Source organism: Juglans microcarpa x Juglans regia, chromosome 5D (assembly GCF_004785595.1).
Source record: "Juglans microcarpa x Juglans regia isolate MS1-56 chromosome 5D, Jm3101_v1.0, whole genome shotgun sequence".
Classification (NCBI taxonomy): Eukaryota; Viridiplantae; Streptophyta; class Magnoliopsida; order Fagales; family Juglandaceae; genus Juglans; species Juglans microcarpa x Juglans regia.
The window spans coordinates 18320200-18392288 of record NC_054602.1 but is presented as its reverse complement, the minus strand read 5'-3'; the positions used below and the strand labels follow the sequence as shown (position 1 = coordinate 18392288).

Here is a 72089-nt window from a genome sequence, read left to right as displayed (position 1 = left end):
ATAACTTGGGTCACAAAAAAGATCCAACGGAGACGATTTTAAAACCACAAGTTAAATAAAATAATTTAAACGTAATGGTAAAGTCAAATTGAAAGAATTAAATCCCACGGTAATTAATTTAAATATTAAAAGTAATTTAAATGCATAACAATAAATAAATACTTGGAAAGCACATAAAAATAATTTTCACCAAATTAAAATCATAGAAATAAACTTACTAAAAATCCAACCAATTTTAAAATAAGAGGATAAATTTTTGAACAATCAAAAATAATCCTTCAGTAAAAATACACTCAAATACGGGGTGTTACATCCTCCCCCCTTAAAATAAAATTTCGTCCTCGAAATTTGTAGGGCCAATCATCACTCTAGAGCAGGATACCAAATACAACCAGAACACTCTTAAGAAAATCACACAACCTCCAACACCCAACGGGCATGGATACAACTTGCATAACTTTCCAAAACCCAAGAATAAACCACACATGGCATCCATTACGAAAGGTAAGATTAGACCCATACCTGCCGTAACTCCAGCGTCCTGAGTCCCTGGAATCTCGTCGCCAGCACTACCAGGAGTCACTGCATACACCCTAGCCTGAACTAGTTGCCTCTGATTAGTCCTACCACCGCGATGACCACCCTGATTTCCTTGGGTCCAATTAGGGCACTCACGAGCAAAGTGTCCTGTCTGACCACACTCAAAGCACTGGTTCCAACCCTGACGACACTCGCCCTCGTGGGCTCTATTACATCTACCACAAACTGGAGCTCGGCCCCCAATACGTATACCGGAAGCTGCCTGCGCTCTGGCCCCGATCCTTTGCACAAACTTCTGTGGCGACCCGGAGCTACTCCCTTCACCATCAACGTTCAGTCGCTCTTACCCGGAGGGGAACCTACCACAGCACCTCGCTCTCGCTCAGCAATTGAGGCCACATTGACCAACCTCTGAAAGTTCTGGATTTCCAAGCATGCGACCTGCCTGCGAATTTGAGGGCGCAACCCTTCTTGGAAACGTTCAGCCCGCATCTCTTCCGTAGCAATGAGGTGAGGAGCAAACCGCCCAAGCTCCATAAATTTCCTTGCATACTGCTCGACAGTCATGTCTCCTTGAACCAAATTATTGAAATCCCGAGCCAATTGCCGTCTCACCGAAACAGGAAAGAATCGATCATCAAATTCTTTCTTAAAACGCTGCCAAGACACAGCAGCCAAGGATCCCAACTCCATCTCTAAAAGTGACCGCTTGGTCTCCCACCAATTTGCCGCTTCACCTTGCAGCATATAACTCCCATATAATACCCTCTGGGCCTCAGTGCATCCACAGACTTCAAACGTTCTTTCCAGATCTTGAATCCACCTTCTAGCCCGTAATGGATCCTCTTCACCAGAAAAAGCAGGGGTCCTATGCGCTAAGAAGCGCTCATAGGTGCACCCGGCCTGCATCGCCCTGTACTGCTCTCCTTGCTGTGGACGAAAATTCTGCTGAAGAAACTCCGTCATCCTATTCAACGCCCTCGCCATGGCATAATTTCCATCACCCGTCGGTAATTCATCCTCGGGCTCATTAGCTTGCCTTCTTGGTCGTACCATTTTCCTGCCATAGCGTAACCCTTAACCCCACTATCAGTTTAAAACAAACTAAAAAAAATAATTATAGTAAAATAAATTAAAATACAACCATATCACATAAAATAAAATAAAATAAATTCAACAAAATAAAATATCATAAGACAAAAGGAATAAAACAAATGAAATAGTACACAAGAAAATAATTGAAACAAGTAAAATTACCTGCCATATAATAAAATAACTAAATAAACTAAAATAACAAAAATAAGATAAATAACAAACAATTAACGTACAATTAAAATAAATAAATTAAATTAAAATAATGTACTCCCAACAAAATAATTTCAAATCAAAATTTTAAAATTTTCTGGTACTACACCTATGGGACATGTGGTTTTACCCAGAGCCGAACTGCTCTGATACCACCTGTGACGCCCCGACTCCCACGTACAAAAACAAGGGAATCGTGACGTCAGGATGGTGACAACACGGTCACACATCCCAACGAAGTGCCAGTGTGTGTACATGCAACAGTGTACAAATAAAATAACGCAGCGGATAGTCAAATAAGTACCAGAATTTAAATACAAATATTCAACACAATTTATCTTTAAAAATTATACAGTCATCCCAAATATAATACAAAAGGTAAATACATAAATTGATAAAAACACATAACTCACTAAACAGGAGCAATCTCAGATCACTCCTCCAACGGAGCCAAGCTAAGGCTCGTCATCATCATCTGCATCAAAATCTGCGATACCATAAAATGGTACCACAGGTAAGTATAAACCAAACAACTCTCGGGATAAAAATACATTAATGCAACCAACAATATAGCAAAATACATTTAGCCATAAAATATCATTTTTTCCCAGAAAAATGATTATTTCCAACACACGCCAAAAATCCCATTTTGGCCCAAAATAACCGTAAAACATTTTCTCATAAAATGATTCACACAACAATCCATTTATCGGACACTGTAGGTGGGAATCGCAGGCGGGACTCTACCACCGTCCCTGCTTACCACCATCCCTACCGCGTGCACCGTAGGCCGGAATCACAGGCGGGACACAACCACCATCCCTGCTTACCACCATCCCTAACGCGTGCACCGTAGGCGGGAATCACAGACGAGACTCTACCACCATCCCTGCTTACCACCATCCCTACAGTTCCTTTACACACAATACATACTTAACAGAGCACTGTAGGCGGGAATCACAGGCGGGACACAACCACCATCCCTGCTTACCACCATCCCTACAGTCTCTTTTCCTTTTATTCATATGAAAATCCAATTTCCAATAAACACATGAACATGTATGCAATCATGCGAAAACCCAGTTTTCTTTACAAACATGATCATGCATGCAATATGCGATGTACGTGAACAAGTCATAACCAACAACCAACAACCACAATTCATAATGCAAACAAACACACAACTCCGTCCACAATCCATCCGACCCCCGAAACTCCTCGGACTCAGTCCGGCAAAACAAACCAATTCATAGATAATATGTGTTAGTGCAAAAATATATTTAAATCACGAAAGTTCTTTAAGGAAAATACTTACAGTGCAATATAATAATTTCCGGAGGATCTCGAAGTTGCAAGTGGTGATTTCTGAGCAACACCACAGTGTAAAATACACTGTGGCCGTGGGTCACAGATACCCACTTTTCAACGAGGACAAACGAAGACCCAAAAATGGTAGGGTAGGGCCTAGAGAGGTCGGTGAAGCCAATGGTGGCGGTGGTTTGCCGTGGGTGGCGGCGAAATGGGCGGTAGAAGACCAAAATGCCCAAATCGGAAATGTAGATGGTGGAGCTTCACCGGTGACGGATCGGAGCTGGGGTTGGGTCCAATGGGTTGCCAAGAGGTCGGGGATGAAGTGGTAGGAAGATGGTGGCCAATGGTGGTGCGACGGCGGCGCAACGGCGAAAAGAGTGCCGCGGCTTCGAAGAGCTACTGGTGGTTAACGGCGGCACGGATGGAGGTGAGGTTGGTGGGGTGAGGTCGCCGGCGGCTGGGTAAGCTAATGGGCTGGGCGGTGAGGGCCACCGCCGGCTCACGGCGGCGCTGGCGTGAAGGTGGCCCGCAGCTTCGTGGGGGGCGTGTGGGCTACCGGCGGCGAGGTAGGGGCTGAGGTTTGGGAGGTGAGGTCGCCGGAGGGAGGGGGAGCTGGTCGGCTGGGCGGTGTTGCGCACGGCGGCGCGACGGCGGCGGGCTGGGCGGTGAGGAAGAACGGACGGAGAGAGAGGGAGGGAGAGGGAGCACGCGGGAAGGAGAGGAAATAAAGAAGAAAAAGAAAAGAAAGAAAAGAAAAAGGAAGGAAAGAAAAAAGGAGGGAAAAGAAATGAGGTCCAATCCTCATAACTTGGGTCACAAAAAAGATCCAACGGAGACGATTTTAAAACCACAAGTTAAATAAAATAATTTAAACGTAATGGTAAAGTCAAATTGAAATAATTAAATCCCACGGTAATTAATTTAAATATTAAAAGTAATTTAAATGCATAACAATAAATAAATACTTGGAAAGCACATAAAAATAATTTTCACCAAATTAAAATTATAGAAATAAACTTACTAAAAATCCAACCAATTTTAAAATAAGAGGATAAATTTTTGAACAATCAAAAATAATCCTTCAGTAAAAATACACTGAAATACGGGGTGTTACAGTGTTGTCAGAGCAGCAATGCCTAATATTTAAATATCAAACTCTCAAATTATTAAATTCATCTCAATTCAAAATTTTCTTATACGTGGGACCCACAACCTTTTTCAACTTGATACATCTTTATACGTAGAATTCATAATCTTCTTCAACTTTCCTTAAAAAAGTACTAAACTCATCTTAACATCTAAATACACTTTAAACTTAATTTAGATAGATCCCACATAACTCCTTTCACTACTCAACTCACTACTATTCATAAACAATTGAACTCAATTTAGCTCAGCTTAACATCCAAATACAGCCTTAAGGTCTTGTTTTTACAATTCATCTCAAGTCATCTCATTATTACAATTTTTTTAAATTTTCACATAAAATAAAATAAATAATTCATTTTTTTTTAAATCTCAAAATAAAAATAATATTAAAAAAATATATTCTAGCAATTTCTTATTCAAATTTTTAACTTTAATCTCAACTCATTTCATCTCATTTCATTTTATCTACGAAAATAAATGATAAGTCGAAGAAGATTCAGGTTCATGAACCGCATATAAAGATTGAGTTTTCCACCTTTTTTTTTGTCTTAGCTCAATATGCAAAGAAGAATGGTCTTCTTCGGAATAAGGGAAAACTGGTGATTCTTGTGATTTCTATTGCAGTAATACTGCTTATTGTGGCTTCCATTGTGTATTGATTCATAATAAGGAAGATAAAGGGTAAGTAAAACATGATTTTTAAAGCGGTTTCTTCGTCTCTTTTGCACTTTTTAAAACAAGTTAAATAAAATATTATTAGAATATTATTTTTTAATATTTTTATTGTTTTAAAATTTGAAAAGGTTAAATTGTTTATTATAGTTTGTGTGAGAATGTGAGAAAATTGTAATAATAAGATGAAATGAAATGAAACCGTTTTTGTATTCAAACGGGGCCTTGTAGTACAAACCAATGCGTAGACTATTTTCAGTGGTTATATGTCTCTGGAGTATGCAATGCGTAGACTATTTTCAGTGAAGTCAAATGTATACAACATTGGGGTTTTGCTACTGGAGATTATTTCTGGCAAAAGGAATAGTACTTGTTTTCATGATAATCCCTCCTCAAACTTGATTGGGCATGTAAGTATAAGTGTATGCAAATAATTTGTCTTGTATTATTTATTTAAACCTAAACACACGAACATGCTGTTTAATTGTAAGTTTGGGAATTATGGAAAGAAGGCAAAGCCATGTAAATAGTTGATTCATCATTGGTTGACAAAACCCTTGATAATGAAGTTGCAAGATGCATTCAAATTGGGCTTTTGTGCGTGCAAGAATATGCAACGAATCGGCCGAACATGTCAGTTGTCGTTGCAATGTTGGGTAATGACACACCTCTTCCTTCTCCACAATAACCTGCATTTGTTTTGAAGGGTAGTAGCCATGAGAAGCACACATCAACTAGCAAAAGAGCCATTTCTATTAATGAAGTAACAGTTTCTTTGATTCACGATCGTTAAAGTGGGATTCTATTCGGTGGAATCTATTGATATGAAGTTATTGTTAGTGGGTCTTTTTTTTCAAAATCGAAAATGTAAGCCCTAAAATAAAAGAAAATCTCTTAACTTTAAAAGTCGTGCATATCAATCTATACATACTTTAACTTTATCTTAGATATCTAAAAAAAAATTTCAAGTCAAAGTAAAATCGACAATCCTGTAATTTTTGTTCCAACCAAACTCAAGCTAGCATCCTAACACATATTAGGTCTACCCAACTTTCAATTTGTCCAATTTCATTACTTTCTATTATCCATTCTCGAACCAAAGTCTATTCGAACTCAACTATAATTAATTACAATTTAATTGGACTAAGTTTTGTTATTAGAAAATGGTAATACAATAACTTTTACATTAATAGAAAGAGCACTGGAACTCAAAACAAGATTGACAAACAAGGTGGAAGAACAACATGATATAAGAGATGAACCTAAAGTATGGAATATTGAATTAATCTTGCAATAAACTCTACTATTGCAAGTATTATACCTTTCAAACCTCTATATATACGTGTATGTGTGCGTGTCTGTGTGTGTATGTGCTAGGAAAGTTCATCTGGGTTTTGATCCGGAAACTTGGGTATACCCAAACTGAAACCCAGGTTTCAAACCCAAACCGTGTTAAACCAAGGCCAGAACCCGAATGAATTTGGATGTTTTAAAACCCGAGGTTTAGGGTTAAACCTGGTTTTTATTTTTTTAGGCACGTGGACCCATTGAATATCAATCTCCGAGAGCAAAATTCTTGGCATCACTCTTCTTCAAATCTCTAAGAGGCTCATCCACCAGAAGCTTCTTGAGCTTCCCACTGTCAGGCTCGATCAACGCGGACGAAACTTGAAGCTTCCAGTGTGCTTTTCTGCAAAAAGAAAAGATAAGAAGACTTTGCAGGTTGGAGCGAAATTGGTATTGGCAATCATTTGGGGATTGGGGAGGATACGGGGTTTTGGTGAAGAGTGCTGCCAATAAGCCGTTGAATGTAGAGAACCAACAAATCGCTCTGTTTCAGGAATACAAAGAAACCCATAAATCAAAACATTCAAATTGAAGGCAAAAAAAAAATTGTACCCGTTGTACCTAGATTTTGCAACCCAGATTGTTTCGGGCCAGAACTAGAATCTAATTCCTAAGATTTTGGACTGGGCTAAAAAAAATCTGACTCGGATGAACAATCCTAATATGTGTGTGGGTGTACATGTGAGCATCTCCATGTGTGGGTGTGTGTAGATGGGTGAGTGTGCGCGTGTAGGGTGCGTTTGTGTGTGCACGCGAGTATGTGGGGGTATGTGTGAATATGCCCTTACTTAAAAACTAGTACAGAAGCTAAGGGCTCGTTTGTTTTCAGAGATGAGATGAGAAGAGATGAGTTAAGATTAAAGTTAAAAAATTGAATAAAATATTGTTAGAATATATTTTTTTAATATTATTTTTATTTTGGGAGTTGAATTGTTTATTTTATTTTGTGTAAAAATTTGAAAAAAATTGTAATAATAAAATAAGATGAGATAAAATGAGATGTTTCCTGAAAGCAAATGAGGCCTAAATATTTATCATCTTTATGCCTTGAAACATAATTAAACCCAGTTAATGCGAATACTCAAAATTTTCCTAATTAAAAAAGTTTTATTCTAGCAAATGGCAATTAGGTGCATCTATCTATCTTGTCCTTATTCTGTATATTAAAATAATTAGATTGATTAAACACTTCGTATTTTATACTAAATAGATATAATCTATTTCAGTTGAAATAAAAATGACTTTTGTCCCCTAGAAAAGGGCCATTTCTTTCCTCATCACCTACAATTTATAAATATTAATAATCAAACATATATCTACTTATATATAACGCGCGAATGTTTGAGAAACAGTATCTTCGTCTAATATTTTTTTTTCTGATTTTACTTCTGCTTTTATATTTATTTTTCATTTCTGTCCTTATTTCCGTTATCTTGTTGGTAATTTTACAATTTTACCCTTCTCTTTTGCCGACAACTTTTTTGCTTTTATCACTCATTTGTTTTCATTTATTGCTGTTTTTACGTTTTTATCCCTCCATTTGTTTCCAATTTTCTACTCTTCTTCCTTTGTTTGCCGACTTAATTTCTTCTAATATTTTTGTTTCCAATTTTGCCCTTCTTTGTATTCTTAAATTACAACTTCTGTTTCTCATTTTGCTTCACCGCCTAAATATTATCGTCCTTTTACCTTTACGATCTTATCCCTTCCACAGACTGAAACCGACTCAAATATATATTATTATATGTTTGTGCTCTCTCTATTCTCGCTCTCTCAAAAAAAAAAAAAAAAAAAATCTCCGTAGGTTTCGAATTGCTTCTTTTTCTTGAATGCAGTGCTAGGTATGCTTCCTATTCTCTCTCTCAGTGCTGCAGAGTGAGTCTCTTACGCTATAATCACATCATATGCATAACACATGACAGCAAAAAAAATCCAAACAGAATAAAAACCATATTTGCATATTCGCATCTGATCAAGTGGATCAATACTCACAGAAAATAACCCCAACAAAATCAAACAAATCCATACGGATATACATCACACCAAAAAAAACCCAATCACAGTGAATAAAATCTTCCGATTTTCATAACTTCAACAGGGAAATCTTTCGATTTGCTCGCAGTTTAGGAGAGAGAGAGAGAGAAGCAACGAACAGATGTACTGACCAAAAAGGAAAAAAACCAAACTGAACATCAATAGGTAACGTTACTTGGAGAAAATCGAAACCCTTTCAAAACTATAATAGAAAGTGAATCAAATGTGTCACCTTAAAGGATTTTCCTTTGGACGGTCATCAATAGGTCACGATTGGGGTTGTTGGCCGCGGGAGATCTAGGACAATTTTTTTTCAAGAACGACAAAAAAAAAAATTAAAAGTACAATAAAACAATCAAACTTCTCCAAAGCCACATGTACCACAGTGTGAGGTTATATGCAAAAAAAAAATAAACAAAATCCAATATACATCAACAAGAAACAAAAAACCCAGATCTGAAAAAAAAATTGTTCAGGTCTTCCTTTCAAAACTTACGACTTCCGCAACTTCTCAAATGGCAACCAAAAAACATGCCTGAACCCGTACAAAGAAAACCGTAGAAGAGCATGTATATCCAACCGAAAAAACATAACTCAGTATACAGCAAGTGGAATAACACCAATAAATAGGACGTTGGCTTGTATGTAAAGTTTATGTTTCTTTGTTCACTTTTAAGTTCATATAAACTTCTCACTATTGTAATTATATACTTAAATAGAACAAAAACTTGTATGTAAATCAATGATGTAGCACGAGACGGCTCCCGACAAGAACAAAAAGGTTTTATTTATTTATTTATTTTCTTCATTCATTTTTTTATACTTTTAAACATACTTTTTTTAAAAAACAAAAATCATTACATCACTAAAAAACATTTCCTTAATCATTAAGTAGTTAAAAAAAAAAAGAAAGAGGATAAATTTTTTTTCGGGACCCAATCGGACAATAGCATATATATATATAATTTATATGGTACTTAAAATTATGTGTTGTGAAGACTTGATTGTACATGTGGTTTGAATTGTTGATTACTAAACGATGTGTAGTCGTGTGAGTCTATCCGTGTGTTTTTTTTTTTTATTTTTTTATTTTTTTGTATTATGTAATGTGTGAATTTTGATCATTGATGAGTTGATTTGTGGCTAATTGATTTAGATTGGAACCCTAAATTAAAGCACAGTAAAGATTGCCCAAGAATGCCATATATCCATTATTTTGTTAGGTTTATTATGCATGTTGTAGACTTGTAGTTATTTATTTGGGGAAAAACCTTGGACCTGACTAATAGAATCTCTTGTGCCTCCTTGTCTCTTGCATGGTTTTCAAGTGAGGAACCTGATACTAAAGATGCAGTGAACATAGTATTTCGGGAAAAATAAAACTGACAAATAAGGGCAGCAAATATTGTTCCAAGTGTTCACTTTAACTTCATTTGGTTATTAAAACATGCATTCACAATTCGTCTGATTAGAAGGCAATGCCATTACTTTTTTATATCAAGCATACTTTGTAATAATGCATTTGTATTGGTTGGTTCTTGCACTACACCTACATCTTCTTTACTTCAATAATGGGAAATAAAGGTGGCGGTGTCCTGGTTGTTCACTTTAGCTTGATTTGATTCTTTGCATCCACAATTCTTCTGATTAGAGGGCAATATCGTTACTTTTTTACATCAAGCATACTTTGTGATGCATCTCTTTTGGTTGCTTCTTGCGCTACACCTACATCATATTTAGCTTCGATAATGGGAAATTCTTTTCATTTAAATTTTCAATTGATATCCTATTTTTTTTGTAAACCCTTTTGTTAGTGAAACATGCAAAACACCAGCTTGCCCGACACATTCATATAATGATTTCGTAGTACTCAAGTTTCTGGGTTTCCAAAGTTTTGCAAATTGATCAGACACACACATTTCTTTCAATGAATCTTCATTGATGTTTCAGCATTCAAGGAATATTAATTTCTGAGGTTGGTTTGCATTTAATCTCTATACAATTCTTTTCCCCTTTTTTGACCATTTTTTTTTTTTATGTTTAATATTTTTAGTTTGGGTATTTCATTTTTTATGTTTGATGTTTTTAATTTGGGTATTTCATTTTTTTTTTTATGTTTGATGTTTGATCTTCCAACTTCCAATATATATGTTAATGTTTGGATGTTAATTGTTTGGCATGTTGCTATATTTGCTATAATAATTGCATATTTCTTGTTTGCTTTAGTTCATGGATATGACAGCATATTCTAGTGTGAGCTCTCCTTTCTAGGCCCAGGGTATCCCTATACCTACCCCTACGGCACCTTATCCATCCCCAAGTCCAACAATAAACCTATTTCTATAGTTTGGACTCATTTTACCAAACTAGAAGGTGGTGACCCCAATAACCCAAATACAAGTATAACCATTGTGGAAAAATTTATAGATGTCACTATAGGAAAAGATGGCATCTCACAATTAAAGGTGCACTTAGAAGAACAATGCAAAAAAAGTCTAATATTAAGATCATTACGAGAGATGAGCCAATCTATGCTAAAAATTAGACTTCAAAAAATGGCGGATGGGACTAGTAGGGATGCAACTTTGAGGAGGTATACTAAGTATGATCCTGATGAGCGTAGAAGATACCTAGCTCGTATGGTCATCATGGACGAGCTATTTTTTCAAGTTGTTGATGGAGAAAAGTTTCAAGCGTATTCTTGTGCTACTTAGAACCAATGTTTAATATTCTTTCTCACCACACGGTGGTAAATGATGTAAAAAAAAAATATTTGGTCTAAAAAAAAGAAGTTCAGGGGTGAATTGGCGAGTCAATTTGTTTGCCTAACCATAAATACTTAGACATCAATCCAAAATTTTTAATTATATATCTTTAACTGCTCATTTTGTTGCTTGTCATTGGATATTGCATAAGAAAATTATAAAAAAATTTCAAATAACCGATCACAAGGGTGAGACAATGAGGAAGGCCTTGGAGGCCACAATAAAAGAGTGGAAGCTGACTTGAATTCTTACAGTCACAATTGATAATGCCTCGTTTAACGATATCGTAGTGGGACATCTGAAGACCTATCTTAGAGTGGCAAATAAGACAATCATGGGTGGTGAGTGTCTGCATGTGAGATATGCGGTACATATTCTAAATTTTATTGTCACTGATAGTTGGAGAGATCTTCATGACATGATTGCTCAAGCCAGGACTATTGTGAGATGGGTGAAATCTTCTCTTTCGAGATTGGAGAAATTCAAGGTTGCTGTGAGGTCTACGGGCCTAACATCCAATAATGGCTTTTGTACTGATAAGCCTACACGATGGAATCCAACACTTTTTATGTTGGAGGCGGCCCAAGAATATAAGCTGACATTTACATTATTGGGTGACGAAGATATCTAATAAGTTAAATATTTTGATGATCACGAGGGATTGGAAAAACTCGTAAATGATGATTGAAAAATTGTATCTATTTTTATAGAGTTTTTTAGGCTTTTTACGAGGTCACCACAACCCTAACTGAAATTTTGTACCTTATATCCCATCAATTCTATTAGCAAATATGTAGGGTAAAATAAGAATTAGATGACATGGTCATGAGTGGTCATATTAGGCTGCGGGAGATAGCATTGGTTATGAGGATAAAATATGAAAGTATTGGGGAGATTTTACTAGTGCTAATATTTTGTTATATGTAATTGTCGTCCTTAACCCGAAGTTTAAGGTGGATGGCATGATATTTGGATTGTGCCTTGCGTACGGGCAAACATGGGCGGAGTTTATTGCAACAAGGGTTCGAGAAACACTTAGTAGATTATTTGATGAGTTTACCATCCTGCGGGGTGGTAATACTGCAGCACCTACACCTACACCTACACCTACCCCCTCCCCAGGTTCCAAAAGTCGAGATTGGATCCGTTGGGAAAAGATGTAGATTGGACTGGGGTGAGAGGTTTTAGCAGACCCCCCTCATCCGAAGTTTTGTAGAGGCTCAGTCAGAGATAGACATATACTTAGCAGCGAAACATCTACTATTTTCACGAGACTTCGATATATTAAGTTGGTGGAAAGTGAATGCCGTGAAGTATCCCATTCTTGGAGAGATAGCCCGCAGTTTTTTGGCCATCCTTGTTAGCACTGTAGCCTCAGAGTTGGCATTTAGCACTAGAGGGCGTGTATTGGGTTCATTTCGAAGTTCATTAGCTCCTACCACTGTGGAAGCTTTGAATTGCACGCAAAATTGGATCAAAGAAACTCCAATTCAAGTTTCGAATGTTCTTGAGTATGAGGAGATCAATGTCAAGGAGGAGGGTGGTGATCAGCCTGGATCTGGTATTTATTTTTAATTTCATTTTCTAATTTCTTGTTAATTTATTTATTTTTATTTAATTGGTATTCATTAATTTCATTTCAAATTTAATTGTTATAATGATACATGAGACGACGTTTACGGCTACCTCCGATGTAGTATGATTTTGTACTGGACCTACCATTGCCATGGTTTGCACAATTTGTCCCTTAATTATTTTCTGCATTTATAATTTTATATAATATTTTAGTATCTAATTATTTTGTTTGTATGTTTTTTAGCTTTTATATTCTCAATATACATATGCCAACTTCTAATGAATGATCTATGCTCATCTGCCTCATCTTCATCCCAAATTCCAATGGCCTAATCTCATTCTCATCTTGGTTAGTACTTTAATATTTTGTATTTTAATTTTTTGAATTTTTGTTTTATCTTTGTAACTTTATAATTCTAATTTGTTTTATTTTTAACTTATTAATATTTCAGGTTTTATAATTTATTAATTTTTATGATCTTGATTTTCAGTGAACTCATCTCCACAACGCCAGTCCGAATTGATCAAATTGAAAAGATATGATTTTGTTAATTTACAATTAAGTGTAATGTTGCTACAATAATTAATAGTACAATTTGTAATATTTAATATTTTTAGAGGAGTTTGTAATATTGTGATAGTTTGTTAGCTCTCTTAATTTTTATAACTGTAAATTGTAATAGCTTATAGCTTAGTGTCTTAGTGATGATTATTACTTAATTAGTTAATAGTTGAAACTTAGTATATAGTTAATATTTCTATCTATATATATATTTTTTCTTTTCAATTTTTAAATATATATTATTTTATTTAAATTCTGGCCCAAAAATGGATTATGGGCCTAAAGTGGCCCAAAAACAGATTCTGAGCAATTTAGGGCCCAGATAACTGAGCTGGGCTTAAGGCATAGTAGCGAGAGCGTGAGGGCAGATGGATGGAGGTCCACCCCCGCATCCTGGCAAGCGGAGGGGGTACCCCGCCCCTGCATGGACGGGGGTGGGTACGGGGAAAAATTCCTCACCCCTGCCCAAGAGGGGTCAGGGGGCGGGGAAGGGGTGGCTCCTCCCCGTAAGGGGCGGGTAGCACCCCTAATTTTGAGTATACTCTAACTCAAATATAATAATCTAGATGAAAGTATTGATATTTACTTATTAATTTTACTTGCCACTGACTGTTTTTGCAAAAATATGCCAAACCAACTCAACAAATAATATTTCGAAGAGATACTATTTTGCCGTCCAAAGTCTACCGCTCAATTGTATCGCTTGCCATTTTTAACTTAATGATTAAGAAAATAATTTTAAATATATCGATGTATTTTTCTTTTTTAAAAAATATTTAAATATATTAAAAAAATGTAAAAAGAAAAATTAAAAATAAAAAGTTGAAAATAAACTAGCGATACACTTGAGCAGTGCTACATAAGTGCAGAGTAGCATTGCTCTATTTCGAATCAGATATGAAGCTACAATGAGACATGTTTTAGGGGGACAAAGAAAAGAAAAAGGATATCAAATTGACCCTTGCTCAAATTTTGTCAAAAAATTAATGAGAAATATTAGTATTTAATAAATTTTTTTCATGTATCCCTTAATTCAAAATTGCATTATTGTAAAATTGCAATATGAGAAAATGGGTAGAAAATTTCAATAAAAATCTTATTAGAGTAAACAATAATAGATAGACAAAAAAAATATTAAAAAAAGGGACAGTTGATCCAATAAGTGATATGGGCCCATAATCCAAAAAAAAAAAAAAGGTGATATGGGCCCATATTTATTAATTCGCAGCAGGGATTAGTGGATGTTTGGAAACACAACCACGAAAGGGACAACTTAGCTGACTGTTTGTGATTTTTTTCTAATCTAGATGTACTGATTGATCCATGAGTTATAAAGAGATTTTATATAAATATATTTATAAATTAATATATATATAATATATTATATCTATTTTTAAAATAAAAAAATTTATAATTTAATGTATAACATTAAGTCAAGTCAGTTTATAGATTTATTTTTGTAGAATCTTTTTATAATTAAAACATTTTTCTTGATAAAACAATTTTTACCCAATAGACATAGAGGCTAGGGTATTTCATTCGACTTTCTATTATATATCCTGGTATTTCTATTGGAGCTATTTTATTGGTCGTGTATAGAGCATACTATCTACATCATTTAAATAGTAAAATTTAATTTATAATATTTAAATTTTAAAATTTACATATTAAATCAAATTATGTCATCTAAATACTTTACTAATTATGTTTTACACAACGACTTGAAAGTAGAATTTTTCAAAAAAGGGTGTCAAGGAGGATCATGTGCATTGAAATTTTGAAAAAGGAATTTTCTTTTTAATTTTTGAAAGTGAAAAATAAATTTTATTTAAAAAAGGTTAAAAAGAATAAAAATGAAATAAAAAATTTGATGTGGGAAGTCGAACCGATGATATCCACTTTGGAGATGTGGGTGATGTGCTAATAGGCCACAGGCTGTTTAGCAATTGGTCGCTTGTGCTAACCGAATAACAATTTTCAAATAAATATAACTGCATGAGTAATAATAATATATAGTTTATCTTATGGTCTTGTTCCTTCATTTTTGTTATGTATTTAATTCTATTTTTTAACTTTTTAATTTTAATGGTTAAAAAACTAATTATCAATAAATTACAATATTTTTTTAATTTTTTAAGAATTTAAAAATATTTAAAAAAACATATAAATATACTCGAACCCGTCCAGCAGCCAAGTAGCATTTTCCTGGATTGAAGCAGGTAGAGACTAGAGTCGTAGACCTTTCTCGTTCAGGTCGTTGAGATTTTTTCTTTTTAAATTTAGAATTTTATTATGCACAAATAAGCTTACGAATCAATCTAATATTACATCTTGTTACGTATTAGATTTTTGCTTAAATTTATGATTTTGATTTCATCAAAAACAACCCCAGACAAACAAAAAGAGCAAAAAAATAAAAATCAAGCTAGCCAGCTCGCTGTCTTGTTGGAAGAACCGAAGAACCATGTCCTCTCCTTCTAAATAGTTATTGACTCCATTATTGCTTCTCTCTCTCCTTTTCCAAAAATTCAATTTATGAGTGTGCAATGCATCAGTAATTCCATTCTGAATGTTGATCGAGGTTGAAATTGGTGTTTGCTTTCAGGGTTGCTTATACAATGGAAAGGAAATAGCAGTGAAAAGGCTATCAAAGTACTCAGAACAAGGCATTGAAGAGTTCAAGAATGAAGTTGCAATCATTGCTAAACTTCAACACAGGAACCTTGTGAGGATTCTTGGTTATTGCGTTCAGGGAGAAGAAAAGATGTTAATCTATGAGTACTTGCCAAACAGAAGCTTGGACATTTTCATTTTTGGTATTTCTTCTTTTCACATATGCTTCTTGATCTTGCTTCTTCTTGTAGCTTCAGCATACCTACCAAGCAAATCATCTAAATATATGTTATCTCTTCATTTAGATGGAACAAAAAGGTCATTATTAGATTGGGGCAAATGCTTCGATATTATTTGTGGGATTGCTCGAGGGATCTTATATCTTCATCAAGACTCAAGATTAAGGATTATCCACAGAGATATAAAGGCCAGCAATGTTCTACTTGACAATGCAATGCATCCAAAAATTGCGGATTTTGGTATGGCTAGAATTGTTGAAGGGGAGTCAGGGGACCAAATTGAAGCAAATACAAATCGTGTAGTCGGAACATAGTAAGTGTGCTACAAATTAAGGATACATTTATAGTACAATACAATTTCTTTTTTTTTTTTTTAGTAAAACATTAATCATATCATTTTAGTTCTGTTCTGTGATAATTTCATTACGTTGTTGCAGTGGTTATATGTCTCCGGAGTATGCGATGCGTGGACTATTTTCAGTGAAGTAAGATGTATACAGCTTTGGGGTTTTGCTACTAGAGATTATTTCTGGCAAAAGGAATAGTACTTATTTTCACGATGATCCCTCCTCAAACTTGATTGGGCATGTAAGTACAAGTGTATGCAAATAATTTGTCTTGTATTATTTAAACCTAAACACATGAACATGCTGTTTAATTGTAGGTTTGGGAGTTATGGAAAGAAGGCAAAGCCATGGAAATAGTTGATTCATCACTGGTTGACAAAACCCCTGATAATGAAGTTGCAAGATGCATTCAAATTGGGCTTTTGTGCGTGCAAGAATATGCAACAGATCGGCCGAACATGTCAACAGTCATTGCAATGTTGGGTAATGACACACCTCTTCCTTCTCCACAACAACCTGCATTTGCTTTGAAGGGTAGTAGCCATGGGAAAGACACATCAACCAGCGAAGGAGCCATTTTTGTCAATGAAGTAACAGTTTCTTTGATTCACGGTCGTTAAAGTAGAATTATGTTCGGTGCAATGTATTGATATGAAGTTAGTGTTAGTAGGGTCTTTTTTTTTTTTTTTCAAAAAAGAAAATGTAAGCCCTAAAATAAAGAGAAAAAAATGACAATCTCTTAACTTTAAGTCGTGCAGGGGTGTATGAGGTTGGGTGTGTGCGTGTGAGTATGTGGGGGTGTGTGTGAATATACCCTTACTTAAACCTAGTTAATGCGGATGCTCAAGATTTTTGTCATTGAAAAGGTTTTAGTCTAGCAAATGGCAATTAGGTGTATCTATCTATCCAGCAAATGTCTACTACAATTAGGACATTAAATAGATGTTATTGAATATTATAGTTACTGTGTATATTAAAATAATTAGATTGATTAGTGAAATTATCAAAACACTTCATATTTTATACTAAATAGATATTATCTATTTCAGTTGAAATAAAAATGACTTTTGTCCCCACCTACAATTTATAAATACTAATAATCAAACAGATATATCATACGTTCTTTACACTTAATACAATAGGATTATATCATACACTTTACAGATACACTGCCCACAGACCGTTGAGAACAAAGCTGAAAGCCATGGAACTTAGCTTGCCAATGCAGCAGGATCCAATGACGATGGTACATCTTGTTTAACATGATCACGCAATACCACCTGTGATTTTCTAGTTCAATGTTTTACAATGTGATGAAGACACCATCAAAAGCAAGGCTTTTAGTAGTGTTGGCAGCATCTGAATTCAAATGCAGTATTGAAGTGGCCTGAGGGGATTTTACCAGAAAGAGAGAGTTCCTTGTTAAACTGCTCTGACATTTAGAAGCATAAAACACTTTATTAAAGCATATAGAGGTTAAAGTGACAAGTGGAAACAGAGGACAATAGAATAAGACAATGATTGAGAAGAAGGATAAAATGGTGAAATTATTTCCAATCATTCTTTTTATCAATTCTATTTTGAACGTAGTCTTGGCCACCAAACCCAGCTAGAATTTTAATTTTTAGCTATTTTCATTTACAAGAACAATTACATCATTCAAAAGGCCAAATTAAGTAGAAGAAAGTGCAACTCACTGTTAAGGTGTGTCTTGTAGCCGTTGCTGTAATTGCTATCCAACACCTACAAGAGAAGGAAGGAAAGGGTGGCTAGGATTAGCCTTTGATGCGCAAATCAGTTATTGTGAGAGCTTAGTCTCTAAGAACGGAAAGGATGAGTCTTGCCTGTCAAATACCTCTCTTTCCTTTATGCCACGGGACTGCTTTTATTTGTGCCTGGTTCCCCGAAAAACTCGCCTATCATGGTCGTTATTCTCCTTGTCGAGACGATGGGACATGGCATTTAATGCGGCCAACTGCGCCAAGTACTAGGGTCTGACCTCAGGGGAGGCCACTCTCGGACGCATTTAATGCGTCTGATTATTCGGGGGACAATATCCTAAGCAGTCTCGGGAATATGCGCAACTATCACCTCGTCATGTCCCATCACATTTCCTACTGGGGTCTCCAACCATCACCCTTACCCTATTTACTCCTCTCTCCAGTTCCCGTCGCGACACCCTCTCGACCTTTGTATACTCTCCCTTCAGCAGCTTCTCCTCTCTTTTGCATCACCACCCCTACCATACTACCTTCTTCCTAGGTATCTTCCATGGCTTCGAGAAATGCCTCTCGCAATAGGCCTCCCTCCTTCAATGAGTCCACTCTTGGTGCCCTGCGGATGATGCACTCAATCCCAAAATTAGCGGTTTTGGAGCCTCCCGAGGTCGGCTGCACCGCTGTTGACTCAGTGGGCAACTCCAAGAAAGTGGCTTTGTACATTGGCGTGCTCTCCTATGGTCTAAGTCTCCCTTTTTATAGCCTGGTAAGCGACTTCTTGGACTTCTTAGGTCTGGCCTCTGCGCAGTTGAACCCCTACGCCTGGTGGATTCTTCTGGCATGTTGAGTGGCGTGACACATCATATTCTTGGAGCCTACAAGGGAGGAATATCCAAATCTAACCACGCAGGAGTTCATGTTCACCTATATAGTTCGTGCCATCCAAGTGAACATTTGCATCTTCCAATCCCGATCAAAATTCAGGCTTGCCCGTCTCGAGCCACGTCACTCTCATGCCAAGCAATGGCAAAACAAATTCTTCTTCATCTCAAGAGATGTAAGCCCCCAATATTAGTGTTTTAATTTATTCATTATTATTATTAGTGTTTGTTTTTATTTTATTGTGGTTTATTCTATTTTATTGTATTTTATCTTATTTATATTTTTGGTTTGGGCCTTTTGCGTAGTGGGTTAGTTTTGAGGTTTATGTGTTTTCTTTGGTGAAGTTGTGTCATATATGTTCAAGTGGGTTTTGTTTTAAGTGAAAATTCTATTTCAGGCCCAACTCGTGGGGGTGTACCCATATGTTACAAACAAGGGGCCCAACCCCTTTCTTCTATGCTAGGCGTTTTGACTAAAGGAAGGGACGAACCCTAAGTCCCTTATTCAATCCTTTTTGCCCAACGCCGCACAAGCCCCCTCCCGCCTAGCCTCTCCTCTTCTTCATCCTGCTGCAGTGAGCCATGCATGCCGTCCTCCACCTCGCACCATGCGCGACAAGCCATGTCCTTTCATCCAATCAAAGGCTAGATCTCCTCTATTAGGGTTCTACTTCGCCGCCAACCACTAACATCCATCGCGAGAGTCCTCTTCAGTCACCCTCTTAAACTCATCATATTCGCCATCCACTACTTTCCCAACCCTGTAGGTTTAGGTTTTGCCCAGGTCAGCCACTGTTCACAGTGCTCATCCACCCACCACCACCCTCTCCGCTGCGTGAGTCCTCTCCACCCTCCTTTCTGCCAGTCTCATCACCCTGAAGCTTTTTCCCTACCGTGGGTCTCCATTAATTTGTCCAACTTTGCCTCTATTATCATGCGGCGCCACTGCCAACTCGTTCTGCCACACAACGTGCATGCACACTCGCTGGACCCCTTAGACAACGCGCTTGATCATCCAGAAATTGCTTGTCAGCACTGTAAGTAACTCTCCAAAGCGACCCTTGGGATTATGACATCCATTTATCACTAACGTTGTTTGCAGTCTAGTTGTGTTGAGATGGACCTTGGGCCCCGTGAAGTGTTGAGATTGATAATCATAGTAGTGGTTGGGAGTGGGGTAGGATGGAGGATGAGATTATGCGTGTAGTTGGGTTTGTTAAACTGTGCACTTTCTGACTATTGTGATGATATATATTGTCTAATGTGTGTTATGCCATGTCATCCAATATACTACCTGCATGCATCTGCATATTTACCTATATTAATATATGTCTTGATTATTTAACTGTATTGTGTTCTGCCATGTGGCTTGATTTGAAAACTGGTTTTCATGTCTTGGTAATATTTTTATGGGTGCGTGCATATTACGACCCCAAGCCGAGATGAGGTATTATCTCGATGGAGCTTTTCTAGTCACTCGGGAGGGTGTAAAACTGAGTGACGCCCCCTAGGCTGTTGTCAAGGAATAGTTGGCTCTGCCAAGACGGTAACGCTCTTGGCACGACTCCATAGCTCCTCTGTTGGCAGGGGCTAGAGGATGTCTGGACACCTACACGCTGGGCATGGAGCTGGGCATCACTCGTTACTAAGTTACATGCACGGACGTTACCCGTGGTGTGACGAAGGGAGCCAGAGTGTGCGCATGGTCCCTATTGGAGACCGTGGTGCATGCATAAATAAAATGATTGTATGGACTTTATGTGGATCCCGACCTTAAGCCGAGAAGGGGCATTATCTTGCTGAAAGTCCTCTAGTTACTCGGGAGCATGTAAAACTGAGTCACGTCCCCTAAGCTGTCGCTAGGCGACAGTCGGCTCGACTAGGACGGTAACACTCATGGCATGACTCTGTAGCACCTCTGCCAGTGGGGGCTAGAGGATGTCTGGTCACAAACGCGTCAGGTGCGGAGCTGGGCATCGCTTTTTACAAAGTCACATACACAGACGTTACCCGTGGTGTGACTAAGGGAGCCAGGGTGTGCACATGGTCCATAGGATAGACCATGGTGCATGCATAATAAATGATTGTGTTTTGGGCCAAAGGGGTTTTTTGCGTGAGTGTTATGTTTAAATGTGTTATTTTTGGGAAAGGGAAAAATGGATATTGTGGTCTTATGCTTGTATGATTGTCATACTTTGTTAGTTGTATGGATGCATTACTTAATCTCTTGGTTGTTGCATGTTGAGATTGCGAAATCTCACTGTGGTATTCCTACCTACGATTCCATTTTATGGACCTGTAGACTTTGATGCAGAGAATGAGTATGAGCAAGAGGGACCGGCCCGTCCTGAGGAGTGAAGGCTTGGGATTGTACTCGTATTTGTTGTTGAGCCTTGTTTCCCTTCCATTATTTCAGTAGGATAAATGTATAATCCATTGGTGGTTTTTATTTTCGGTTGTAAAGTTTAAAACTTTCTGATACTTAGTTTTGACTACCTTATATCTATCCGTTGCGCTATTTTTGCTGCACACATTAACTCATGTTTGCACACACTTGCACATGGCGATGGGAGTGTGTGATCTGTGTGGTCATCATCCCGATGTCACGACTTCCACCAAATCACACGAGGGGTTGAGGGCGCCACAGGTGGTATCAGAGCAGTTCGGCTCTGAGTAAATCCACAAGTCAATTACATACAATACCAGGATTTTAGGTTTCAATCTTAGTACTATAGGCTTGAGAATTTGGGGAGTTAGACATGGCGATTTGGTTTGTTTTTATACTATCGAGGCTTGATAGGTATGAAAATTTAGTGTACCTGAAATCTTAGCGATTTGGTTTGTTTTTATAATATCGAGGCTTGAAGGGAGCAACATGGTCTATGCTATCTCTTTGTAGTAGAAACTGAAGTCACAACTGAGGTGGGGAATAGCTTTAAATCACTGAGGATAATTGAGGCCTTAGATTCCATAGAATTTATTAAATTAGTTTATGGAATAGGAGGTTGTAAGTTCAACGAACTTTAAGAAAAGATTTATGAGAATTTCATTAAGTTTTAGGATTTTTCAGACTTTAAGAAATGAATTGATATCATTTAAGGTTTTAGATTTTGAAAGCTTCAAGAGACGATTGTTTTTATCTAAGGTCATCGATTTTGCAGACTTCAAAAAAATTATTCTTATATGATTTTAAGGTTTCAGAATTGCAGACTTTAAGGATTGATTTATAGTAAGATTTGAGTTTTTAGTTCTGTAGACTTGGCATGCAAGCTTGATCAATTGGAAGTTAATTAGTCTGTAACCATTAAAAATGGGGTTTGATCAAAGTTAAGTTATTGACAGTGGAGATTTACAAGAAGCGTGTTTCTCTATGAGGTTTGAAGGTATTGATTTAGTTCGGAGAATGGTTATTATTAGCCCTAGGTATAGGGTTGGCAGGTTTTTTCTTTGGAATCGATTCTTATCAAATTTAAGGATGATGGTGCAGATTTAGAAAATGATTCTTGTCGATTTTGAGGATATAAGTTTAGAGGATGGATGTGGTAGTTGGGTGATGGTTTAGAATATGATCAAGTTATTTTGAGAGTAGGATTGGGTTTACAAGATGTATTGGAGGTGAGATTCGGTAACTTTTGGGTGGACTTTAGTGGGGGATGATATTGAGTTTAGTACTGCTAGGATAAATACTAGTCGATTTCGGGTGTTGAGTAGTCAAGTAATTGATTTCGGGATAGAAATATTGGTGCATTTATACTTTCAGATGAGATGGTATTGGGCTTTAAAGCTTATGCCTACCATAGGTTGGATGTGCGGATTTTCAACTATTTGAGTGTTGTGGATCAAGTTGTGTTTTGGTTTACCTACGATATCAACTTGTTCACTTGGATATGTATCGACGTGTGTAGGAGTCGACAAAATAATCTAAATCTCCTCTCTTGCGAATGTTGTAGGTGTATCTATATGTGGATTTCACTCTCAAGGTGTTATTGACTTGGCTCTTCCAATTACTTAGGTCTTTTTACACTCATACTTAGTACTTCCTTGGAAAGATCATTCCATGAGTTCCCTGCAAGATGGTCCTGACTTCGCTTATTTTAAATTATGTCCCTTTCTTTTAAATGTTTCTAAATCCTTGAAATTCTTTTGGGAAAAAGATAAGAAGGAAAACCACTACTTTTGTAAACCTTTTTAGAGTTGGACTTTGAGAAAAGAAATTATAATTATATTTTGTCTTTTCACTTCCTTACTTATCTTATTAATTCAACCTCCTTGTCCAACTTTATGAAAACTTTTGGTGACTTGCTGTTTTGACAAGAGTCGTGGATCTGTGTTGGTGAATTGTTGGAATTCCCCCACCTTTGTATTTTTATATTAATATTTATGTGGTTTGCTTTTGGCGTAAGGACCAATCTTGTACCCAACTACCTTGTTGCATCTTTCTCAATTCCATTGCAAATCAAATTCTTTCCTTGGTCACTTGGCAAAACAACTCTTTTTAGCAATTGTGACAAGGTAGCACAGATATTCGCCTCGCCATCTCCTCCGTATTCTCCCAAACCAGATCGAAGAATTATTAAAAGCTCAAAGGAGGGCGACGAGGCCAAGGCACCAAACTCCCGAGAAGGGAGGTCCAAATCAAAAGCAGTGGCCAAGTCGCTAAGCACCTAGCCAAGTTAAAAGCAGTGGCCAGGTCCCTAAACACCAGGGGAGGTCTCGCGTGGCGTTGGAGGTCTGGTGGCAGGAAGTGGTGTGGATGAAGGCGGCTCCCCAGCATGGGTAAGAATCTGGGTATCACTATGGCCTTGAGTCGGCAGTGGCACGAGAGTATTGCTAGGCTTCTCTTGAAGGGTAGAACGCTCTAGGTGAGTGTGTTTGCTTGTTTTCTGAGCAGGGGAAGGAGCACGCCTCTTTTAAGAGGCATCATAGTTTTGGTAAAAAACAAACAGCCTTTCACACTTGAGCGAGAAGCCATGACCAGGAAGCAATCAATATTTGTTGGGCTCAAATGGACTTTTGTCCAGATGGCATCCTCATTTTCCTAAACCGAGGCAAGGACCATATCTACACAAGCTTGCTCTCGCTCCAACAGGTTGACTACCACATCTTTGTCATCTGGTACCCTATGCCAGTTGGTGTTGATAGGGAATTCGCCCCTCAAGGCTTCACCATTAGGAAATTGCCAACCTTGGCTTGAAAGGAAAACAAATTTTTTTGCCATTGTTTGGTGTTGGAATGGCGAGACTCAAAACATGCTAAGCATCCAGAACATGTGCGGAAACTGCAGATGTTGCCGATCGAGCCTTTGATGTAATAACGGCTAGGAACTCTCAAGCGGTCAAGCCATGGGAAAAGGCACAAACTGGCAAGGCTACTTTCTTAGTGAAGCCTTCCTCGTCAACTGCTCCTTGACTGGGAAGTTCAAGAGTCACGGATTCAGGTATCCTGTATGAACTCTGTAACTTAGGAAGGTCCTTAGGGGTGAGAATGGAGCACCATTCGAAGCCCTTAAAGTGCGGAACGTCTCTCTAGATGGTTGATTCTGGAGCAGATGAAGGGGTATCTTGAGTATAAGGTTGTGCAGAACTTCGATGAGCCATTTTGAGTCGATTGAAGTTGGGGTTTAGGAAAGCTGGGGTTTCGTAGAGAAATAGGAAGGTAAGAAATCATAGGGGAGAGAGAGAGAGAGAGGCGAAAGGGGTGATTATAAATGAGTAGGGGAGTGACGGTTACACAATCGAGTAAAGGAAATCGAGGAGGGGGCCTTGTAACCGCATCATTATATGATCTGGTAATGTAACGGAAAGGAGGGGCTCAGGGGACAAGCTCACAAAAGGGTGATAGATGTTTGAGTTCTTTGAGACCCATGGAGGCGAATCGGCTAGCTGAATTTCTGTTGGACTCCTGCCCTGAAGAGGAGCCAGTAAGCAACCCACCCATTGGGTGCCACGTCAAACATAACCATGACTCAAGGAGATGAAGAGACTAGCGGGGTAGCATTTTCAATAATTCCCTTCACGTCCACACAAAGGGAATTAGTGGGGTAACTAGAGAGGCCTGAGTAATCCCTTATAAGGAATGGGCCTAGTGAGGGAGTCAGCCCAAAATCAAAGCAGGCAAGCCTTGGAGACCTATGTGATTCCACTTCATAGCCTACTAATAAGGCGAAATGGATTGTTAGTTCAGAATAGTTAGGATGAATCCAACATTTTCGGGGTAATCACTAATTAAAAAAAAAAAAGTAACTGAAGAGATAAGGCTTAGGCATGAAGATCATCATTGGTACTTATCAGTAACTCGTTACGCCTATATATACTGTGGGCAACTAATACATTAAGGTAACTAATATTGAATTATCATCTAAGTGACTTATTAATATACACCACTGACTTAGGCATCGGAGGTGTATCGGGCACACCTGGTCACCACCCTTGTTACCTGCAGATAGAAGGTTACAGCCAGCGGTGGGACACGTCAATAACAATCCACTTGATCTTTGGTTAAATGAATGAAGTTAGCGCTCCATAATCACCAACCTTGTTGATTATGGGATGGGTAACGATTGATAGAAATATAAAATATAATAGAAATTGAAATGGAGAAGAAGATGAGAGAGGAGAACGAAGAAAAAATACTTTGTAATTGAATACATAACATAAGTTCCTATTGATAGAAAAATTAAATGAAAATGAGATAAAAGTAAATATTCTAAAGATTATTATGAAAAGTATGAAAATCAAATGGTTTTATTAACATAACATCAAATTATGAATATTATCTCTAACAACGATGAAGTCATGCAAGACTATGCCATCGACTGCCCAAGCACATCGGCATAGCATTTTCTTAATATTTTTAATAAATCTAAAGATATGCAAAACCGGAACCATCATCTTTGCAAAAATATGCAAAACCAACTCAACACATAGTTTGAGTCAGAGATGAAGCTACAACGAGACTGTTATAAATTTGAAGATGAAACGGTATCGTGCAGGATTAAAGGAATACATCTTCGTATGAAGAGTGAAGGAAAACGTTGTGTTTTGGTTAGCATTAGTGAAACTGTGCATTTTGAGCTTTAAATGTTGCATTTCAAATATCTGTCATTTAGTCTTTACTATTTCAATCATTTTAGTTATTTTTTCATTATGTTAAAGGGTTTTGGTTGTAGGAATCTGGCAGTATAAGTCATAGAAGGGACTAGAATGAGGCATCGTCTGGAAAATTATCAATAGCTTGATTTTTAAGGAGGTTGGGTTCCCTCGAAGAATCCCTTATCAATATACTTGTGACTCTCTTTAGTATTTTCACAATTAACTTTCAGCCATCTCTTATTTCCATTACAGCACCCATTGTTACAGGTTCATTTATTTCCTTAGACGTTACATCACAACTATCACAACAGGTTCCTAACAAGTGGTATCTGGAGCCCAACGATCCTCCATGGGGGATAGGGTAAGCTTCAACAAACAGCAAGCAAATTTTCTATTGATGGAAAAGATTCTTGACAAAATGCTGCAGATCACAAAATTTCTCGACTGAATGCATGCAAATTGCAATGTTTTCAAGCATCAAGTGCAAGAATCCTTCTTGGTCTGTGAAAATCAAACTGCGCAAGAAGAAAAAAAAAATGCAATAGAGGTGGAAGAGACAATGGCGGTGTCCACGAATGTGTATTCCATAGAAATTCATCTTCCCTCACCCTCACCACCAAAAAAAAAAAAAAAAAAAAAAAAAAAAAACAGTTTGACTATAATTACAACATGCAAATCTCTCTCACTCTCATTTCACTACGTCTTCCCTAAGAGAAAACCTTTTAAACAAGCAGTCGTCCCTAAGTATCTCTGTCTCTTCCCACACCTCACTCATGGTCAAATCGAGACATGGCTATATGGATGGTTGTCGACAGAATGGGAAAATAAATAAGAAAGGAATGATGGAGCTAAATTTGGGCAAGACCTCCCCAGTGAAGCAAGTGAAATGGCCTAGGCAACACAAAAACACTCTGGTATCATGTTTTGGGTGGTGGATTTTTGACCCTGACATTCACCTCCTTTCAAAACCACATAGCATGGAATGCCATAGGGGTCAAGGGAGCCGCCATCGTCATTTGCCGACCCATCATTGGCCATTCCATTACTTTTGACGGCTAGATTTTGTTTTATACCACGACCGAGCATTTTGGAAGTTCCAGGGTGGAAGCTTCCTCTTATTCTCTGCTCAACACTGATCCAGATCTCCCTCTCCTTTTCTTGGCTCAACTACCGCTTGGTATTGCATTGGAACCTGAAGGGGTGGTGATTGGAGCATTGTTGGCTATTATAGCATAGCTTTCTATTGAGTACCAAAGGAAACACTCTTGAATAAGGAATAGCAGTTCTCGGAGGGCAGCGACCATCCCTACCCTTACGAATGGTGCCAATACTTGCACGACATTATCCGAATTCGACCATGAAAAACCTTTTACTGTGGTCATCCTCCTCTCGGTTGCTCGATGCTTAACAGAGTTTGGTGGCAGACCCGAAGCCCATGTGGAAGCTTTAATGGGTAAACCGAAGTGCTCTGAGAACATGGTAAATGTGATAATGGACTGTGGAGTTGTTCCAACTTTGGTAAGGCATCTCCAAACACCAGCAGTGGTAAAAGGCGACAACAGTCTGATGCCTTGTGAGCATGAGGTGTAGAAAGGAAGCGCTTATGCACTTGGACTTTTCGCTGTCAAACTAGCACATCAACAACTCATAGTTGATGCTGGAGCTCTACCACATCTTGTGGATTTGTTAATGACACCAAAGAATGGTGGTAACTCCCAACCTCATGAAAATAGCTGCATTAAAACCCGTGTCAAGATTGAAGGTGGTATCCCTCCTCTTGTTCAATTGCTCGAGTATGCGGGTAGAAGGGTACAACGAGCAGCTGCAGGGGTCCTACAAACCCTTGCATTAAAAAATGATCACTAAAAGAAAACTGGTATTTTCCAGCGATTACAAAATCGCCAAAATAAAAAACATCGTAAATAATATTAATCTCGGTTTTCATTAAAATGAATTTCTATGGCGAATTAATTTGTTACTTGCGACGACTTTGTGCGCCGCAAGATGAAAATTTCCTTTCGTCACTGTGATTTTCGTTGCGATTGAAGCATGGGCACCAAAGCCTTTTATTTTTCCCCCCAACTTTATTTCCCTCATGTCTGCCCACTTCGACGCGCGAGAACTCTTCTACACTTCGACCCATTGCACCAAAAGACTCCATTTCCAAACCCTGCTATCTCCGACCTCTCCAGTCGTCTCTCATGGTGTCAACTCCCCCGTCGTGAGCTTTTGGCCCATTTTCCGAGTCCCATTTCCCCACACCGGCCTTCTCCTTTCCGTTCTTGGTTCACCAATTTCACAGAACTTCAAATCCCACAATCAGCTACCCTAGTGTTCTCCACTGCTCATATTCTCTCTCTTTGGGAAGCTAGGTCCTACGTTTCCGGCTCCCTTTACAAATTTCAATTTCGTGCCTCTATTTCGACATAGAAGTTAATATTTTGGGGTTTTCAAGAATGATCGATCGTGGCTCCAGGTATCTCTTGCTGCCATTGCATTTATCTTCCCCCCTCCACAAGTAGGTTGCATTACAAATTTGTTGTTGTTTTTAGATCTACAATAATTTTTTTCCCACTGTGAAACTGATGTGCATGTTCCTCTATTTTTTTGCGGTTTAATGTTGTGTATGATCTGCCTCGTGTGTTTGAGCTGCTCAATCAGTTGTGGGTATTAGATATTCACCAAATATATATATATATATATATATATATATATTTTGGCTTATCAGAAGCTTTTTCTTGTAGAATTTATGGCTCAGTTTTTGGCTTATCAGAAGATTTTTCTTGTAAAATTTATGGCCCAATTTTTTTTACCTTATTTACTGTAATTAAGTGATTTCTTATAATGCTTGAAGAAAGTGGTGCCATTTTTCCTATAGTATATAAAGATAGAGGAGTTGTTGTACAAAAGCAGGGGATTTCCACACGCTACCATAGCTCATTTCACATATAGGTCTGCTTATATAACTTACTAATGACAGGAAAAAAAAAAACAGTTAAGGCTAGAGTCTAAAGGTCCAAAACTCAGCCTCTTAAAAAAATAAATTCAGGTGTTTTACTTTTGAAGAAAAAAAAAACAACATTCAATACTGTCAATGGTGTATCCTTGACATCTACATGCATTCATATATAATTTGTTTCCTGAAATTCATGATTCCTATGTACATTTCGGACATAGCGGATTTGATAATGTAAATGGTGTATCCTCGACATCTACATGCATTCAAATATAACTTTTTCTCAGAAAATCATGATTCTTATACCGCCATTACAACTGAGCGAAATCAGGTTTTCTAGAGCCTTGTTTAGTAATGAAATGAAGGAGTTCTTTTTTATCTTACAAGTTATGAAGATGTGCTAAAATTCCTAAGATATAATTATAGGACACATTTCTTAAAATCTAAGTCATTTTTTTTTTCAATTCAGAATTAGAGTTATATATATATATATATATATATATATATATTTATATCAAGCAATTTATATAGTATATATGGTCTTAGCTAGTGAATTGTGTCACACCAACAAATATGAGCATGAATTATTTGAACTTTAATTCATCTTGCTACTTTAGAATCACCAAAAGATCATTATCTTCTCTACTTTAAATTGTGGAACCCTTAAAAGCATAAGAAGGGAAGTTGTAGCTTGTAGCCTTTCAAAATATTAGGACTATGTGTCATTAACGCATTATGTGGAGGACCAAGGTGGGTTTTGATCACTCCTAAACCCCCTTTCTCCCTCTCAAGCACAAACTAAATCTCCTAATCTGTATTGTTTTATTCTCTTCTACTTTTGATCTGTTATTTCTTTTATAACTTTGCTCCCGTCTATGAAGACGCTAGCCACCCTCTATCTTATACCGCTTTTACTTTCATTTTACAAGTTTTCCCCTTTTATCCAATCTTTTCCATTTATTTACTGGGAAATGTTTCTCTTTTATTCCGTTTAAAACTGCTTCCCGATCCTCCCTTAGCTGATCTCATCTTGATTCTACTTTTATTATCCTTCCAAAAACTATTACTATCTAGAGCTACTCTTGATCTATTTTAACCTAACAATAATATGGACATAGTCTACGGTCACTTGCTGAATAATGCAGTAGGAAATAAATAGTTTGAAATGAAAAACAGTTTACCATAAGTCTAATATGACTTGCAGATTTCTGCTCTATGGTTTCCTTAGCCTTATGTACTGCATTTAATCTCTAAGTTGTGCCTTCTTGGAAATAACATCTCTATAAGTTGTACTGCATTTAACTCCTCACTTTAATGCCTCAATGCTTCTGTAAAACGTGACATCTTCAAACTCAGGGGAGTCATGTTTGGACAATTTTAGAGAGGCAGACATGGGGGAAGACATGGGCTTGGCGTGAAGCATCTTGCTTTGAGTGAGCAAATTGGTAATGTATTTACGTTGAGATAAAACAAGACCATCACTAGTGTAGTCCACCTCAATGCCTTGGAAAAATGAGAGACAACCAAGATCTTTTACAGGAAATGCATGGCCTAGGTCACGTATTAAAGATGTAATGGCAGACTGAGTAGATGATGTGATGACAATATCATCTACATAGACTAACAAATAAATCTGAGTTGTGTTGTGGGTGAGAATAAAAAGTGATGGATCTGCTCTAGATGCAACAAAGCCATAATCAAGTAACCATGTACTTAGCTGTGCGAACCAAGTCCGTGGAGCTTACTTGAGGCCATAAATTGCTTTCTGAAGTTTACAGACATGATGAGACCTAGTAGAGTCAACAAAACCCTGAGGTTGCTGCATGTAAACATCATCCGTAAGTATTCCATGCAAAAAAGCATTTTGGATGTCAATTTGGTGTAAATGCCACCCACGGGATACAGCAATTGAAAGCACCAAACGGATCGTAGATGGCTTAACCACTGGACTAAAAGTTTCCTGAAAATCAATTCCAGGCTGTTGATGAAACCCTTTGGCAACTAAACGTGTCTTTCTTCTTTCAAAAGAGCCATTAGCGTGAGTTTTGGTGTGATATACCCATCGACATCCGAGGACATTGAGGAACTGGCGGCACAAGAGTCCAAGTGCAATTCTGAACTAGAGTAGAATATTCTTCAGCCATGGCATGATTCCATTCAGAGAATTTTACACCTTGAGTGAAACTTGAAGGTTCATCAGGAACTTGTGCAGAGACTGTGAGACAGTGTCGAGTAGGATAAAGTGTAGTACCATCAGCAAACATTCGAGGACAAGAGGAATTTGTGTGTGCACGTGTGATTATGGGAGATCTCGGTGGAACAAGACGAGGAGAGGGGGAGGAAGGAATACCAGGCGTGGAGGATTCGGGATGCACAGAAACAGAGAGTTGAGAGGAAGAGGACGGAGATACTTGTGTGGTAGGTGAAGTTGGGGAAAGATACTTGTGTGGTAGGTGAAGTTGGGGAAAAAGGTGTTGGACCTGGGCCTAGAAGAGATGGACTGGAGTGTTGAGTAGACAGGCTTGAGTGAGGGTCCAGCGATGGTGTGGGAAAAATAGGTAACGAGGCCTTATCAGAATTTTGATGGGAATTCTGGGCTGAATTTGGATGAGAGGAAGATGTTGATTTGGACTGAATTTTGGAGAATGGAAAGGAAGATTCATTAAAAATGACATCACGAGAAATGTAGAGTCGTTTGTTTTTGAGATCCATGCACTTGTATCCTCTATGGGCTGAACTATACCCCAAAAATATGCATGAAGTAAATTTAACTTGTGAGAAGTGTATGGGCGAAGGTTGGGCCAACACTCACAACCAAATACTTTAAGAAAAGTATAGTCTGGGTCAGATTTGTATACCATCGAGTAAGGTGATTTATTTTTGAGAATGGATGATGGAAGTAAATTTATTAAATAGACGGCTGTTTCAAAAGCCTCGGCCCAATAATTGAGAGGGAGAGAGGAATGGGCCAAGAGGGCAAGCCTAGTTTCAACTATGTGACGATGCTTCCTTTCCACAAGCCCATTTTGTTGATGGGTATGAGGGCATGAAAAGCGATGGGTTATACCAAGTTGTTTACACATAGTGGTGAGAGGTTTAAACTCACCACCACCATCCGTTTGAAGAGTTAATAACTTGGTATTAAATAATCTTTCAATGAATGGTAAAAAGGTTGTGAAAATTTGAAGCACATCTGATTTTAGCTTAAGTGGAAAAGCCATGTGAAGCGAGTGTAATAATCAATGAAAGAGACGTAATATTTATAACCACTGTGAGAGACATAATGGGCAGGACCCCAAACATCAGCACACAATAATTCCAAAGGCCTAGTGTAATGGGTCGGACTTGCACGAAAAGGGAGTTGATGACACTTTGCTAAGGGACAATGTGAACATTGAAAAATAGAGTTTGTGGGGATAAGGGGCAAACACTTGGTGTTCAATACACGAGACACTAAGGCTAACGATGGATGCCCAAGCCGTCGATGCCATTGATCAAGAGTGGTGCTTTCGCCAAGATGCGTGGAAGGACCAGATGAAGACGAAGGCACAACAGAAGGAAAGATGTAGAGACCGTTATGTGTTGGCCCGATGAGGAGGAGTTTCTGCATCTCCTTGTGCTTCACAGAAAAGTGAATGTCATGAAACTCAAAATAACAATGGTTATTGATGCAGAATTTAAGGACAGAAACAAGGTTTTTGGTGATTGAAGGCTCATGAAGTAATTGTGAAGAATAAAAGAAGAAGACGAGGAGTTTAGTGAGGAGTCACTGAAGGCTTGAATAGGTAGTCCAGCACCATTGCCTGCTCTGATTGTCTCACTACCTGCATAAGGTTCAGATGATAAATTCAAGTTAGAAAAGTCATTTGTGATATGATGGGTAGCTGCTGAATCCGAATACCACACAGAATCTGAAGGAGAGCTTTGGGCAGTATAATGGACAGAGAGGTTTTGGGGTGCTTCCATTTGATAAGAGTGGTTGAATTGATGGCGACATTGAAGAGCAACGTGACCAGTTTTCTAACACACTTGGCAAGTGGGACGCTGGGTATTGAATGGCTGAGAGAAATTTTGAGTTGCAGAAGGACGACCACCCCGGCCATTGTAAGGGTAGCGACCTCTGCTACGACCTTGACGTCCACCCCTTGAGAAACTTCGACCTCGTTGATCTCTGGTAGAGGAAGAGAAATTTATAGACGGTTCAAATGAAGAAGAAGAAGATCTGTTATTATGGGAAAGTCTGGTTTCATGTATAAGAAGAAGTTGGTAGAGTTCATGAGACGAAATGGGTTCAGACCGAGTGGTGATGGACGTCACAAAGGACTCATATGAAGGACCTAGGCCATTGAGTAGGTAGGTGACAATATCCTTATTTGAGATAGGTGCCCCATTGGAAGCAAGAGAATCAGAAAGTTGACGGACTTTCCCAAAATAGTCAGAAATATTTTGATCACCTCTGGATAAGTTTGTAAGTTGAAAACGGATTTGAAAATATTTTGCCTGAGAGTGGGAGGAAAACATGGAAGAAAGAGTAGTAGTCCATAAGTGATGAGTAGTGGTAGAGGAAAGAACATGAGTCAGGATAGATTCAGAAAGGGAGGAAAAGAGAATACTGAGAACCAGTTGATCAGTACATCTCCAGGAGAGGAAGGCTGGGTTGATTTTTGGATTTTCAGTTGAGGAAGCAGGAAGAAATTGGGGCGGGGTGGGAGATGAGCCATCAACAAAAGAGAAGAGGTCTTGACCACGTAGATATGCAAAGGTCTGGACCTTCCATAAAAGGTAGTTTTCATTGGTCAGTTTAGTGGTAACTATATGTGAGAAGGATGAGGTGATGGTGGAGGAGGAAGAAGAGGTAGGAGGAATAGGAGGATTGGGGGAAGATGATTCAGCCATAGATCAGAGACAGTTAGTCGCTGGCTCTGGATGCCATGATAGAATAAAGAAGAATGCAGCAGACAGTGCACAAAGGCAGAATGAATTTCCTCAATTGTATTCCACTTGTATGGTTATATATACACGGTAAAAAGGAATCTAAGTTTGTTACAAAGAACCGTAGAGAACAACCAACATGGTGCCTCTACAGTGCAATTCTGGAATGTACTTCAGACTTTGATTTATTTTCTTGCTTATGTAAAACTAATGGTAAATCAGAATTATTAATTCTAATAAATCAATCATCTAATACCATATAATGATGAGTGGGTATGATGATAGATTATGGTTTATTACATAAGGGAAAATATCTTCTTTTCCAAAATAGCAAATTTCCTAATCAATAAGTTTTTCATCTAGGTGACAATGCTTAAGACAAGATGAGTTTCACACCCAGGCTCATGTTCTGTTTTAGTCAAGTTTTAGGATCAAAAATATGAATGAGTTTCATATATCCAAGTGGTGATATATGGCTCAAACGGAGTAAAATATTCTGAAACATATTAGTATGTTTGCACGAACATGCATAGCTAATACATACATCAGAGTTAACTGTGTTGTGCGTGCGCAGATACAAAGACAACCATCGAACCAAATCAGGATTTGATGATCAGTAACACTAACCTCAAGGTACTTATATGTAGCGCTATCAGCAGGGACAACACCATTCTTTGCCCCAGCTTCAACAACCATGTTACATAATGTCATCCTTTCTTCCATCTATAAAGTACAGAGGATTAGAGACTTATATTGATCCACTTGAACAATCACAAATAGTAACATGGTTAACATCACATATGTAAATTTGTACTAATACCATAGATGCAGTAAATGCTGTAACTGTCTTTTAAAATTTACTTACAGTTAAGCTTTCAACAGTTGTGCCAACAAACTCCATAGATTTATATGTTGCACCATATAAAGATATTTCACCAATAATCTGTAACGTAAAGATTGTTCAGAAATGTGGCAAAATGGAAAAGGGAAGATATATTTATTTACATGAACCACTTTATAAATATTGGCCCATGCAATAAAAGTGCTTTATTGTATAAGGCTGCATCAGGAGCATTTAAAGAAAATTCTAGACTGAAGGACCAGTTTAACTTACTTGTAAAATCAAATCTTTTGCAAGCAAATAATTTGGCATCTCACCATCCATTACAAATCTCGGAGTTGAGGGAACCTGAAAATGAAAGTTGCATAAAAAATTGATATAAGGATACAAAAATTGCAATTTGACATTAGAAAATAAAAAGTTGTCTGAGATATAGCACAGAAACAGATTGCAGAAAATAGGCAAACACAAAGCTTGAGGAAAATTGAAAAGCACAACCCTCCCATATTCTTTAGGTTTCTTAACTACCTGCCAATCAGTAAAAAAATGCAAAACTAAGTTGTGGCGCCCCCAATCCCCCTTATAAAAATACACAGGGATCGAGATGCTAGGATGGTGACAACACGGTCACACATCCCAACGAAGTGCCAGTGTGTGTACATGCAACAGTGTTCAAATAAAATAACGCAGCGGATAGTCAACTAAGTACCATAATTTAATTACAATCAAACATCAGTAAAGATTTAAACAGCAGTTATACAGTCATCCATAAAATAATTTACAATAGTTTTAAATGTACAAACGAGTGATCCCAGATCACTCCTCAGGCGGAGCAGTCTCCTCAGGCTCGCCCTCCTCCTCCTCATCAGCATCAAAATCTGCGACACCACAAAATGGTCTTGCAGGTAAGTATAACCCAAACAACAACGTAATATAAAATGCATTAAACGCAACTAACATGCATGCACATGAAAACATGCATTTTTCCACAAAACATCATTTTCCCCGAAAATGATAAATTTTCCAACACACACCGCAATCTCATTTTGGTCCAAAATCAACTCGCACTATTTTCCCAGAAAATAGTGCATTAATCCCAAATGCACCATGCATTATTTCCATATGCACCATGGTCTCCCCTATGGACCATCCGCACGTCCTGGCTTCGCAGCTGTGCTCAGTTCCGCGCCCAGCGTGTACGTGGCCAAGCACTCACACTACGCAACGAGCGATGCCCAGTTCCGCGCCCAGCGCGTACGTGGCCAGACATCCTCTAGTCCCCGCCAGCAGAAGGACCACGGAGTCGGCACGAGACCATCTCGTCCGATCCCATTGTCGCCCGGCGACAACCCAGGGGACGTTACTCAGTATATTCCGCTCCCGAGTAACTAGAGGAGCTCCACCGAGTTAATGCCCCATCTCTGCTTGGGGTCGTGATACACACGCACCAAAAATATTAACACATAAAATCATAGCTTTTCAAAGTACATGAACATGAATGCAATACACAAAAACCCAGTTTTCTTTTACAAACATGATCATGCATGAAATGATGAAATGCACATGTACCAACACAATATCCAAACCAACAAATACCAATCCAATCAAATCCAACCAAACAACTCCAATCACAAATCCATCCGACCCCCGAACTCCTCGGACTCAGTCCGGCATGCCAAAAACACAGTGAAATGGGTTAGTGCAAAAATACATTTAAATTACGAAAGTTCTTTGGAGAAATACTTACAGTGCAATATAATAATTTTCCGAGGATCGCGAAGTTGAAAAAGGCGACGTTTGAGCAACACCACAGTGTAAAATACACTGTGGCCGTGGGTCACAAATACCAACTTTTCAACGAGGACAAACGAAGACCCAAGATTGATAGGGTAGGGCCTAGGGAGGTCGGTGAAGCTAGTGGTGGTGGTGGTTTGCCGTGGGTGGCGGCGCAAGGGGTGGTTTTAGGCCAAAAAAGTACAAATCGGAGATGGACTTGGTGGGGCTTCACCGGTGACGGATCGGAGCTGGGGTTGGGTCCAATGGGTTGCCAAGAGGCCGGGGATGAAGTGGTAGGAAGATGGTGGCCGGAGGTGGCGCGACGGCGGCGCAGTGGTGCATGGAACGCCGCGGCTTCAATGGGTTCGTGGTGGTTAACGGCGACGATGGAGGAGCTGGAAATGGAGGGAGGTGATCGCCGGTGGCAGGGGGAGCGGTGGAGCCGGGCGGTGTCGACCACCGCCGGCGCACGGCGGCGGGCTGGGGAGGAAGCCACGCACGGCGAGAGAGAGAGAGAGAGAACTCGCGCACCCCGGGGAGGAAACCGGGAGAAGAAAAAGAAAAAGAAAAAAAAAAGAAAAGAAGAAAAGAAAAAGAAAAGGAAAAGAAAAAATAGAGGGAAAAGAAATGAGGTCCAATCCTCATAACTTGGGTCACGAAAATGATCCAACGGAAACGATTTTAAAACCACAAGTTAAATGAAATAATTTAAACGTAATGGTAAAGTCAAATTGAAATAATTAAATCCCACAGTAATTAATTAAATATGAAAAACAATTTAAATGCACAACAATAAATAAATATTAAGAAAGCACATAAAAATTAATTTCCACCAATTAAAATCATAGAAATAAACTCACTAAAAATCCAACCAATTTAAAATAAGAGAAATTATTTTAATTACATAAAAATAATTCCTTCAGTAAAAATACACTAAAATACGGGGTGTTACATAAGTGACTAGAGTAAGGATGTATACAAGTGCTCGACATAACGTTAGTGTTGTTTCCAGACAAAAGGAACTAAGGAAACATATATAGTATGATAACTAGATGTGGGATAGGGGAACATATATAATTTGTAAAATTCACCAAGATTGTACAAACTTAAGCCAATATATGTTTGTACATCATAAAGAAGTCATAGATATTAAAAACAGCACAATAACTGTCGGACAACAAAATGAAGCATCTATAAACCTTGAGCAGGAGCTTCCCAGTGCCAATAACAAGACCTGCATCAGTGATGCCAATTCCAGTGGCAAACTGACCAACTGCTCCAGTTGTACAAGTGTGAGAGTCTGTTCCCAGCAGGACCTGAAGTCAATGAAAAGGGTTTAATAAGTGGAATACAAAGGCATAAAATCAATAAATTGTTTGCTATGCAATGGATTTATAAAAGAACTATACCTCTCCAGGCCTGCAATGACCTTCTTGCTCAAGAGCAATATGGCACACACCTTTGAAATCCATCTTGGCCTCAAATTTTAGGAAGTAAACTTTAAGTTTTTTTATTTTTTGGACAAGTAAACTCTCACTACAAGGAGAATGGATTAGCAAATTGAGAGTAAACAAAAAAGAGGGTAAAGCATACCTTAAAATTACTGAGGTCTTTGATATCATAAAAGTACTTGATGTTTTGCTCCATGCAGAAATCCCTCAATATATCCATGTTACGGTTTGCACGTTCGTCACTCGTAAATAGGTATTCTTCAACTGAAAATAAATGGTATACAATTTATTCATCTTCCATTCATTTATCATCCTCTCATTATTCCATAGGGTGATATTAAATGTTTGAGAAATGTTTTTTTTTTTTAATTTTCCACTTGTTAATCAATCATCTAATACCATATAATGATGAGTGGGTATGATGATAAATTATGGTTTATTACAAATATTAGTTATGAGTAAAATAAAAAAACATATCGAGACGAGCTTTGAAATTATAGATGCTTTGTCATATCAAATATTAATATACAGATTGAACTCTTTGAGCTATCATAGATCTCTTATAAAAAAACACTATGTTTTAGGATAATTCTTAAATCCACTCCACTTGACACCAAAAATTAATCACGTATATAGATCTATATACATACGTGATTAATTTAATTCATGAAAATAGGAAGGTTTTTAGATGTTTGTGAATATATTTATACACAAACGTGTGAGAGTGAGAGATCATTGATAAGTCAAAAGATTGGTGTGGGAGGATACATACATGCATGGGGAATATAGATAAAGTGGATATATATGGATTTATGGCATGTCTCTTGAGGTAAAAGAGGGGTTTTTTTTTAATGTTTTTTAATTCCAATATTGATGTAACATCTTATGATCAAACACGGGTTGTTAAACAAGAGTTTGGCATCGGGTCCTCTCAGGGGGCCATGGCGGCCAAGAATGTCGAGGCAGGTCGATGTTCCTTTGCAGAACTGGTCTCTGTGGTTCCGCAACCACTTCCAGAATTATCGGTGCCTCATCGTGGGCCGAAGTACGTGGATGGAGAAATATGTTTTCAGTTCACTAAGGAGGAAATTGCTCGATCTGTGAAACCTTTTCGTTTTTCTATTGTATTGAAATTCCTAAGACAGAGACCCTCGTTGGATGTGATTCGGTCGTTTATACATATCCGCTGGGGATTATCTTGTATGCCGATGGTTACAGCTATGAGGAGACCAAGAAATATTTTCATTCGAATGACAAATGAGCAAGATTTCTTGAAAGCTATTTCTCGGGAAACTTGTGAGGTGAATGGGGTTCAGTATCGAGCTTTTCATTGGAAACCAGATTTTAATGAAGATGAGGAGCTGTCGTTGGTCCCAGTTTGGATTGTGTTGCCTGGTTTGCCACCAAATTTTTATCATGAATCTTTTCTAAAGATTTTCACTGCTCCGATTGGTAGATACATTAGAAGAGATAATCCAACAAAATGTGCAACTCGCACGGATGCACGTTTATGCTTGGAGATGGATGCTTCAAAAAAACCGATTTCTTATTTTTGGATTGGGATGCCAGGGTCGGGACGTAAGCAGGAAATTCTTTATGAGACACTTCCAGCGTTTTGTATAAATTATAAAGTTCAAGGGCATAATGCACATACTTGTAATTTGAAGAATCGTAAAGATGGAGAAAAGATTTGGATGCGAAAGAATGTAAAAGATGCTGAAGAAAAAAAAAACAGAGCCACAAACTGATATAAATGTTGAGTTGGATAAAGGCAAGGGAGTGATGATGACGGAAGTAGGAATGGAAAAAGGCGATCCGGAAAAAAAGATACGGGATTGTGGTGCACAAGATCAACATCAGGACGTGGGTGAAAAGGAGGGAGAGCCTCTGGAAAATTTGGAGGGACAAGAAATGGAAGTTAGGTTGATTGAAGAAAATGTATCATCTGGTAAGGAATATCATGTAGAGGAGATAGAAGAAGATGAAATGGAGGGCATGCAAATAAATGATATGGAGAATTTGGCAGGGGAGGGTTTGCTGGTAGAGAGTTTTGCTGGGGCTGTCAACAAATAAAATTTGGAGAGTAATTTGAATTTTGACAAGGGAGTAGAGCAGATAGTTTCAGACTCGGAGCTGGAAAGAATACCAGAGGAGAATCCTGAATGTATGGAGGATACGGTTTCTGAACCAGATACGGATTTAAATGTGGAACATTTTTCTAAACAAAAAGACTATGCCTCGGATAATGAGGGTGCGGATGCTAAGCGAAAAGGAGCTCGGAAAATATTTCAAAAGGTTAGAAGTTCGAATCGGGTGAGCTCTCGACCTAATAAATTTTCTCTATGATTGGCCCTATTTTATCTTGGAATATTAGAGGGATTGGAACTTCTAGAGGTCGATTAAAAATTTTGGTTAGGAAATTAAAACCGAAAATTGTTGCTTTAATGGAACCTTTTGCTTCATCGGATAAGGTTCAGGATGTCATTTAGTTTTTACATATGGATAAGGTTATTACTAATGATGGGGAGTCTGGTAAGATTTGGGTGCTTTGGCAAGATGATATTTTAGTTCAGCCGATTCTTTGTAAAGAACAATATATCTTAATTCGTGTTGGGGTTGGTGATAATACTGTCATTTGTTGCTTTGTGTACGCCAAATGTAATATGGTTAATAGGAGAGAAGTGTGGGAGTCCCTTAATGGTCAAATACTAGGAAATGAACCTTGTATTGTTGTAGGGGATTTTAATATTATAAGGGAAGATTCAGAACGTCGAGGTGGTAGATCTCGTCCGAGAATGGCAATGGAGGAATTTAATAATTGGATTGATACTTGTGGTTTAATGGACATGAAATCGTCGGGAAGAAGGTTTTCTTGGTGTAATGGCCAAAGAGGGTTAGCACGTAGTTGGGTAAAATTGGACAGAGGATTATTAAATGCCAGTTGCTTGACCAGATTTCCAAATGTGACTAATTGCTATTTATCGAGATCTACATCAGATCATTCGCCTATGTTTATTCAATTTCAGTCTGATATTTTTTTGTATGGGCCTTCTCCATTTCGGTTTCAACAAATGTGGATTGAGCATCCAGATTTTCATCAATTTGTGAGCAGAATTTGGCAAGAGGGGGTGAGTGGAATGGGACTTCTGAAGTTGGCTTTTAAGCTTAAAAGATTGAGAGGTGCTTTACATGAATGGAATAAAAGTATATTTGGCAGAACTGAAATTCATATTTAGGGGTTAGAAAATAAAATTGAGGAGCTTGAATCCGATCTTCAACAGCATTGGGACCCGGGGCTTGAACAGGATCTTGTGAGTAAAAATATGGAATTAGCTAGTTGGCGCAGCCGGGAAGAAATTAGATTGGCTCAAATGGCTAAACTTAAATGGCGTGCGGAAGGGGATCAAAATTCATCTTTCTTTCATACGTATTTATCTTATAAAAGGAAAAAAAGAGTCACGGAAATGAGGCTTCATGATGGAACTTATTTGAGATCTCCTGAGGAGATCCATTTAGGTGCAGTCCATTATTTCTCAAACTTTTTACAAGCAGAAAGTCAAGATAGTATACCGGATTTATCACATATTATATCGTCGGTTATCTCATTGGAGGAAAATGAGGCTATTGGTGTAGTTCCTTCGATTAATGAAGTGAAAAATGCTTTGGACTCCATTCCTTCTAATAGTGCGCCAGGGCCGGATGGTTTTGGGTTGGGTTTTTTTAAGAGTGTCTGGGATATTATTAAGGTGGATATGATGCAAGCGGTGGAAGAATTTTTTAGAGGAGGTAAATGGTCGAGATTTTATACGTCTTCATATGTAGTCCCAATCCCTAAGGTAGATAAGCCAACAGGGTTTGAGAAATTTAGACCAATAAGTCTTTGTTCGGTGTTTTATAAAATTTGCTCAAAGATGATTGTCAATCGTTTGGCTATTATGCTTCCAAAAATTATTTCCGTTGAACAAGGTGCGTTTATTCCTGGAAGAAGTATTTTTGAAAACATTAGTCTAACTCAAGAAATGGTCCATTCTATAAATAAAAAAATTCATGGGGGAAATGTGGTATTGAAGCTTGATATGGCCAAGGCATATGATCGTGCTGAGTGGGAGTTCCTCTTGAAGGTGCTCCAAATTTTTGGGTTTTCTCCTACAGTTTGTGGATTAATTAGGGAGTGTATTACTACGCCTTGGTATTCGATTTTAATGAATGGTACAACGAAAGGTTTTTTTAAAAGTGGTAGAGGATTGAGGCAAGGTGATCCTTTGTTGCCTTATTTGTTTATTATCTTACAAGAGGTCCTTCTCGACTAATAAAACAAAAGGTGGCAGAAAATAGTTTTGGACACTTCTCTCAACCTAGAGGTACGATTTTAGTATCTCATCTAATGTATGCGGATGATGTGGTCATTTTTACTAATGGTGGTTGTCGATCAATTCGGTGTCTTCTAGATATTTTGAATACTTATGAAAAGTGGTCTGGTCAATTGATTAATAAAGAGAAAACTGCTATGTATTTCTCTAAAACACTTCCGATGGCTAGAAGAAGGAATCTCAAAAGATTGACGGGGTTTTCGGAAGGTCAGTTTCCTTTTAAATATTTGGGGGTGCCTATTATTCGGGTAGAATGAAAATTGGCGATTTGGAAGAGTTGGAGAACAAGGTTAAAAAAAAAAAATTAGTGGCTGGAAAATGAAATTACTTTCAGCAGGGGGTAGAGTGATTCTATTGAGGCATGTTCTGGCTAGTATGGCTTTACATCAATTAGCAGTTTTAAAGGTTCCAAAGTTAGTTATTTCTTCATTAAATCGGTTAATGAGCTCTTTTTTTTGGGGAGAAAGGGATGGAAAGAGTAAGAAAAAATGGGTTGCTTGGAGGTCTATTTGTAAACCAATAGAAGAAGCAGGTTTGGGTATTAGATTGTTTGATGATATGCAAAAGGCCCTTCATTTAAAACTTGCCCGGAAGTTGTTGAATGAGGATTCTCTTTGGACAAATTTTTTTCGTTCGAAATATGTGGGGAACAAACCTTTGTTGCTGCTGGATGCTCAAAAGGGCACAAGTTTTTGGCGGATGATTGTTAGAAGTATTCCCACAGTTTTGAGTAATTCTAAATGGAAAATTCGAGAAGGTAATGTATTTTTTTGGTATGATAATTGGCTGGAGCAGGGTCCTCTTGCAGAAAATTGTTTTGTGAGTGAACAGCCTCTTTTGAAGATTAAAGATTGTAATTTGGATAGAGGATGGGATATGGTTCGGTTAGAGAGGCTTGTGGGGACTGAGAATACAGAGAGGGTTCTAGAGGTTATTGCTAATTGTAAGGAAGGAAGGGATTTGCTAATCTGGGCTAATAGTGAAAATGGTAAGTTTTCAACAAAATCAGCTTGGGAATGTGTTCGTGTTAGAGGACAGAATTTAGAGGGGCATAAATGGATTTGGAATAACATTCTTCCAAAAAAATTTTCTGTTCTAATGTGGAAGGCTTGGCATGGAGCTTTAGCAGTGGATGATAAAGTTCGGAGAATTGGTATCCCTTTAGTCTCGAGATGCAATTGCTGTATTCAAGGAAAATATGAAGACTTAAATCATGTTTTATTTGCTGGTGAAGTGGCTGCTGAAGTCTGGATAAAAATTGGAGTTTTGCTTGGTCTTCCAATTGGAAGAAATTGGTATGAAACCTGTCTTAATTGGTTTCGGAGGGCTTCAAATGCCTCTCAAGCTGGTGTCATATTGGGTGTATTACCTACAGTTATTTCGTGGAGGCTATGGAATAGGAGATGTAAGGCACGTATGGAAGGGAAGATGGAATCTGGTCAAGTTGTGTGGCAATCTATCAAACAATGGGTGGGCGTTATCTGTCAAGGGTTTTCAAAGCCTAAGAAATTCACTCAAACTGACTTTTACATTCTTAATTGTTTCAATATACAGAAAGTTCCAATCAAGCAACAACAAATTAATTACATAGCATGGTCTAAGCCAGCTCAAGGCTGTGTGAAGCTAAATACGGATGGTAGTAGTCTAGGGAATCCAGGTGAGTCAGGGGCAGGAGGTGTGATTCGGGATATGCATGGGAGGTTGCTGTTAGCTTTTGCTAAGAATATCGGGTATGGTAATAGTACTTATGCAGAGTTAAGAGCGCTTTTGGAAGGTGTCAAATATTGTAAGAACATGAATTTCAGTGCAGTTGATATAGAAATGGATTCTAAAGTGATTCTGGCATGGTTAGATAAGAACAGATGTGGTAGCTGGTATTTGGAGGATTTTTGGGAGGAATTGCAACTTCAGCTCATTAATATGGATATTCGGTTTATGCACATTCATAGGGAAGAAAATGCTGTTGCGGACTGGTTAGCTAGAAGGGGAGCAAGTGATGGTGATGTGGAATGGCAGAGTATGGGGGAGGTTTCTCCTCTGTTACGGGGCTTGATTAGAGTTGATAAATGGGGTCTCCCTTCTATTAGGCGGAAGAACTAGTTGAGTTAAACTGTGCGTGTTGCCGGTCGCTGCTGGTTTTCGTTCGTGCAGATTTATGTTTCGTGGAGGAGGCGTTCGGGTTTCTGTCTTGTTTTGTATTAATAGGCAGTTTATTTTGAGTAGCAGGTTTTTGGGTTAGATTAGGTTGGGTCTGCTGTTTTAGGTGGTTTTGTAATTTTGATTTTAGGTTTTGGTTTAGATACAAGGGATGTTTGCAATTCCCGAGTATCGGTTTTGTAACCAGGGTTTTCCTCCGCCATAAGTGAGGTTTTTTTAATAAAATTGGGACGGGATCACTAATGGACAGGTGGCTTCCGACTCTTCTTTAAAAAAAAAAAACACGGGTTGTATTTAATTCGATTTGCTTATAAAGTGGATAAATAAATATGAACAGTTCTACCTTTTCATATTTCCGAGTTTGCCCCACTTCATAGTTCTTTCACAATGGGTACGTACATTGACTTGTTTAGCTTTTGGGTCAAACTACTTACACCCACAGTCATTTTGGTGCATGCAGCCTTCTATTGGTTTTTTTTTTTTTTTTGTTCGTTTTAATTTCTTTTAAAGGTTTATACTTCTATTTATAAGAACTGCATGGTTTAGTAAAAATCTATTTTTTAAGGCTTGCTTCTACAATATATGTACATACATATATATACATATTATATGTGCCCCTTTCGGTTATAGACTGCATTGAGTTTGTTGAAAATATCACGGGTTAAAATTATAGAAAATGATGCTGTGGCATCTAAGTTAGTTTGCCTGTTCCTACTTCCTAATTCATACAAATTAGGAAGTCCTTAATTGAACTATAAAAATCTCTTAACAATCTTGCGAAATCTCTTACCATATGCTGGTTGGACAAGCATATCTGAACTGATAATTGTTCTCTTTCCTATCTTTAATATTGGTCTCTATGTATATGTTTTGCATATTAATATTAGATTCTTGGAAATATATCATAGCATTTTCTTTATGCAGTCTTTTTTATTTCTCACAACAATAAGTGTTTCCTAAACAAATGCTAATGTGTGTATAATTAGGACAATTTAAAGGATGAGGTGACATAGATAGTTGGAGCTTTCCGTGCATGTCTTCTGGAAGATCTTATTAAAGAGGCAGTGGGCCCTTTTGAGGTAATTACTGTAGACATAAAACAACATCAGTTTATATCGCCTACATAAACTGATTATTTTTTAGGAACAATAGGCATTTGTTTGACTCAATTGTTCTATTTTCATCTCGGCCAAGCCTAGTTGTTGTATCCTGTGGCTTCTTTTACATGTATACGTTACCTTTATGTAAAAGACTTAGTTTTGAAACTTAGTTTTCTTAATTTCTGGAAAAGTAATTACCGATTACTAATTTGGTCTTACTTTGTATTGCTAAGTTGTAATACATAAGGGGAACACATAAATGCAACGAATGTGTCATAATTATTTCTTCGAATATTGTTTGCGTTTTTGTTAATTGTGGTTTGATTCAAGTTAATACATTTTTTCGTGGTATTATAGTGTGTAAATCTGTTCATGACGATATGTTTCATTGATAGTTTGCATCATTAAGTGCAGTTTCGGTTTGTAAGGTTTTCATGCATGGGTTGTGGCATAATTCTCATATAGTGAAATATGCAAGTTAGATATATCAAATGATATTTTGGGTTTTCTGAAATTGGTTTTGTGATTCTCATATTTTAAGTCCAACACTGTTTAGAGTATAATTACATGTATGTTTGTGAGTCAATGTAATTTCGGTGAGTCAAAATTAAACTTCTCAAACAATTATAGGTCCAATTGAATTAATTGTTTGAAAATTCCAAGTATTATGGACATATTGCTGTTTTTAGAAGTTTAGTAGTGGATGATGAGTAACAAAAGATGAGTATTATGGCTTCCTAACCTTACTGTAGCATTATTGAAGTCGTGGCCAATTTTATTTCCCTCAATTGCAATCTATACTCTAGCTTCTATCTTACTCTAGATTTTTTTTTTTTCCACTCAAGAATAAAATGCACCATTATAATAATCTTTTTTTTTTTTATTGGTCAAAGTGGTAACTCCAAAATTAGGAAATAGTATGATGTTTTTGCTACCTCTTCCCATTATAGTTCTGATCAAGGCGGGGAAAATGTGTCCATGAAAACACGTTCATTGGATGATTATATCTACAATAATCATTAAACAACAAGTCATTAAACAAGCATCCTGGTCGAGAGCTTTTTCATTCCTTTCCACAACCTCCCTATTTTCGCCCAAGTACTGTGTTCACAAGTGCAATTCATATGAGCATTACCTAATTCATAGATGGGGTACTTGTTTTTCTTATAAGTAACGATAATATTCAAGCATACTATCTACACGGTTCTATAACCTCCAAGATAGTTCCAACTCTTCTGTTGTCGGACCATCTAGTTAGCATCTTTATATGCACCTTCTTTCTGCCCTATACCAACAATGTTCACATATATGACTATGTTTAACATTATGACACATTTTCTACAGCACTTCACTACTCTTGGCATAAACACAATCAACTATTCACCACTACATTCATCACTCCACAATCATCTTCACGACAGCCCCGGTTAGTATCGTTTATGACATTTTCTCTTGTTCTCCACAGGCAAGTAACTTCGACTCCGTTGTACACTTTTCCTCACCAATGCACTTACTCAAATTCTTTACCCGTCCTTCATATAGTTAAATTGAAGTTACGTATATTGCTAATATGTTGTTTTCAACCTTTTTAGTTGGACAAAAGCTGGATGAACTTGACTGATAGACTTCGTTCGCCTGCATACGCCGAGGGGATTAACACTTTCCTCACCCTAGCACGAAACCATTCCCTGGGAATTGATCGCATTCAGTGTCCATGCCGTGAATGCCGTAATATGTTTTTCTTGCCTATATTTGAAGTGGAGAGTCACTTGTACATTAAAGGGATCAATCCAAATTATACCCATTGGACATTTCATGGGGATGAGGAAACACGAAGTTTCAATGACGACGACGACGATAGTGTTGCTGATTATGCTGACGAATATATTGATGACATGGACCATATGTTAGATGACATCCGATCAGGCACGTTGGTTGATGTTCCCCATGATCATGCCAATCCATTGCCAACTAGTGGATCAATACCAGATCCCTCCCCAAGTTCATCTTTCAACCAAATACTAGAGGATGCCTGACGTCCACTTTTTCCTGGCTGTACAAAGTTCTCAAAACTATCATTCATTGTGAAGTTGTTACACATTAAGACACTGGGTGGGTGGTCAATAAAGTCGTTTGATATGCTACTTAACTTGTTGTGGTCTGCCTTTCCTGATGCTGAACTTCCACAGTCATATGAGGAGTCAAGGTCATTGGAGCGGAGTCTGGGTTTCAACTATCACAAAATTCATGCATGTCCCAATGACTGCATCTTGTTCTGGAAGGAAAATGCTAATCTTAATGAATGTCCTACCTGTAAAGCTTCAAGGTGGGTGCCTAATACTCACAAGGCACGTCTTATCCCTCAAAAAGTGTTGCGGCATTTTCCTTTGAAGCCAAGATTGCAACGTCTCTTCATGTCTGCAAAGATAGCAGATGATATGAGATGGCATAAAGAACAATGGCTGAGCGATGAGGCTATTATGAGACATCCTGCAGACTCAGAGTCCTGGAAGAAATTTGATGAAGAACATAGTTGGTTCGCTCAGGATGCTCGCAATGTAAGGCTTGGGATGGCAAGTGATTGTTTCAATCCCTTCAACAATATGGCTAAACCGTATAGCATTTGGCCAGTAATCCTAGTCCCGTATAACTTGCCGCCGTGGTTGTGCATGAAAGATCAGTTCTTCATGCATCCCTCATTATTCCTGGGCCAAAATCTGCAGGTAATGACATCGATGTTCACTTGCAACCGTTACTTGATGAACTGATTGAACTTTGGGAACATGGGGTACCTAAGTATAATGCCTCCACAAAGGAAACGTTCATGTTGCATGCTGCTTTAATGTGGACAATCAATGACTTCCCCGCGTACGGGAATCTTTCTGGCTGGTCGACAAAATGAAAATTGGCATGTCCATCCTGTAATGAGGGCACAAACTCCAATTGGTTGAAGTATGGTAGAAAATATTATTATATGGGACATCGTCATTTCTTGCCATTAGATCACATGTGGAGAAGGAGAAAACATTTGTTCAATGGTAAAGAAGATCATCGCATACCACCAAGTGTTTTGGAAGGAGCTGATATTTTAGCTCAACTACAGATGCTTGGGATGTGCAATTTGGTAAATCTCGTCGAAAGAGAAAACGCACTTCTGAAGAGTTGAACTGGACAAAGTATAGCATTTTCTTCAAGCTACCGTATTGGGCAACCCTGCGTCTTCGACATAATCTAGATGTCATGCATATTGAGAAAAATATTTCTGATAATATCTTGTGGACTTAATGAATGTTCCTGGTAAAACTAAGGATAATATCAATTCTCGACGTGACTTGGAGATTTTGGACTACAGAAAAGAATTATACTTGAAGTATGAAGATGAACGTGTTACAATGCCACATACATTGTACACATTACACGGTGATGAAAAGAATAAATTTTGTGAATAGTTGGCTGATGTGAAATTTCCAGATGGATTCGCTTCCAATATCTCGCGTTGTGTTTCTATACGTGATTGCAAAATCTCAGGATTGAAAAGTCATGACTGTCATGTTTTCATGCAAAGACTACTTCCTATTGCTGTTGGGGGGTACTTACGAACTGATATTGCCTTGGCCTTGACTGAATTGAGCACTTTCTTCAAGGAGTTGTGCGCCCGAACCTTAGATGTTAACCGCCTATCCAAGCTCCAAACTGATATCATTGCAATTCTATGCAAATTGGAGATGATATTTTCCCCTTCTTTTCCTGATGTCATGGTCCACTTAGCTGTCCACTCATCCCGTGAGGCCATACTTGGGGGTCCAGTACAATACAGGTGGATGTATCCATTTGAGAGATATCTCGGCAAGTTCAAGCAGTATGTTAAGAATAAAGTCCGCCCAGAAGGCTTAATAGCCGAAGCCAACATTCACATCGAATGCCTGACTTTTTGCTTAATGTATTTCCAAGATATTGAGACGAAGTTTACTCGAATGGACCGCAACATTGATGGTGGAGAAGCGGAGAATATAGATGGATTCAAGATTTTTAACTAGAAAGTTCGACCCATGGGTATAGCTTTGAACTTGCAATTATCAAATAAACTCCTTATGGAAGCCACCTGGTACGTGCTCAACAACTGCGATGAGATTGGACCCTACCTAAAGTAAGCATCCATTATCTGATCTATGATTAATTATTTTCTTATGGCTTTTTTGGGGACAACCCATTTATGTTGTATGCCTAACACGTAACTTACGTATATTACTTGGACGATTTTGCATTCTCCAAATGCAGGGAGCACTACAAGAAATGTAATGTACATGGTCCAAATAATTGTACCTATCGAACACATCAAACTGAGTTTCCAACTTGGTTCAAGCAACGTGTAAGCTATTTTGCTCCCTCCCTAGTTAGTTAAACCTGAATTCGATTAAGTTGAAGAAACTATAAGTGATTACCTTCCAAGAATATTGTTGTAGGTTCAGGAGCAGCGTATCACCAACCCACGTGATGTGACTGCTGATCTGTATGTGTTAGCTTGTTGTCCTGAACGTTATGTTGCATCCTATGCTGCTTGCATTATAAATGGCAAAAGGTTCCATACGAAACAACGTGAACTTCGGCGGCGTACACAAAATTTAGGGGTGTTGGTAACTGGTGACGAAAGTACTAATAATGTTGACTTCTACGGTGTTATTAATGATATCGTGGAGTTACACTACATGGGGCGGCATCGAGTGTACTTGTTCATGTGTGACTGGTTTGACGTGGGGTACGAGTTGATAACCATATGACCAGTATCAACATGGAGAGGACTTGGTATAAGGATGAATCATTTGTGTTGGCATGTCAGGCGTCCCAATGTTTTTACATTAGAGATATAAAGGCCCAAGCGAGATGGTTTGTGGTGCAGAATTACACGAATAGGAATGTATATGACATTCCACCAGTGCCGAGGGTGTTAGAAGATATTGATGGCGAATCAAGTGACGATGATGTCTATTAAGAAGATGAGCCATCATATACATATGCACCATTGTTGTGTTATGCATGTCCAGTGTCTACTTCACTTAATAGGAATGATATAGAACCTATCCACATTGATGCACGAGAAGTCACTGGTCCGGCTATCGAAGACATCAATTCATCCAACTTCATTGATGATGGCATGGTTGCTTCTGGTTCAGGAGATGCTTATGCCGATGGGGATATTCAGAAGAGGAGGACGTAGCCACAGACGACGAGTCCGTGTCAGAATAGACAACAGAAGCAATATTATTTTCACTAAAGACACTTAGTTTGCCTTTTTGTAATGGTTTGTGGCCAATAGATAAAGTACGAAGAATTACATGTATGTTCCTTTAAAGTTTGTAATCACAAGATGCTATTAATGTACATTTGGGTCAAGTAATGTATCACTTGTTTTAATAAATAGTTTTTTCAAGTTCTAGATCCCGAATGCGCACTCAACTAATTGAGTACAGATGTAATGATATCTACTTCGAGTCCGACAATTGTCTATGCATTTCTAAGTATAGACTCAAGTAGTGATTGGAAACATTTGCCAAATAGCCTTATAATGTTTATTAAAAGTTAGTTTGACAGTTTATCTTGTAACTTGATATTTTATTCTTTGGGATCTCTAAGTTAACTGTAACCACTAAATTGATATTACTGCATCTCAGGTGGGGGTAAAAAGGCACGGTGTCGCATTCAAGTGGGGGCCAAAGTGACACGTGAAATAAGAGAGCCCGTCCCTGAGCATAAAGGATTCACTCACATATCGCATCACGATCGAGGTATAGATTGCTGTATTGTTGTTCGGTCTTTTCTTATGCAAATAACAACATAACCACCTATGTATTATTATACGTAGTGCATTTTCCTACCTGATTTTAATAATTATAATGACTATGTTTCCCTTGATTCTAGGACTAGTAACCGGGCCTTAAAAAAGTTTGACCATTCCCATCTTCAGTCTGCTGGAAATGAGGAGTATTAATGTTCAAGATAAATATTTCGACTCAACGTACTTTCTTATAGTACGTTTCTTGGATATTTCCTGCATGCTAGTTCATTGCATCCTTTGTGGCAACATATTTAGCACTAATGGAATGTCGTACAAATGCAGGTGATGCAAAGGGAGAAAGTTCCCGAGGAAAAGGTGTTGGACGAGGTATTCGGGCCAGACGATTTGTCCCATACTCATGTAGAGCCCGTCGACCCCAAGGGGCTCGTATCAGTTCATACCATAGCTCAACTTCAGATGCGGATCAGTCAGGCTAGGATGACTCAACGCAGCCTCCTTGTCATCCATGGGAGCCTCCATGTCCCATTCCTCAGCCCCCATCCCATGCCCATAGAGAATCCTTACCTGTGAGAGAACCTGAACCGAACAGAGAAGATATCGGTATGGTTGTCATTTGCGTGTTATTTCAATAATTGTTGTTGTTGAACTATATATTTGTAAACACCAAAGATTAAGGATGACCTTCGATAATAGTCAATTGTTCCCATCTTGAAATACAGATGTAGCCGCCCCCACAGTGCCTACAGCTACCCAGGAACAACCCAAACGTAGGCGTGGGCCTGCTAAGTGCACTGAGTTCGAGAAGTTGAGAACGTACGAAAAAGTGCCGTTGAAGATTAATGGCGGCGAGTCGGCACCGTGTTGTCAGAACGCATCCATGTTCACGACACGGGTAACGCAAATAGTTAAACAGCACTGTGACATGAGTTATGCTAGATGGACCGATGTGCCGCAGGCTCAAAAGGACGAGTTGATTGAACGTGTTCGGGTAAGACAATTGTTATTTCAATTTGAGGGTAAGGAAGTGGGGGAAGAATAATCGCTTCAGTTAATGAAATGTTCATTCCCCGTAGGGTGACTTCGTGTTAGATTGGGATATGGCGAATCATAGATTAACAGTCTTAAAGCAGCAACGTAAGCGGTTCAATTCATTCCATCACGAATTACACAAAAAATATTTCTCATACAAAAGTCACGAAGAAGCATTGTCTTCTAGAAGTAGCATTGTCGACCCCATCATCTGGGATAAGCTGTGTGCGAGGTGGGGAAGCGAGGACTTCGAGGTATATATTGGTTATTCAAAATAAAAAATATATATAGTTAATAAGTAAGGATTTTCCTATCTTATGACATAGTTTGTGTTGACTAACATTGGGTTTTAATGGCAGAAAATGTCAAGACAAAATCAGGAGAATAGAAAGAAGCTAACCAATAACCACACAGCAAGCCACAAATCCTTTGTTAGGATACTGAAGGAGAAGGTATAATCTTTCAACTGATTTATGCGGTAACTTGCTTGGTCACAACCAATTTTCCGTAGAATCATGTTTTTGATTGATCATAGCTAACTATACAAATTCCACACACTTGTAGAGAGCGACAAATGTGACTTTTGTGGAGTTTTATAAGGAGACTCACTGGTCGAAGAAGAACGGTAAATTTGTCACCTCAGCCACTGAAGACACCTATGTGAGTATGGACTTTATGTTAGGCTATTTGCTACACAAATAGAAGGTTCAATTACTTTATATTTGGAAGTGATAAATTCATGAGGCATTATAGGACTTAACAATAACAAAATGAAATTTTGCTTGTGCAGAAAAAGATGGTTAGCAAACTGGATGATCTAGAGCCTAAACAACGCACCGATAAGGCAGCAGCAAGTGTGTTTAGGGAGGTACTTGGGCATAGACCAGGATATGCCCGGGGGCTAGGGGAGATGGTCATCCCAGAGTCGACAAGACAACGGGACTGTGAACGAGAGAAAGAGTACCTTGCCTTGATTGAACAACACAAGAAAGACGCCGACAACTACAAGAAAGACGCCGACAACTACAAGAAAGATGCCTTGAGCTACAAGACGCAACTTGAGGAAATGAGGGATGAAATGCGTGCACTTCGTGAGAGGCAAAATGAAACTGATAACATGTTGAGGGAATTCTTCCAAAATTTCCCGTCTTACCCTGAGTCTATCCAGTCTCGTGGAGAGACTCAGTGAGCTACCTTCAAAACGCATGGGAAGGGTTTTTTTGTGTATTTTGAGCACTTTTTGGTGGTGGGAGATGGTATGTGGCCAATATATATATATATATATATATATATATATATATATATATTTTCACAAATCCACACACACACACACACACACATATATATATATAGTGAAGATTAAGGTTGTCTACTTTTGCATCGTTGGAGTCATTGGGCAGTTGAGGGAATTTTTAGACTTTACTGTGTGGAAGTTTGGGTATATGCTGATGAGTTGTTCCAATTATCTAGAGGGTGTTGGGTAAGGATCTGACATATTGTGGGCTTCGAAGAATTGCAGCACGATGAAAGACAATTCAGTGAATTGAGATTATTGTCAGTGAAAGAGATGAAGGTTTTTAGAAGTTTTGTTTTCCATTGATTCTTTCTCCTAGACTTTTATTTTCTCTTCCTCGATCAATGCATTTGCGGGTGTTTAGCAAATAATGTATCCCTCTAGCTACAATATAACCACCTTATGTGTTCTTCTTCTGCAGATACCATGCTCCACATAAGGAAGTCTATGAGTGGTTCAATAGGATAAGTTTTGATAAATTTGGACGTACTTCAACCCCAGAGCAAACTGTGGTTTGCCAAGCAGCAGGTATGTTCACATGATACTGCTGTTCTCCATGATACTGTTGGAGAACAATTGACTTTCGGATAACACAGTGCAGTTTTTTTTTTTTTTTGTTTGTTATTTATTCTTTTTCATTTTACATGTCAATATATTTATTGTTTTGGAGATGGGCCCAAACAATGATTCAGGAGCTTTGGATATCCTCCATCTTTCTCCTGTTCAGTCGATCAATCAAGTTTGGATTAGAGTTTTGCAACTATGATTGGTTTTTTGCACAATTTGCCCTGCATTTCTATTAAGTCTGGTTGTTCGTTAAAGAAATAACCATCTTGTTGTGCGTGTATATGCATATATATACACATTCATACTTGGTTACACTGTATACTGTGTTTTTATTGGTTTTGTAAGCTTTTTTAATCAAAAACTCATGATTGTAGGCTACCATTCTCGTCAATATTTGCTGATTTACATCTTATTGACATTTGTAGAGGAATCTGAAACAGATAGTGAATCTTCCCATGGTAAGCCTATATTCTTGCTTTTAGGGCCAAAATCATTTTTTTTCTTTTTAATTTTCTGTCAAACTAACCCAGCCATCATCGATGAAAAAAGAAAAAAGAAAAAGACTTGAAATACCTAACGTAATGTGATACTAATTTAAACATGTGGGTAACATGGTAATAGTTTGTGGATGTACGGAATATATGATTAAACTGACTTTACAAAAATAATAATAATAATAATTAAAAAAAATGGGGAAAGGCTCCCTGGTGATCAAGGAAGCAAATTCAAGCCATCCCTTAGTCGACTGCTTTTTAATGCTAAAATGATTTGAATTGATTTGTAAATAATATTATTTTGTGAGTTTTATTAAAATGCGTTGAAGTGTAAAATGTTGAGATAAATAAAGAAGCCATTTTGAATGCTAAAGTCAACGCTTCCTTGGGTTACTATATTTTTCTGTGTTTGGTAATCTGGTGTGCTTTTTTTTAATATTTTTTTTGTTCCCACAAAGCAAAAGGAAGCAATCTGCTCGAGCAACCCAAGGAAGCAATCTGCATTCAAGTCCATATTGAAAAGAAAAGCACAAAACAGTAAGGCTATTGTTACCTTTCTCTTCTTTTAGATTTCCTTTTATGCTAAAGCCGTACTGTTTTAGATCTCCACCGTAGAAGTCTTACAGGTGATATGTTTGGGCTTTACAGGTGATATGTTTACAGAGGAACAGAGAATGAGTTGGTTGAATGAGCAGCTGAGATGCTCTATGGGCTGATTCATGCGTGTTATATATTGACAAGCAAAGGAATGGCTGCTATGGTGAGATTTAGTTCTTATGTGTTGTCTATGAGTTGCCTAGTGTTGTTATAATCACCTAGTTTTGCTATTTTTTTATTTATTTATTATAATTATTGTTTAAAAAAAAACCACAATAACACAATATTGTGGAGGTCCAATTATGTTTTTGGTGACCCACTATCGTCCCCTGGATTTCCAATAGCCGTATGAAGCATTGATGGAGCCTATTTCGAAACCACATTTCCTCACTTCATCTTGATGACATACGAGCACCTCAAGCCTCAAATGGCATCACAAAGCTATTTTTCATGAGTTTGGATATTTCATAATTAGAAATATTTATTTTGATTGTTAAAATCTCCAATTGGACTGAAATAGCTCCTGTTAAAAGGTATGTAGAGGGTAGCCTTTATTTTGTATGTAAAGTTGCTCATATACATCTTAGAGAAACTGGGCATGTAGTGTTTTTTTCCTTATAATATATAGTTTTTCCCTTGCATATTGTAAGTTTTTGCTTTATAATAGCTGAATGGAGTGTAAAAGGCAAATTTGTTGCATTTCCTCATAAAAAAGGCTAAAGAATATTATAGGCTTTGATATAAGTGGCAAAAGAAGTGGAGGGACTGGTGGGTGGTTTGGCATGGGATTCTACTTGGTTGTAGTTTTTTTTATAAGACCCAACATGTAAATCTGGGTGACGGCAATGAAGTGATTGATGGATTACTCATATTGAGGTTTGCTTACATGCTTCCGTCGCTGACATTATGTTGGTTTAAACAAATGGAACGTTTTGTTATATATAACTGCTCTAATGGTGTGTATTGATACATTTTATCTATAACTATCTGATTGGTGTTTGTCCAGATGGAAATATGAAATATCCCACAAGTATAAGGGCATTGATGCAATCTTGTAAGGAGCTGTTCTGCCCACCTCTCATGCCCAGGTGCATATTGTTAGATCTGAGTAGATATAATTTATAAAGATAGAGGAGCAACACAATTGACATATTTGAATGATGTATTCTCAATATTTAGTAGTTAAGTTTTGGGTTTCGATTGGTCCACCCCAGTGTACATTAACTACATTAATGTGAATTCCCCACCTCGATGGATGAATTGAATGTCATTAATTTATTAAATTAGATGGAAATGGTTTGAAAAGGTCGGTCATGGAATCCTACATGTTCTCAAGGCATATATAGTGCAAGTTCAATCTTTTTCCTTTATGTTTCATGTTTCTAAGTATTTAATATCATAAGACAGCATATCATAAGTATTATATAGCAATGAAACAATATTATTTTACTTGACAATATTAAGTGCAGTTTATTTTTATCTTATTCCAGGTCAGTCACTAAAACAATATTATTTAAATCATCAGATTTAAATAATATTTGATGATTTAATTAATATTGTTTTAATGACTGACCTGGAATAAGGTAAATATATTGTTAATAAAATAAACTGTATTCCATTAGATGATTCATGCAAATGAAGCCCAGCCAACGTCTCTAGGCGTAGCGGAAAAAAAAAATCGAAGAATATTTTGCGGCGATTATTGATCGCCGAAAAGAGTGTGCGTGACTGAAGTGTAGTCCGCGGCGATTTAAATAATCGATGCAAAGCGCAATTGCGGCGAGTTTTACGTGCCGGAAAAGTGATCTTACGTGGGGATATTTATAGCGACGACAATATTAATTGTTGCAATTGATTCTTGGCGGCGGCAAGATTATTTTGCAGCGATTACTCATCCGTTGAAAAAACTTCAAATATGACGAATGTGATTATTGTTGAAAATAGGCGAAGATAATTGTGGCGAATAAGTTGATTTTCGCGGCGATCAGGATTCGCGGCAAATAAATAATAGTGGCGATAGTTTAATATCGCTAGTAATAGCATGGATTACTTTCGGCAATTCATTGAGTATTTGCGACGGAAGTAGTCGTTGCTATTAATTTTTTCGACGAATATGTGGGAACTTGATATGTTTATTTGCGGCCTTTTTTTGTTCATTTTGTGGCAACAATTTCTCGCCGCAAAAAGTAATAATTCCGGCAAGTTTTTAAAATCGACGAAATTGATCTAAAATGGCTTTAAGATTTCGTCAAACCTGCAGCGATTTAAAAATTGCCGGAAAGAAGTAAAAGCAGCGATTAAAGTATGTAATTGTGGCGATTTTGAGCACTGGAAAAGGTCTAATTTCTTGTAGTGGATAGAAACAAAACTCAGGTTGCAGAATGCAATGCTCTACCAACCCTTGTACTAATGCTTTGGTCTAAGGATGCCACTATATATTATAAATCGGTTGGTGTGGTAGGGAACCTGGTCCACTCATTCCTACAGGTTAAAAAAGTTCTCCTCGCTAGAGCTTTACAACCTGTTATTAGGTTGTTTAGTTCCTGCTTTCTAGAGATTCAAAGGGAAGCAGCTCTGCTACTTGGTCAATTTGCTGGAGCTAATTCTGAAAGCAAGATTGCTTGTGCAAGAGGTTCTTGAGAAGGTGCTATCCGAGCCAATTTGGCCGCATTTCGCTATCGCAAATGTTGGCAGTGGATTCAGCCTGATCAAGGCCTTTCGACTTACAATGAAAATATTGGGGTCTTGTATGCCTTTTATTAGTTCTGCAGCAAATGGAATAATTGGAAGGGATTCTCTAACCAATGGATATAGAGAGGTGAAGTGGATAGATATTGGTGGTTATTACCACGATGAAGATGGCTATATACCCGCAAAAGATTTAAATAATGGTATTGTTTTGAATGTTTGGGTTCTACCAGATTAAAAGTTGATGCAATCCCACTTTTACTATCAGTAAAGGAATCTTGAGTGGCAATGCTTGACCAGTACTTTGTAACGCCTATTAAGGATTACACAGCCTCTGTTTCGGGTTGCGAATCCCCTGTTGGGATTATAATATTTGGAGAAAGGCTTGTTGACATGAAACCCATTATTAATGTGTTGGATTATGCTATGCCAGTGGAAACTGTCATTATGGGTGATGAGCAAGGCCGTTTTCCATACACTAAGAAAGGGTCGCTCAGAGTGGCATCCCTTCCCCTTCTCTTGGGGTGTTCTCAATTTGTGTTTGATAACAGAGTAAGAATTGATTGTTCTCGATTTGTGTTTGATGTGCATGTTGTGATTTCATTCACTGAATTTTTGTTGCACGATGAGTAAATATTTATTCTCTCCGTAACTATGGATACTTGAGAGGTGTTTGTGTATCTCGGAAATAGGCCGCCAGAGACATCAGAGCGCACGGCATGGGTGTTGCACATTGTGCAAACCTTTGGTGCATCACACTCCGACCATGAACAGCGTAGCCTACAGTGCTGCGATCATTGTCTGGGTCACGGTGCTTGCTGCCACTGTGTCTGAGTTTTTTTTTTCCCCCTCAAATAGCCGTATGAAGCAGCCATCCCACTGCCTCAGAGCCGTCGCTAGCTCATTGGACAGCACCCCTTGCCGCACTGCTAAGCTCCACCCCGTGCCGCTGCACTACGCTACACAGCCTGGTAAGCCATGGTGTAGTGCAGAGCATGGTGGGTTGTGCCATGGCTGGTGTGTGCAACTGCATGGGCGTCACAGCACCCAGCTGGTGTGCCCAAGCTGCACTGCACGCTGCACTCTCATGGGTACGAGATCACTCTTCCGTCGCACCACAGTGTAGGTGCGCACTACACCGCCAAGGTGCGCCTTACCCACGGTTCGTGCTACACCTTCAAGGTGCGCCGTGCTCCTCTGACAGTAGCAGTACTCGAAATCATGAGTTGCGATGCACCAGTTCGGTGCACTCGGCGCCGTGATCATCATTAAGAAAGGTACAGTCCTCTGCTGTGCACAGAGCAACGCGCACCATCGTAGTGCTGCGAGCTCTGCTGCGGGTATTGAAGTTAGAATAACCTGGCTCTGATACCACGTCTTTGTTGCGTCTCTAGTGTGCGTCTATGCATTCTGTTATTTTCATTCCGTCTGCATGCGTACGAGTCAGTTGCGTCGTCTCCTCTCTTGCTTCAGCCCCTTCCTCTTGCTTCTGCATCATTCTTAATATGGTACCAGAGCAATGACCGAAGATTCTAACGCCAACATGACATCCCGAGCTCAGAATAACCCACAAAATCCTGCTAGCCCATTCTTTATCCAACCAGGCGAAGGCGCTTCTCCTTCATTAGTCCCTGATCTGCTGACTACCGAAAGCTATGTCACATGGGCGAGAACGATGCGCAACGCTCTCAACATAAAAAACAAGCTTGGATTCATCGATGGAACCATCACCAAGCCACCAAACTCTTCTGATCCTCTCTATGCTCCATGGAAATGCTGCAACGACATGATCATAGCGTGGATTCAACATTCGGCTAGCTCAGACCTTAGATCGAGCATTGCACATGCCGATACAGCTGAGAGCATGTGGAATGATCTTAAGGAGCGTTTCTCCATACAAAATGCTCCTCGGATTTTTCAACTTGCTAAATCTATCTCATCTTCCACTCAAGACTCTGATTCCATCAGCCAATACCACAACAAACTCAAAACATTTTGGGATGAACTGGAAATTTATGAGCCCATGCCCACCTGCAGTTTTGGTGCAGTCAAAACCTTGCTGGACTATACCCACACTCATAAGGTGATGCAATTTCTTATTGGTTTGGATGATTCGTATGACTCTGTTTGTGCCCAAATTTTACTTCAGGATCCTCTTCCACCTCTCAATCGGGTTCTATCACTTGTCCAACAAGAGGAGAGGCGACGACAACTACACTTTGTCCCAACTCCACTTGCCATGGCCAGCAAGACCTTCGAAATTCGGAACCCACACCGTGAACGTTTGTTCTGTTCTCACTACAATACTCATGGACATTCGTTGGAGCGTTGATTCAAAGCAAATCCACATTTACCAGTCTGCTTCCATTGTCACATACCTGGACACACGCGGGAAAAATGCTACAAGCTGAATGGGTTTCCTCCAGGACACAAGAACAATTCAAAATATAAATCCACTGCTAATCAATCATCTCTTGTGCAGGAAGAAATTAACCATGGTCCATCTCTCACTCCAGAGCAGTACTCGCAACTCATTGCCTTGTTAAATCCTACCCACAACAATGCCAACACACCTGTTGCAAACAACGCCAATGCTACCTCACTTCCCGTGTCTGGTATATCTTCCTCCCTTTATAAACACACACTAGCATGCACCACAACCACTCAAACACCTTGGATGATAGACACCGGTGCCACAAATCACATGATCTGTAGCCCAAAATTTTTCACACATAACATCACTCTAACGTCTCGCATCATCAAGCTGCCCAACAGATCCACTACCACTGCTTCTCATGTTGGTGATGTCCATTTAACGCCCCACTTAATCCTTCGTCATGTTTTATGTGTTCCTGATTTTACCTTCAATTTAATTTCTGCCAAATCCTTAACCCAACATTCTAATTGCTGCCTAATTGTTTTCTCCAATTCTTGCTATATTCAGGGCCTTTTATCTTGGATGACGATTGGAGTAGGGATGGTGTGTAACGGCTTGTATCACCTGATATTGTCCAGACCAGAGCCTTCTCGCTTGCAATCCTTTTTTCACAATTTATTTCCTTCAATATCTGCCAATCATACCACCACTTCAAAATTTACTCAGTTTATGTTATGGCATTATAGGCTTGGGCATAGCTCCATGACGAAGCATATTTTACATGATGTTAATCTTAATCTCAAATGTTCAGATCATTCTCACCTTCCCTGTATTGTTTGTCCACTCGCAAAACAACACAAAATTTCCTTTCCCGAATCAGAATCCAAAGCCACCAAACCTTTTGATATTGTTTCGGTTGATATTTGGGGGCCCAACTCAACACAAGATTACAATGGTGTAAAATATTTTCTCACCCTTGTCGATAAATTCACAAGATGCACTTGGATCTATCTTCTTAAAAATAAAGCTGAAGCTTGAACATCTCTGATCAATTTTTTCGCACTTATTGAGACCCAATTCGGCAGCCATATTAAAACTCTTCGATCAGATAATGGCGCCGAATTTAACATACCACATTTTTACAATTCCAAAGGCGTCATCCACCAATTAACATGTGTTGCCACACCTCAACAAAATGCCCTTGCCGAACGTAAGCACCAACACATCCTCAACGTGGCACGTGCTCTCAAATTTCAATCCGGTTTACCCCTTTAATATTGGTCTGATTTTATCACAACCGCGGTTTACCTAATCAATAGAACACCAACACCAATCCTTCATAATAAAACCCCTTTTGAAATCCTTTATGAAACCAAGCCTTCTTACTCACATCTAAAAGTTTTCGGGTGCTTGTGCTTTGCCTCTACTCTATCACACTCCCGAACAAAATTTGACCCTCGCGCCAAAATATGCCTCTTTCTTGGATACCCATACGGAGTCAAAGGATATAAATTGCTTGATCTTACCACAAAACAAATTTTTATCTCTCGCGACGTCATCTTCCATGAAGAAATTTTTCCACTAAAAACTCAAACACCCTTTTCCACCGAAGTCATTTCGTCAACACCCAAATATTCTTCTTCCACCGACGCCCCTTCTCTCCCCCTTCATTCTCTCAATTCACCCATTCATAACAATCCACACGTGGACTCATTTCCCACCACCCAGAACAATGAAAACGCGGCCCTTTCTCCCAATACACACATTGACGAATCAAACCCCACCAACAATCCACTCTCGTTACCACCTACCCCAGCCACGTCTAGCCAACATTTAGATGATTCAACCCCAACGCTCCCTCCACCTTGCAGACCACCATGCACTCGCAAAGCCCCTGCATACCTTCGTGACTATCATTGCCAACAAACCTCCACACCCGCTGTCCACCATTTGGCATCCATGATGATGCGTCTTGAATCACATGATTCCTCAGGTAATATCCCTTTTCCCATCTCGTCTACTTTATCTTATGCTTCCCTCTCACCTTCATTTCGTGCCTTTACCACCTCTGTTTCCATCCATTCCGAACCCACCTCATACATCCAAGCTATCCACCAACCAATTTGGCATGAGGCAATGAACCAAGAGCTCACTGCGCTTGAGCTCAATGAGACCTGGACCATCGTTGATCTTCCTCCAAACAAGACACCGATTGACTGCAAGTGGATTTACAAGTACAAATTTCAAGCTGACGGCAAAATCGAGCGGGCTAAGGCTCGCCTAGTTGCAAAGGGATTCACCCAACGTGATGGTATTGACTTTCATGATACATTCTCCCCTGTTGCTAAATTAGTTTCAATCCGTTGTCTATTAGCCGTTGCTGCCATCAAAGGTTGGGATCTCCAACAACTCGATGTCAATAACGCCTTTCTCTATGGCGATCTCGACGAGGAAATTTATATGCGACCACCTCCTGGTCACTATGCAGCAAAATCCAAACAGGTCTGCCGTTTACAGAAAAGCTTGTATGGCCTTCGTCAAGCTTCTAGCCAATGGAACACAAAGCTGACCTCCACATTAGCTGAGTTTGGCTTCAACCAATCAAAGGCGGATTACAGCTTATTTACCAAATGCACAGATAATTCATTTCTTGCCCTCCTCGTATACGTTGATGATATCATCCTCATGAGTTCAAATTCCAGCTCAAGCCTTGCGGTCATACAGCTCTTGGAAACCAAATTCCGCATCAAACGGTTGGGGACATTGCATTACTTTCTCGGAATGGAGATTAGACGTTCCAAAGCAGGGATTCAAATTTGCCAGCGCAAATATGCACTGGATATACTCTTGGAGACAGGCCTTCTTGCTGCAAAACCCTCCCCAATGCCAATGGAACCAAATAGCAAACTAAGGAAAGATGAAGGTAATCCTTTCCATGATCCCACACTCTATCGGAAATTAGTTGGCAAACTGCTTTGTTTAACCAACACACGACCAGATTTGAGTTATAGTGTCAACTTGCTAAGTCAATTTATGGAAAATCCATGTGTTCCTCATTATGATGCTGTGATCAAAGTTCTTAAATACCTTAAAGGAACCCCTGGCCAGGGTATTTTTCTTCCTGCTAGTGCCAATATGGAACTTATAGCATATGCCGATGCCAATTGGGCAAATTGCCCAGACACGAGATGGTCAACCACCGGATTTTGTGTATTCATTGGGACCTCTTTGGTTTCATGGAAATCAAAAAAACAGAACACCATTTCCAGGTCCTCCGCCGAGTCGGAATATAGAGCAATGGCTGCCGTCGTATGCGAACTTACTTGGATTCGCTACCTACTCTTTGATTTGCGCCTCACCATTGGCACTTCATCTACACTCTATTGTGACAATAAAGCTGCTTTGCATATTGCTGCAAACCCCGTCTTTCATGAACGCACGAAGCACATTAAAATTGACTGCCATGTAGTTCGCGATAAAATCTTCGAAGGGCAAGTAAAAACTGCTCATGTTTTCTCCTCCTTCCAGTTAGCAGATTTGCTTACCAAGCCATTACACTCTCATACATTCAATCGATTATTGCTCAAGATGGGAGTCATCAATATTTACTCTCCATCTTGTGGGGGGCTATTGAAGTTAGAAGAGAAATATTGTCAAACATTTGATGAGCTATAAATACACATTGTTTATTTTTATATTTCATTTCCCAATCCTATGTAGCTATAAATAAAAGTTGTACATGACAGATGAATACACGAGATTTATTCTCCCAACTGCTGAGTAAGTCTCTGTTGCGTCTCTAGTGTGCGTCTATGCATTCTGTTATTTTCATTCCGTCTGCATGCGTACGAGTAAGTTGTGTCGTCTCCTCCCTTGCTTCAGCCCCTTCCTCTTGCTTTTGCATCATTCTTAATAGCGGGCAAAGGAACTCGGCAAGCTCTACTACGGGAAAAGCTGCGGACACGGATGGTGCGACAGTCTCTACCTCCCGCTAAGCTGCGTGCTCTGAACGTGTCTTGCATAGCCCATGATACTTCCCTGCCCAGGGTACTGCGACCATTGAGAACCAATGGTCGTACGAGTATCATCGTGCCAAGACGGAGGTGGCAGCAGGCGGTTACAAAAGGGTGGCGGCGGCTAAATATTTTTTCCATTGCATTGTTATGTAACAGTCGAACGGTGAAGAAGAAGAACAGTGCAAATTTTTTTGTTTATTTGTGTTTTTGGATTTGGGTCGGAAGCTACAAATGAGATGGGCTTGTTTTTAATATAACCTTTGGGTTAAGAACAAATATTTTTGTGTTAAAACGTTTTTTGGGCTCAAAACAGGCTGAGGCCAGTTTTACATTTTTTTTTAAGTACAGATGTATTATATCCTATTAAGGGTGCTTGTGGACTGGGCTGTGAGCCCAGCAGGCACAGACCTGCACTGCAGCTAGGCAACCAAGGCGTGCAACCCATTGGCTGTCCAAGAACAGTGGCACAAGTGCTTTTGACAAAATGCTTCGGTGTTGTTTTGAACCCAAGACCCCATACACAAGGGCTATAAGCTCAACCATTAGGCTAGAGCTCATTATTAGTGTGTTTATTGATTTTATTTATTAACTCAACATGTCATTATGGTATAAAATATTTATTTTCTTGAAATATATTTTTGCATGTACTTATTGAATATATGCATACTATGATACTATGAGATATTTTGTAATGCTTCGGTCCCGAATAGATTGGAGAGTTACTCTTTGTCACTTAAAAATCATAAATCAGAGTTCAGATATAAACTCTAACTCCTTAATTACCCATAAACCCCATTGTTTTAAACAATCTACTCCAAAATAATTAACTAAGAATACAACAGTCTAAAACAAAACGCCAACTTTACCAAAGTACTAAGTGAACAGAGCAAAACGAAGCTAGTAAATAAAATTCTCCAACAAGAAGTACCCTCTTTATATTTAATACATTATGCTCACATAGCCTTACCCATGTTTCCTATTCTTGAACTTTCGCTAAAGTATCCAAAATATCTGAAAAATATTGTGGAGATAAGGAGTGAGTTATCAATAACTCAGTAAGCAGAGGACATGTACTAGCATGCAAACATGAGCATTTACGGAGTACAGTATGTAGAACAAAATGTTTTCTAGAGTTATCATGCAGAACAAAACATGTTTTCAAACGTAACAAAACGATAGTTTTAAGATACATAAAACCCAAAGTACTTTGGTGTAACATAACCTGAGTATCATCATCACTTCAAAACAGAGCATCTCATAGAGTAGAGACAGAGGTAAAATCTTTTCCTTCTTACTTTCGGAGCCCCGAGTGTGCACACAGAAAAAATCACATAAAAATCACATTGTTTCCAAAGTGGGTGTACTCAGAGACAAAGAAGTTGGTACCAACCCAACAAAGCAGATCAAAGCATAACAGAGTAAAGCAAATACAGAGTCAGATACAAAATCAGTACACAATGCCAAAGGTTTCCATATGCCATATCAAAACAAAATAGAGTACCAAAACATAATCAGATCATTCTCACATACTGAAAATAAAAGTCGGAGCATCTTTATAAATCAATACACAATTTTTTAGATTTTCAATATCGCTCTTTTTCAGGTTTCAGAGACAACATTACAAAATTTAGCTCATGTCTATACAATGCATGTCAAAAATATTTTCTCTTTTTTCACACAGATTTCATGAGTAATACAAATAAAAGACCGAGGTTGTTTTTCCCAAATTCTCATTTCATAACAAAGCATGCATAATTTTTAGAAAACTCAACCTCGGTTTAAACCATTTGTGTAAAGCCTAGCATAGGAACCCCGTTTACCTGGACTTTTAATTTTTTCAGAATTTCTCCACAACAATACTGAATGAAGATCAATCATCACCTATAAAAATAATCACGCAATTTCCATAAATATTCGAAATTAACACCTTTTTCAATACTTGAATTTGTAACGCTAAGTAACCTATTTTCCTAAAAATCTAAATTTCTCGAAACCATAAAATATCATCAAATCTGAAATGCACTGATTTTCACTCAATTTCCAACGAAGACAAACTCTAAATTCTCTAGACGTTTAATACCAACTGCGATTTAAAAACCTTAACTATTTTCTGCCAAACAAACTTTCGGACTAAAATAAAGTGAGCCGAAACTCACATAAAATAACCTACAAATTTTCTATAATCATCTTGAAGGCCATCATAAAATCATGTCAAATATAGAACCATCCTAATGACAAGGGCATTTTGGAAAATAACTCATAAAAATGCATGGGCTTATGGGAAAAGCATGGAAACAAAATGAATCTGAGATTATGAAAACTACCAGACCAAAATTGTGCAGCAGAGGGGTGTCTAAACTCACACACACACACAGATGAGAGAACGGAGAGTGAGAAAGAGAGAGCACCACGGCGTGAGGGAAAGATGTTACTGAGAGGGAGGGCAGAGACTTGAGGTGGTGGCAGTGCTGTACGGTGGCGATGGCGTGGAGGAGGCTGGCGGTGTAAGGTGGCTGATTTGAGGCCCATGGTGACCTCCAACGATTCTCTATTTTTTAGAAGTAAAACAAAGTTGCATATAGAGGCCAAGCAAACTGTTTTGTTGTCAACGGAGGGACACAAGCATTGAGTTGGGTAGTGGAATAGCAATTTCTATACTGCGAGGGAGGTCTCATCACGTTACTCGAGCTGTTGTGCCATGAGATGGAGGCCATATGTGTGCGCTGGTGATGCAGGGGTGACGTTGTAGGGTGGCTGGGTTCATATTTTGCCAAAAAGCTAGTAGTGCTCGGTGGTTCTTTGGTGCAGGATGGCAACGGTGTGACGGTTGGCTTCTGTTTGGCTTTGGGGTGGCGAGGGTTGAGCAATGGTTTGGGCACTGCGGTTCGGGTGGTGTAATGGCTTCGTCGATTGAGTTGGCGAATGAGGGATAAACATGCCGTAGGTTGGTTTCTGTTTAAGGACACGAAGGGGCTGGGTAGCGTAAAAGGCTTGGCTTTGGTGAGTTTAGCTTAAGGTGGTGAATGGGTTGCTGCGATTTATGAGGGAGAAATAAACATTCAGATGGTAGTCATTTTTCACTTAGTAACGATGTAGAAGATTTGTTTCATCAAAACAAAAATCAAAGCGGTGGAAAGTTGCATGCTGGGTGTTGGACCTGGAAGGCGTGGAAATACTACTAAACGTGGGCTTTGAGGCGGTGGCAAGTTTGCTTGAAGGAAAATTACGTAGAAGGTGTGGCGTGACTTACGTCCATGAGTCTAAATATACAGTGGTTTAAGAAATTTTATTACAAAGGGAACTCTTAACGTTTTAACTCTAGTGTGCTTGAAATCGGACATGTTAATGGGCTTGGATTCGATAAATAAATTGGACCATAATCCTCGTGTCCAAAATAAATCTCTCGTCCAACAATATATTCAACGTCTAGCAAAAAAAATTTATTGGGCCAAGTTCTAATTATTCCAGCCCCGCCTTGGTCCGTGATTTATTATTTGGGCCTTCGTCTAATCAATGAGCCCAATGAAATTCATACTCTGCCAAAAGTAATTTTTGAGCCCGTAAGTTGCTCTGAAATTACTCGTTAAAACTCAAATGGGCTTTTCATACATAAACCCATAAAATATTTAACAGACTCGGACTAGGCTCGAGTGTTACATATTCTTGCCACATTTGTTAGACATTTTATTTTATGCCATAAATTGCCTACGTTATTATATTTTAATTATTTGGATTAAATGTGATGTGATTAATTTTGTACATAAATTATGATTACATGTAATTGTATGTGCTTAGTTTATCACTTGTATTTTTTTTTTGGCTAATTTTAAGAATTAGTCTTCAAATTATTAGAATGTGATAAATTAGAGGATTAAGTAGCCCGAGTTTTGATTAGTTCATGCTTATGATTGGCTCAAAATGAGTTTTTTCAATCTAAGAAGAAATTGTATTTGCATGTGATTAACTCGGCAGATTACTTATCCTAGTGGGAGTTTAGTTGAGATTGTTTGGAATTAATTTCTTATACGTTATAAATTTGCGTGAAAATTAAATTAGAAATTAATAATTAACCATTGTGAGGCAAGAGATGATTAAGAAGCTTACCGAATTTTTAATCTTGCAACTTGTGTTAATTTTTTATGTTCTAACTTAAATTAACGCGACAAATTTGTTAGATATGTGTGTAATTAAATGCGCATAGGTTAAAAACTTTGAGATAACCGAGAAAAAAGCCAGAGATTATTTATGCGACTTAATCGTTGACTTAATATCCTCCATGAGCAATAGTTGAAAATGAATTAAGATCATTATGAGTGTTAGATAGTCTTAGACTATTATTATTATACAAACCTTTGAAAGGTCTAGAATAAAATTGGAAGTGCGCATGAGACACATGAACTATAATTTTTCATAGAGGCTGATAGGATTAACTGTCAAATAGAGCTAAACCATTATTTTGCCTTTGAGAATCTTTTGGGTAATAATGAAAGTGCGTTATTTTTGTACGTAAAGATTAATTGCTCTTATATTTGAAGTTGAGCATTATAATCTTAAAGCAACTTAGATTAACTCACAGATAAACACATACTCTCTAAAACTTGCTAGTATGTCTAGCAAGTAAGACATTAAAACATGAGTGTGCAGGAGTGTTGAGGACATTCTTAATTGGCAAATTCATTTTAAAGGTTTTATCAATGCACCTTTGTGCGGTATTAACACTGGTAATCTTATTCAAGTTTTATTTCTCTCTAGCGAGAACAAATAGATTCTTATAGATATATAAACTTATGACCACCTCTTGGGAGTAATGTAATATCAAGCGCCTGGGAGGTTTGCATTGTAATTGTTGCAAAAATCTAAATACTTAGATACGACTTAATTAAGCTTAAAATTCTTACTCGTGATTGCATTGATGTAAGATAGGTTTTACTTTAAGACAATTTCTCACAAACTTTCTTCTTTTCTCTCCTATAGTGGATTGGAGAATATGAAAAATATTGGAAGCAAAAAATTGGAATATATCACTTTTTAGCAGCTAAAACGTCACATACTGTATTTGTTGCACAAAGCGATATTTTTAATTAGCGCTTTCAATGTGATATTAGTGAATTCTAACCTAATTTGATTGAAGAGTCATTGAAAATAGTGGTGTTAGTGAGAGTTCCTAGAGGTTTCAAAGTTGGATGATCATTCCTTAACTCAATGATATTATTTCTTGGGTGGAGAGATGATATACTAAAATGTGCTGCATAGGAATATGATGTTGGGTGTTTTGCTTGAGAAATTGAAAATAAAGATACTCATAAATAGTGTTGAAGCGATATATCAATATTATCTCGTCGTTTAGAGATTAGAAGAGAATATTTGTAATATAGCTCCGCTAAAGGTACTGCATTCACATTGTCGGAATCCCAACATAGAATCTTAGATTCATTTCACTTATGTGATCCAATCTGGGGTTATTAATCTAATTAACACAGGAAAAGTGGAGTTGATAGAGGAAAAGATCTATCTCTTGGCAGTAATTGAGTTGCATTTAGATAACCATTAATGACACATTTATTGATTTTTTTTTCTTAAAAGAGTCAAATAGTTTATTTCCATGTGAGAATTAGGTGGTTAGTTTTTGTGATGTTTAGGCGCAAAGTACTTTGAGCACATGATTGTTTCTTGTACTATTTTGGTACAAAAAGTGAATGAATGTTGTTGATACTATTGCCGTATAGCCTAAACCAACCATTTATTCAAAGATATCCAATGTACTTGTTTATTTTCATTAACGACCTGTTGAATAAAATGAGATTCTTTGAACGCTGTTAACAATCTTAGAAAAATGTCCTCCTAAAAGATATGACGATCTGGTTGTCTTAGATTATTAATTGTTGCCTAATGAGTTGTTTTCCATACTACGAAGTGATAGACATGGGTTTGTGAAAGGTTGTTAAGACTTCACGTCTTGTGAGACTGTATAAAAGAAAAACAGTTTTTATGAGCTCTTGTTCAAAATCCATAAAAAATTAATGAGATGGACAATACCAAAGAATCTAGTTTTGCCTACAATATTTGGTGTTTGCATTATGTTTTGCTCATGGGAGTTAGAGGCTAAGATTTTCTTAGATGATAAATATGGCTTATTTGACTAAATGAGTTTGTGATGCGATAGTCGTTAAAAGTTATTTCTTATTACAAGAGATTCATATGAAACCTTAAAGTCGCAAATTGGATTTGTTGAATGACATTTGAGGTCATCTTGTAGATTCTTAAAAGTCACAGTTGGACTTGCTAACTAGAATATAAGGTTTATATTGTAAGTTTGACTTTAAATGAGATTTGTGATGAATCGTCGCTGACTTCATAGTTATGCAAATAACTTATATATATATATATAAATAGAGTCTCTTGATAGGTGCATGTTTTGGAAAAGTTACTACACATAAGAATGCACATAGAGAGAAATGGTTCTAAAACTTAACTTGAGAGTTGTGTTTTAATTATTTTTAGTTGACCATATGATTTCTCTTCATCATGGTATTGTTCGTCGTGCACATGATACTAATGTGTTCTATGATCATGTGACGTGGTTGGAAGTATTTTTTTATAAGCACATACAATCACCATAAATTTAGAAGTTATGATGAAAAAGGTATATCGACAGGCATAAATCGGCTCACTCACACGAGCGATTGCCTTTGGCGCTACAAATGGGTAGTGAACAAAGATGAAACAATGTATCATTTGGTACTTGTTCAGAGAGGGATAAGTTATAAGACACAAAAGATATGTTATCTTATTGGAAGCTAAGACGTGGTCCATCATATTTAAAAGGACTGTGCATGGTTAACCACAATCCATGTAGCCTATGGTTTAGCCAGATGCGAGATCCTCTTTGGCGCTTTGGATAGCGAGCAAATAGAGGGACTCGGGTTAGGCGCTGAGATAACGACTAGACTAAAATCTGTACGATGTATTGAGATTAGATATACGCTTTTTCTTTGTAACAAATAATATATGTGAATGAATGGATACCTGTTTTCTCACCATGTGAGTCCTGTAAATCATAATTGATGACCTTAATTTATTTATACCCTTAAGAGACCTTTGACTATGGCACGAGGTTGATATTTTAGTGTTTGCTATTTTGACATGTTATCTATGACTATGAATGATACGGTCTAAAGAGACATTGCTGGAAAAGCAACTAAACTGAAAATTAATAACATGAGGGCGAATGAAAGACTATTTGCTAACACATTGATAATGGTGTATACTCACCGCCAGCAAGTTATATTGCTTCTTGAGAGTTGCAACATTATTGTGAGTACATCATGTTTTATGGATATTGAGCATTGTTTTGAGTCATTCAAACTCAAGATGGATTAAGAATGCTTAATTTGATGTGACCAAATGAGTCGGGGAATAACGAGCCATTTTTAGAGATGTTGCTATGTTGGTTTTCTCTTAGAGGGATTTGGTATAATGCTCCTATTTTTCTTTTAAAGTT

General features: G+C 38.2%; 1 protein-coding gene, 2 long non-coding RNA genes and 1 pseudogene across 3 annotated transcripts; 3 read left to right on the top strand and 1 right to left on the bottom strand.

The window, feature by feature from the left end:
• Positions 1–10913: 10913 nt before the first annotated feature.
• On the top strand, positions 10914–17144 carry LOC121265764 (annotated as a pseudogene).
• A 17516-nt stretch (positions 17145–34660) lies between these two features.
• Positions 34661–38123, bottom strand: LOC121265548. Its single transcript, XR_005940683.1, has 5 exons — positions 38064–38123; positions 37854–37970; positions 35152–35226; positions 34903–34980; positions 34661–34760 (listed from the first exon to the last, which is right to left on the bottom strand). It is a non-coding gene; the product is annotated as an uncharacterized LOC121265548 (long non-coding RNA).
• Positions 38124–51851: 13728 nt separating this feature from the next.
• Positions 51852–52719, top strand: LOC121265547. The gene is made up of 3 exons (XR_005940682.1): positions 51852–52126; positions 52246–52514; positions 52600–52719. It is a non-coding gene; the product is annotated as an uncharacterized LOC121265547 (long non-coding RNA).
• A 198-nt stretch (positions 52720–52917) lies between these two features.
• LOC121265763 lies at positions 52918–54344 on the top strand. The gene is made up of 3 exons (XM_041169436.1): positions 52918–53007; positions 53120–53215; positions 53346–54344. The coding sequence occupies exons 1-3, from the start codon at positions 52918–52920 to the stop codon at positions 53742–53744; spliced, it is 585 nt and encodes a 194-aa protein (XP_041025370.1). The 3' UTR covers positions 53745–54344.
• The last annotated feature ends 17745 nt before the right edge of the window (positions 54345–72089 follow it).

Coding starts and splice junctions, on each gene's coding strand:
- LOC121265763 (XM_041169436.1), top strand. CDS start 52,918: ATGTCAAGACAAAATCAGGAGAATAGAAAGAAGCTAACCAATAACCAC. Junction 53,008..53,119: donor TTAGGATACTGAAGGAGAAG/GTATAATCTTTC, acceptor ACACACTTGTAG/AGAGCGACAAATGTGACTTT. Junction 53,216..53,345: donor CAGCCACTGAAGACACCTAT/GTGAGTATGGAC, acceptor TTGCTTGTGCAG/AAAAAGATGGTTAGCAAACT.